Here is a 72,089-nt window from a genome sequence, read left to right as displayed (position 1 = left end):
CAAATCGTCGCCCCTTTTTCCTCTTTTCACCATTTTCTATGATTATTTTAATACTTCGCAGAGGATTGAAGCCCGTCAAAGAGTTTCGGAGCCCGCTTTAGCTGTACGTACATTGTCAATATAGGTTTTAAGCCTTGCAATTAGTATTTTAGGGGTACATTTTGTACTAAATTTTATCTCAGAACACTGCATAATTTATATAACATCAGTTTCAACAAATCGTCACCTCATTTTCCTCTTTTCATCATTTTCTATGATTATTTTAATAGTTCTCAGAGGATTGGAGCCGGCCATAGAGTTTCGGAGCACGCTTTAGCTGTACGTACATTGGAAATACAAATTTTAAGCCTGGCAATTCCAAGTATTTTAGGGGTATATTTTGTACTAAATTTTATCTCAGAACACTGCATAATTTATATAACATCAGTTTCAACAAATCTTCACCTCATTTACCTCTTTTCGTCATTTCTATGATTATTTTAATACTTCGCAGATGATTGGAGCCCGTCATAGAGTTTCGGAGCCCGCTTTAGCTCTATGACTATTGGAAATTCAGGTTTTAAGCCTGGCAATTAGTATTTTAGAGGTATATTTTGTACTTTATTTATCTCAGAACACTGCATAATTTATATAACATCAGTTTCAACAAATCTTCACCTCATTTACCTTTTTCGTCATTTTTATGATTATTTTAATACTTCGCAGATGATTGGAGCCCGTCATAGAGTTTCGGAGCCCGCTTTAGCTCTACGTACCTTGTCAATACAGGTTTTAAGCCTGGCAATTCCGAGTATTTTAGGGGTATATTTTGTACTTAATTTTATCTCAGAACACTGCATAATTTATTTAACATCAGTTTCAACAAATCTTCACCTCATTTACCTCTTTTCGTCATTTCTATGATTATTTTAATACTTCGCAGATGATTGGAGCCCGTCATAGAGTTTCTGAGCCCGCTTTAGCTCTATGTACATTGTCAATACAGGTTTTAAGCCTGGCTATTCCAAGTATTTTAGGGGTATATTTGAACTTAATTTTATCTCAGAACACTGCATAAGTTATATAACATCAGTTTCAACAAATCGTCGCCCCTTTTTCCTCTTTTCACCATTTTCTATGATTATTTTAATACTTCGCAGAGGATTGAAGCCCGTCATAGAGTTTCGGAGCCCGCTTTAGCTGTACGTACATTGTCAATACAGGTTTTAAGCCTGGCAATTAGTATTTTAGGGGTACATTTTGTACTAAATTTTATCTCAGAACACTGCATAATTTATATAACATCAGTTTCAACAAATCGTCACCTCATTTTCCTCTTTTCATCATTTTCTATGATTATTTTAATAGTTCGCAGAGGATTGGAGCCGGTCATAGAGTTTCGGAGCACGCTTTAGCTGTACGTACATTGGAAATACAAATTTTAAGCCTGGCAATTAGTATTTTAGAGATATATTTTGTTTTCTATTTATCTCAGAACACTGCATAATTTATATAACATCAGTTTCAACAAATCTTCACCTCATTTACCTCTTTTCGTCATTTCTATGATTATTTTAATACTTCGCAGATGATTGGAGCCCGTCATAGAGTTTCGGAGCCCGCTTTAGCTCTATGACCATTGGAAATACAGGTTTTAAGCCTGGCAATTAGTATTTTAGAGGTATATTTTGTACTCTATTTTATCTCAGAACACTGCATAATTTATATAACATCAGTTTCAACAAATCTTCACCTTATTTACCTCTTTTCGTCATTTCTATGATTATTTTAATACTTCGCAGAGGATTGGAGCCCGTCATAGAGTTTCTGAGCCCGCTTTAGCTCTACGTACATGGTCAATACAAGTTTTAAGCCTGACAATTCCAAGTATTTTAGGGGTATATTTGAATTAATTTTATCTCAGAACACTGCATAAGTTATATAACATCAGTTTCAACAAATCGTCGCCCCTTTTTCCTCTTTTCACCATTTTCTATGATTATTTTAATACTTCGCAGAGGATTGAAGCCCGTCAAAGAGTTTCGGAGCCCGCTTTAGCTGTACGTACATTGTCAATATAGGTTTTAAGCCTTGCAATTAGTATTTTAGGGGTACATTTTGTACTAAATTTTATCTCAGAACACTGCATAATTTATATAACATCAGTTTCAACAAATCGTCACCTCATTTTCCTCTTTTCATCATTTTCTATGATTATTTTAATAGTTCGCAGAGGATTGGAGCCGGTCATAGAGTTTCGGAGCACGCTTTAGCTGTACGTACATTGGAAATACAAATTTTAAGCCTGGCAATTAGTATTTTAGAGATATATTTTGTTTTCTATTTATCTCAGAACACTGCATAATTTATATAACATCAGTTTCAACAAATCTTCACCTCATTTACCTCTTTTCATCATTTTCTATGATTATTTAAATACTTCGCAGAGGATTGGAGCCCGTCACAGAGTTTCGGAGCCCGCTTTAGCTCTACGTACATTGGAAATACAGGTTTTAAGCCTGGCAATCCCAAGTATTTAAGGGGTATATTTTGTACTAAATTTCATCTCAGAACACTGCATAATTTATATAACATCAGTTTCAACAAATCGTCGCCCCTTTTTCCTCTTTTCACCATTTTCTATGATTATTTTAATACTTCGCAGAGGATTGAAGCCCGTCATAGAGTTTCGGAGCCCGCTTTAGCTGTACGTACATTGTCAATATAGGTTTTAAGCCTTGCAATTAGTATTTTAGGGGTACATTTTGTACTAAATTTTATCTCAGAACACTGCATAATTTATATAACATCAGTTTCAACAAATCGTCACCTCATTTTCCTCTTTTCATCATTTTCTATGATTATTTTAATAGTTCTCAGAGGATTGGAGCCGGTCATAGAGTTTCGGAGCACGCTTTAGCTGTACGTACATTGGAAATACAAATTTTAAGCCTGGCAATTCCAAGTATTTTAGGAGTATATTTTGTACTTAATTTTATCTCAGAACACTGCATAATTTATATAACATCAGTTTCAACAAATCTTCACCTCATTTACCTCTTTTCGTCATTTCTATGATTATTTTAATACTTCGCAGATGATTGGAGCCCGTCATAGAGTTTCGGAGCCCGCTTTAGCTCTATGACCATTGGAAATACAGGTTTTAAGCCTGGCAATTAGTATTTTAGAGGTATATTTTGTACTCTATTAAATCTCAGAACACTGCATAATTTATATAACATCAGTTTCAACAAATCTTCACCTCATTTACCTTTTTTCGTCATTTCTATGATTATTTTAATACTTCGCAGATGATTGGAGCCCGTCATAGAGTTTCGGAGCCCGCTTTAGCTCTACGTACCTTGTCAATACAGGTTTTAAGCCTGGCAATTCCGAGTATTTTAGGGGTATATTTTGTACTTAATTTTATCTCAGAACACTGCATAATTTATTTAACATCAGTTTCAACAAATCTTCACCTCATTTACCTCTTTTCGTCATTTCTATGATTATTTTAATACTTCGCAGATGATTGGAGCCCGTCATAGAGTTTCTGAGCCCGCTTTAGCTCTATGTACATTGTCAATACAGGTTTTAAGCCTGGCTATTCCAAGTATTTTAGGGGTATATTTGAACTTAATTTTATCTCAGAACACTGCATAAGTTATATAACATCAGTTTCAACAAATCGTCGCCCCTTTTTCCTCTTTTCACCATTTTCTATGATTATTTTAATACTTCGCAGAGGATTGAAGCCCGTCATAGAGTTTCGGAGCCCGCTTTAGCTGTACGTACATTGTCAATACAGGTTTTAAGCCTGGCAATTAGTATTTTAGGGGTACATTTTGTACTAAATTTTATCTCAGAACACTGCATAATTTATATAACATCAGTTTCAACAAATCGTCACCTCATTTTTCTCTTTTCATCATTTTCTATGATTATTTTAATAGTTCGCAGAGGATTGGAGCCTGTCATAGAGTTTCGGAGCACTTAGCTGTACGTACATTGGAAATACAAATTTTAAGCCTGGCAATTAGTATTTTAGAGATATATTTTGTTTTCTATTTATCTCAGAACACTGCATAATTTATATAACATCAGTTTCAACAAATCTTCACCTCATTTACCTCTTTTCATCATTTTCTATGATTATTTTAATACTTCGCAGAGGATTGGAACCCGTCACAGAGTTTCGGAGCCCGCTTTAGCTCTACGTACATTGGAAATACAGGTTTTAAGCCTGGCAATTCCAAGTATTTTAGGGGTATATTTTGTACTAAATTTCATCTCAGAACTCTGCATAATTTATATAACATCAGTTTCAACAAATCGTCGCCCCTTTTTCCTCTTTTCACCATTTTCTATGATTATTTTAATACTTCGCAGAGGATTGAAGCCCGTCATAGAGTTTCGGAGCCCGCTTTAGCTGTACGTACATTGTCAATATAGGTTTTAAGCCTTGCAATTAGTATTTTAGGGGTATATTTTGTACTAAATTTTATCTCAGAACACTGCATAATTTATATAACATCAGTTTCAACAAATCGTCACCTCATTTTCCTCTTTTCATCATTTTCTATGATTATTTTAATAGTTCTCAGAGGATTGGAGCCGGTCATAGAGTTTCGGAGCACGCTTTAGCTGTACGTACATTGGAAATAAAAATTTTAAGCCTGGCAATTCCAAGTATTTTAGGGGTATATTTTGTACTAAATTTTATCTCAGAACACTGCATAATTTATATAACATCAGTTTCAACAAATCTTCACCTCATTTACCTCTTTTCGTCATTTCTATGATTATTTTAATACTTCGCAGATGATTGGAGCCCGTCATAGAGTTTCGGAGCCCGCTTTAGCTCTATGACCATTGGAAAAACAGGTTTTAAGCCTGGCAATTAGTATTTTAGAGGTATATTTTGTACTCTATTAAATCTCAGAACACTGCATAATTTATATAACATCAGTTTCAACAAATCTTCACCTCATTTACCTTTTTTCGTCATTTCTATGATTATTTTAATACTTCGCAGATGATTGGAGCCCGTCATAGAGTTTCGGAGCCCGCTTTAGCTCTACGTACCTTGTCAATACAGGTTTTAAGCCTGGCAATTCCGAGTATTTTAGGGGTATATTTTGTACTTAAGTTTATCTCAGAACACTGCATAATTTATATAACATCAGTTTCAACAAATCTTCACCTCATTTACCTCTTTTCGTCATTTCTATGATTATTTTAATACTTCGCAGATGATTGGAGCCCGTCATAGAGTTTCTGAGCCCGCTTTAGCTCTATGTACATTGTCAATACAGGTTTTAAGCCTGGCTATTCCAAGTATTTTAGGGGTATATTTGAACTTAATTTTATCTCAGAACACTGCATAAGTTATATAACATCAGTTTCAACAAATCGTCGCCCCTTTTTCCTCTTTTCACCATTTTCTATGATTATTTTAATACTTCGCAGAGGATTGAAGCCCGTCATAGAGTTTCGGAGCCCGCTTTAGCTGTACGTACATTGTCAATACAGGTTTTAAGCCTGGCAATTAGTATTTTAGGGGTACATTTTGTACTAAATTTTATCTCAGAACACTGCATAATTTATATAACATCAGTTTCAACAAATCGTCACCTCATTTTCCTCTTTTCATCATTTTCTATGATTATTTTAATAGTTCGCAGAGGATTGGATCCGGTCATAGAGTTTCGGAGCACTTAGCTGTACGTACATTGGAAATACAAATTTTAAGCCTGGCAATTAGTATTTTAGAGATATATTTTGTTTTCTATTTATCTCAGAACACTGCATAATTTATATAACATCAGTTTCAACAAATCTTCACCTCATTTACCTCTTTTCATCATTTTCTATGATTATTTTAATACTTCGCAGAGGATTGGAGCCCGTCACAGAGTTTCGGAGCCCGCTTTAGCTCTACGTACATTGGAAATACAGGTTTTAAGCCTGGCAATTCCAAGTATTTTAGGGGTATATTTTGTACTAAATTTCATCTCAGAACACTGCATAATTTATATAACATCAGTTTCAACAAATCGTCGCCCCTTTTTCCTCTTTTCACCATTTTCTATGATTATTTTAATACTTCGCAGAGGATTGAAGCCCGTCATAGAGTTTCGGAGCCCGCTTTAGCTGTACGTACATTGTCAATATATGTTTTAAGCCTTGCAATTAGTATTTTAGGGGTACATTTTGTACTAAATTTTATCTCAGAACACTGCATAATTTATATAACATCAGTTTTAACAAATCGTCACCTCATCTTCCTCTTTTCATCATTTTCTATGATTATTTTAATAGTTCTCAGAGGATTGGAGCCGGTCATAGAGTTTCGGAGCATGCTTTAGCTGTACGTACATTGGAAATAAAAATTTTAAGCCTGGCAATTCCAAGTATTTTAGGGGTATATTTTGTACTAAATTTTATCTCAGAACACTGCATAATTTATATAACATCAGTTTCAACAAATCTTCACCTCATTTACCTCTTTTCGTCATTTCTATGATTATTTTAATACTTCGCAGATGATTGGAGCCCGTCATAGAGTTTCGGAGCCCGCTTTAGCTCTATGACTATTGGAAATACAGGTTTTAAGCCTGGCAATTAGTATTTTAGAGGTATATTTTGTACTCTATTTTATCTCAGAACACTGCATAATTTATATAACATCAGTTTCAACAAATCTTCACCTCATTTACCTTTTTTCGTCATTTCTATGATTATTTTAATACTTCGCAGATGATTGGAGCCCGTCATAGAGTTTCGGAGCCCGCTTTAGCTCTACGTACCTTGTCAATACAGGTTTTAAGCCTGGCAATTCCGAGTATTTTAGGGGTATATTTTGTACTTAATTTTATCTCAGAACATTGCATAATTTATATAACATCAGTTTCAACAAATCTTCACCTCATTTACCTCTTTTCGTCATTTCTATGATTATTTTAATACTTCGCAGATGATTGGAGCCCGTCATAGAGTTTCTGAGCCCGCTTTAGCTCTATGTACATTGTCAATACAGGTTTTAAGCCTGGCTATTCCAAGTATTTTAGGGGTATATTTGAACTTAATTTTATCTCAGAACACTGCATAAGTTATATAACATCAGTTTCAACAAATCGTCGCCCCTTTTTCCTCTTTTCATCATTTTTTATGATTATTTTAATAGTTCGCAGAGGATTGGAGCCGGTCATAGAGTTTCGGAGCACGCTTTAGCTGTACGTACATTGGAAATACAAATTTTAAGCCTGGCAATTAGTATTTTATAGATATATTTTGTTTTCTATTTATCTCAGAACACTGCATAATTTATATAACATCAGTTTCAACAAATCTTCACCTCATTTACCTCTTTTCATCATTTTCTATGATTATTTTAATACTTCGCAGAGGATTGGAGCCCGTCACAGAGTTTCGGAGCCCGCTTTAGCTCTACGTACATTGGAAATACAGGTTTTAAGCCTGGCAATTCCAAGTATTTTAGGGGTATATTTTGTACTAAATTTCATCTCAGAACACTGCATAATTTATATAACATCAGTTTCAACAAATCTTCACCTCATTTACATCTTTTCGTCATTTCTATGATTATTTTAATACTTTGCAGATGATTGGAGCCCGTCATAGAGTTTCGGAGCCCGCTTTAGCTCTACGTACATTGTCAATAAAGGTTTTAAGCCTGGCTATTCCAAGTATTTTAGGGGTATATTTGAACTTAATTTTATCTCAGAACACTGCATAAGTTATATAACATCAGTTTCAACAAATCGTCGCCCCTTTTTCCTCTTTTCACCATTTTCTATGATTATTTTAATACTTCGCAGAGGATTGAAGCCCGTCATAGAGTTTCGGAGCCCGCTTTAGCTGTACGTACATTGTCAATACAGGTTTTAAGCCTGGCAATGAGTATTTTAGGGGTACATTTTGTACTAAATTTTATCTCAGAACACTGCATAATTTATATAACATCAGTTTCAACAAATCTTCACCTCATTTTCCTCTTTTCATCATTTTCTATGATTATTTTAATAGTTCGCAGAGGATTGGAGCCGGTCATAGAGTTTCGGAGCACGCTTTAGCTGTACGTACATTGGAAATACAAATTTTAAGCCTGGCAATTAGTATTTTATAGATATATTTTGTTTTCTATTTATCTCAGAACACTGCATAATTTATATAACATCAGTTTCAACAAATCTTCACCTCATTTACCTCTTTTCATCATTTTCTATGATTATTTTAATACTTCGCAGAGGATTGGAGCCCGTCACAGAGTTTCGGAGCCCGCTTTAGCTCTACGTACATTGGAAATACAGGTTTTAAGCCTGGCAATTCCAAGTATTTTAGGGGTATATTTTGTACTAAATTTCATCTCAGAACACTGCATAATTTATATGACATCAGTTTCAACAAATCTTCACCTCATTTACATCTTTTCGTCATTTCTATGATTATTTTAATACTTTGCAGATGATTGGAGCCCGTCATAGAGTTTCGGAGCCCGCTTTAGCTCTATGTACATTGGAAATACAGGTTTTAAGCCTGGCAATTAGTATTTTAGAGGTATATTTTGTACTCTATTTATCTCAGAACACTGCATAATTTATATAACATCAGTTTCAACAAATCTTCACCTCATTTACCTTTTTTCGTCATTTCTATGATTATTTTAATACTTCGCAGATGATTGGAGCCCGTCATAGAGTTTCGGAGCCCGCTTTAGCTCTACGTACATTGTCAATACCGGTTTTAAGCCTTGCAATTCCAAGTATTTTAGGGGTATATTTTGTACTAAATTTTATCTCAGAACACTGCATAATTTATATAACATCAGTTTCAACAAATCTTCACCTCATTTACCTCTTTTCGTCATTTCTATGATTATTTTAATACTTCGCAGAGGATTGGAGCCCGTCATAGAGTTTCGGAGCCCGCTTTAGCTCTACGTACATTGTCAATAAAGGTTTTAAGCCTGGCTATTCCAAGTATTTTAGGGGTATATTTGAACTTAATTTTATCTCAGAACACTGCATAAGTTATATAACATCAGTTTCAACAAATCGTCACCCCATTCTTCCTCTTTTCACCATTTTCTATGATTATTTTAATACTTCGCAGAGGATTGAAGCCCGTCATAGAGTTTCGGAGCCCGCTTTAGCTGTACGTGCATTGTCAATACAGGTTTTAAGACTGGCAATTCTAAGTATTTTAGGGGTTTATTTGTACTCTATTTATTTCACAACACTCGTAATTTATATCACCAAATTCAACACATTTATATAACATTAGTTTCAACAAATCGTCATCCCATTTTCCTCTTTTCTATGATTATTTTCATACTTCGCAGAGGATTGGAGCCCAACATAAAGTTTCGGATCCTGCTTTATTTAGCTGTACGAGTTATTATTCATAATAAGCATAATCGAGAGTAATCTATAAACTCTAATTATCTTCTGAAACCTCAATTTGAACATTTCGTTTTTTCTCTTCCTCATCATCATAATGATTATTTTAACAGTTAATAATAAAAAACTATCATAGAGAGTAGGCGTCTGATATTATAGTATTAATGACTGCTTTGAGAGAAATAGTTATTGCCCTCGGCACGCCTCGGGCAATAGCACAATTCTAACCTTCCCTTGAGCGTATAAAAACAACTATTTCTCGAACATTAAAGCAGTCATTAATACTTTTATATGCCGAAAACAAAAGAGTCAACTAATGACACCACCTTGGCCTTTCTCTAGTTTATCTGCACGGTTGTTTTTTATGAGTGTATCTTTGAGAGTAGACTAGATCTGGATTCTAGTCTAAGGCTAAGCAAGATATTTTTACAATTTTGGGGTGGGCCGGCCCTGTTGGGAATATGGAGAAGAACCTGCGCTTTCATACGACTCCTCACTTATCGAGTATCACCTTCAGGATCACAACAGATAAAGGTTTGAATCTCGAATTGAATAAAAAAAAAAAAATTGACTTTTTTGCATGGTCGCGCAATGCACGTAGACTGCATAGAGACTGCATTGCGTGTAATCTCTATGGGAAGAATTTTTGTACACAACATCGGATGCGCGATCAGACACCCTGACTAGGCCTACTAGATCTATTTTCGTCTACGTCTATGCTGGTACTCCATTTTCAGCAACTAAACAAACATGTTTATGGATAATTTCACGTACCCTTTTTGTTGTTCTTGCTGTCAGCGAGTCTTGCATTTGATAAGTTGAAATCTTGGGAGAGTTTCTTTAGCCATTTTTGTCTTGTTTGGAATTGTCTTGTCTTGTATGAAAATACCGACCAATTCTTTGCACACATACGGTATCCTCGATCGCTCAAACCAATTTCACCAAGACCAAACTATTTTTCCGGTAACCATGGTATCTGGGATTTTAGAACTATTTTTTGAACTATTTTCCCGGTAACCATGGTTACTGGGATTTTAGAACTATTTTTAAAAACTATTACATGGGTTTGGAATTTTACCGGGAATTTTACAGGAATAGTTAAAGTTTATGAATGCAATCAGATGGCTGGATTTCTTAAGTGAGGTATATAAAATATTTTATTATAGCGTTCATTTATTACTAAACTCAGGCTCAAGGGTCAGATGGGTAAGGAAGAAAAATCTTTTCATAAACCTTCATATCTGTTCTTCACAGCTAAAAGACAATTTGGTCCTTTCCTCCTCCTTATACTTTGGGTACTTTAGATGATACTGATAATGAATTGCTTGTCATAGAGTTAGGCGTTCTGCTAACGTTCGTAACCGTGTGCGTTATATACACAGAGTTAGGCGTTCTGCCAGAGAGATGTACAGTTCTTACTCGTAACTCTGCTAGCATGCTGAGCACTGAGTATGGCATAGAGAAACTTAGCTGTATGTGCAGGCGCTCGCGCTCGCGCGCACGTAAGCTCATGAATAATAATGAGAGAATCTTGGAGCCCATAAAGTGTCCACCCAAATGATCAACGTGACACTGACGTAGTCTTCCTCCAATCTTCACAAGGTATGAATAAAAACCTAGCCTCTTCACAATCACTCCTAGAACATAACGTTCCTTTCCACCTCTATAGTTCTTTACCATGACACTTTCACCTGATTCAAATTGTCTCAGTTTCATGCATGGATTATCATGATACTGTCTCGTTTTTTCTTGTTTTTGTGTCACCCTGGTATTCAAATATGGCTTAATAACTAAACCTTGTCCTTGGAGCGAATTTGAACACTAATTCATACGGAGAAACTCCCGTAACAGTTTGAGGGGTTGTTCTTTATGAGAACAAGAAATTATCTAACCTGTGTCGAATTGACACGTGGGTCTTTCTTCCCAACTTATCACTCAGGAAATACTTATGCAATGTTCTTTTCACTATTTGAACAGTTCTCTCTGCTGCCCCATTTGAGGCTGGTGATACGGTGGAACCATCACATGTTTTACCCCATTTTTACTCAAGAAAACTTCCATTTCTTCTGAAGTAAATTGAGGACCATTATCGGACACTAGGGTTTCATGTAAGCCAAAAACGGCGAACCAACTTCTCATCCTGAGACATGCTTCACAACTTTGTGATAGTTTCTCTATGTCTGCATCTAACTTAGGATACCAAAAGTAACTCCTTGCAACAGCTTTCATTCTCACTATACCTGTGTGTTCCTGATGTAATTCTTCTAACAATCGTTCCCGAAACTTTGGGGGTATTATCACTCTCATTCCCCATAGTAAGCAACCTTGGTCTACCGATAGTTCATTTCTCTTATTGAAATACTCTTGTAACTTGTCCTCACCACAATGTTGTGGCCACCCATTCATAACATGATACAACACCTTACTGAGCACCAAGTCCTTCCTAGTTTCTTCACTGATTTCCTTTCCCGATAAAGGCATATCATTTGTGTATGTGAAGTAGTTCACTGGTATTCACTAGCCAAACGTGGCTCCTTTTTGACAGGAAATCTGGACAAAACATCTGCGTTTGCATGTTCTGTTGACTTCCGATACTTGATTTTCCTTTCCCGATAAAGGCATATCATTAATGTATGTGAAGTAGTTCACTGGTAATTCACTAGCCAAACGTGACTCCTTTTTGACAGGAAATCTGGACAAAACATCTGCGTTTGCATGTTCTGTTGACTTCCGATACTTGATTTTCCTTTCCCGATAAAGGCATATCATTTGTGTATGTGAAGTAGTTCACTGGTAATTCACTAGCCAAACGTGACTCCTTTTTGACAGGAAATCTGGACAAAACATCTGCGTTTGCATGTTCTGTTGACTTCCGATACTTGATTCCATACTGGTGAGCCATCAAAATCAATGCCCACCTCTGCAGCCTTGCAGCTGCCAGGGATGGAATCCCTTTCTTAGATCCAAAGATGATAGTCAGGGCTTGGTGATCAATTAACAACGTAAACTTCCTACCGTACAAATACTTGTGAAACTTGGTAACCCCATAGATGATAGCCAAAGACTCCTTTTCAATCTGCGAATAATTTTGCTCTGAATTGGTACGGGTACGTGATGCATAAGCTACCGGTCTTTCTTCTCCATCTTCCATGAGATGAGACAAAACTACTCCTAACCCATACGGGGATGCATCACAAGCCAAAACCAACGGTTTCGTCGTATCATAATGCGTCCATACTACATCACTAATTGACAACACTTATTTTACCCTGTCAAAAGCAGTTTGACACTCAGTGGTCCAATTCCACTCGACATCATCTCTGAGCAATTGGTATAATGATGCAAATGTACTAGCTAAATTTGGCACAAACTTAGCATTATACACCACAATGCCTATGAAAGTTCTCAACTCATCTTTGTTCTCTGGTCTCTTTGCATCACAGATTCCTTCTACCTTCTCCTTAGTAGGATGAACACCCTTACTATCAATTTCATGTCCTAGGTATATTACTCTAGAAACCATGAAGGAACACTTTTCCTTCTTCGCCTTGACACCATACTCTTCGAGCCTCCCTAACACCTCATTCAGTGTTTTGATATGATCTTCCTCATTTTCGCTACTAATCAATATGTCATCTAGGTAGCAGAACACTCCCTTCATACCACCTAGGATTCGATCCATAACAATTTGAAACACTGCAGGAGCAGTCGATACCCCAAATGGTAATCTTTCATACTCATACAGCCCTTTGTGTGTATGAATTGTAAGTAGCTCCTTACTCTTGTCGGTCAACTCTAACTGCAAGTAAGCATTTGACAAATCAATCTTACTGAATACCTTGCCACCAGCTAGATTAGCAAACAGATCTTCACAGGTAGCTAATGGGTAAACGTCTTCCTCTAATACAGTGTTAACTGTTTGCTTATAGTCGCCACATAATCTGACTGACCCATCAGACTTTGGAACAGTAACTATTGGGGCCGCCCATCTACTGTTCTTCACTTTCCTGATCACCCCTGCTTTTCCTAGCCTATCCAACTCCTCTACTACTTCTAACTGGGCATAAGGAACCGGTCTAGCTTTACAAAAGGTAGGTTTTACCTCCTCTTTCACTTTTACCTCTGCTTTGAAATCCCTAATCGTATCACCTGGACCACTTGGTCAAAACACATCTTCATGATGTTTCAACACTTCTTGAAGATCTGGGTTTTTTGAAGTAACAAACAACTCTTCCCAATCTATCCTGATTCTTCTCAACCAATTCCTACCCATCAGGGCAACATTGTCACCTGATACAACTACCAATGGTAAGTAATATGCAGAATTTCTGTACTGTACTCTCACTTGTATCCTACCTAAAACTGGTATTTGTATTCTACCATAGCAAGTTAGTTTCATACTTGACCTTTGCAGTGGAATGTGACCTAGAGAATTGTTGTACTCTTTCTCTAAAATTACTGAATCAGCTACTGCTGTATCTACAACAAATGGCACAACATGATCAGAAATATCAAATTCAACAATGGGAACTGAGTCTGAGTCCATACTAGTATCTTGTTCATCAACTGCGAACAATTTAGGATTGTCATCCTGGACTTCTGTGTCGATCAGATGTGTGTTCGATCTACTGTCCTTTTTTCCTTGACTTGTACTTTGCTGACTATACCCACGACCCCGGCCTGGACCTGGACCTCTACCGCGTCCTTGCGATGGTTCGTTGGACTGTCCGCGACTTGCGTTCCATGGTTTCCCGCGTCCTTTGCTGTAACTGGAGCTTGATGTTGCATTTCTGCATGCCCTCTTCAGATGCCCTACTTTCCTGCAACTATAACAGGTCGTCTGCCGGTGGGGACAAGTAGCAGGTAGATGGAAACCTAAACATCGGTAACATGTGCTCTCCTGCTGGGGGGCCCTTGGTTGAGATCTTTCTAGACGATGCACCTCTGCTGAACGTTGACCGCTGCTTGACCCTTGCTGCAGTTTTAAACTATCTGCATCTGCCAGCTCCATCGCAATTGCTGCATCAACTGCAACTTTCCAGGTCAGCTCATTTCCTTTGGCCAGGAGCTTCGCCTGCACCTTGTTATTTCGCAGACCTGCTACGAAAGTGTCTCGAAGGTTGGTATCCAGATGTTCACCATACCCACAATGCCTTGCCAGCTTTTTCAGTTCAAGGATGTACTCTGTTATCGAGTCCTTTGCCCCTTGACGACATTGTCGGAACGCCAAACGGAGTGCAATCTGGTTTTTACTGGAACCATAATATGTATCCAATACCTCATTCAATTCTTTGAAAGTTTTGGTACTTGGGTCGTCTGGACAAAAATGATTAGACACCGTTTCGAACGACTCAGGCTTAACTATGGCTAAGAAGACAATTACTTCGTCCCCTTCTGGTATCTTATTGGCTTTTTTCCATATCTGGAATCTTCTAACATAGTTTCCATATTCTTCTCTTTTGGGAAAATATTCCCCGATCTGGCCAATGAATCCCGGCCCCACTGCATTCGCCATGCCGCACTGCAGATCATTCACTCAGCCAAACAGTACACGTGCAGTAAATTACAAATGTCAACTTTCGATCAGGATTTAGTCTCACCACAATCGTTGAGTCGTAATCGAATGAAATATAGGTTTCTACTACCCATGAGAACCGCAATAAGCTGTCCTTTCGATCCCGACGTCGGACTCACTGAATCCCATCCTCGTCGCCAAAATATGTGGTGTATTAAGACATGAAATGACGAAGCAGCTACACTCTGATATCGGCCATATTGAAGACAGTCTTTATTATCCAACAACAGATGGCAGTATAACAGTTGGCGAGGTGGTATATAACACCATGTACACTACAAGAACTGTACACGAACAAATTCACTTTTTATTTTCGTGAGCCGCAAGTAATCGGAAAAGTGTCAAATTGCAGGTTTTAGGACTGTACATTTTTACTATTTTTCACAAATTAAAGCTGCTATCATAATGTATGTAAATTTCTTGACACAATTAGGTTTTTGTATTCATATTTTTTCATCTGGAAGATTTTCCCCTTGTTAGTTCAAATAAAAAGTGAAATATTGAGGATATTTCTTTGTGACAATAATCACTACTCAAGCTTTCCAATGATATTGGCGGCTTGGAACCTCGGACATCAAAGGTAACAGCATACCAGTAGATTTTATTGTGCAACCATAGAAAACGGCAGCTGCTTCGAATAATTTGTTGCCAGTTGGGTCTCCAGCTCTTAAAACTCCTTGATACACTGAATATGTTCAGATTCCCTCCCCATGTGCACGCTTGTCTTGTGCTCGTTGTGTACTGTGCCTATCGTGATCCCGGCCCCTTACCACTCAGTGTTTTAGGTTACGCGTATGCTTGTCTCCTTATGAAAGCATCCCCCCTCCTTCACCTATCTCAGCTCAGGACTGCCAACATTTCTGAACCCCCCTTTCACGGGCTTTTTGCGGGCTTTTTGTGGGCTTTTCCTTCCTTGGAGACCCCTTTAAACCCCGGAACACTGCTCAATGTTACCCCCTATCTGTGATATCCAAGAGGTAAAATCAGGTATATTTTGTTGATATAAAATATACCAGAAAGAGAGAACTCGAATTGGGTTAAAGGAGAAAGTGTTTTGAAAACGGTGTATTTGTTCCCTTAGAAGTCACGTTTTATTCAGTGTTTTGAATATTAACATGAATGTTATACTTCGGACAAGTTGATAGAAGAAAAAAAAAAGAAAAAAAAAAGAAGATAATGTTCAGGGGGAAGTAGGCCTACTAGAGTCATGTATTACATGTATGAAAATGGTATTATGCACAGTGCTAAGTATTTCTCTGTCGTTTGAAAGTTCATAATACATGTACATGTACGTTATTTCGATGTAAGTTGTATGTTGATGCACATCAGTTCAGTTCATTTGAAGGTGTTTAAAAATTGTTTAATGTTTATGTGAAGAAAAAAAATATAAACAAATATTAAAGGCAATAAATACAGCCACTGACCATTCTTGTTCTGGAAGAATAATTCTTGTTTTTGGATTTCATGTTACTGGTTTATTTTCGGAGTTATTTTTCGAAAGGCAGTTATAACGAAAATTATGTTCTTGATAATTTAACTTCCGTAGGTAATTTGATTTTCAGACAAAAGTTTGACAGCTATGAGTAAACATTGAAAATATTTGATTTAAAGTTATCATTGATGCATGATTGTCTTGTATTGGATGCTTTTCTTGAGTTGATACACGGATGTTTATAGTAATCCAGGGATTACTAGAAAGTGTTTGAATTTAATGTATAAACTATAGGTTTAAGTTTGAACTATCAAAAAGACGTAAAGAGAAAGGACTTTTTACTGTGGAGTGGTGTCAAGTGAGACACATCTGAGATTTTCTGACGAGATAAAGTGACGAGAAGCTTTTGTCGTGAACAAGTTATTATGATAATACTACTCCTACTAGTACTACTACTACCAATAATAATAATAATAATAACAATAATAAAATGATAATAATGATGATATTAGTAATAACAATATAATGCTGATGATAATAGTGATGATGAAAATATAAATAACAAAAATGCAAATTGTGCATGAGGGTTGTGAATATTTAGTGGACTTCATGAAATTAGAGATGAATTGATGACATTCTCTCGTGGGGTAGGATAAAATCGAGATCTTCGGCCAAGAACCACTTTGCCTGTTATGCTACTGTATTATATGATGATCATGTTTTTTTCTACATATTACAGGAATTACACAATGAAATTCGGCATTATTACCTGCATTACCTGCATGACTTGTATGTTCCCAGTTGCTTTGACGATGGGAGGGCCAATCAGAAGACAGGCCGCTCAGCCAGGTGTGTTGATTTTTTTAATGCATGTTTTACAAAATATATGTAAAATTGTAGCATAATTGCAAGATGACCATGGCTTGTAGGAGCCTCTCTCTTGCTCCTGTTTCCTCTGTATCACAGTGTTTTGAGCACCCCCCCCTTCTCTTTCTTTGGACCATATGCTTTGGACCCACTCTCATAGCAATGCGTGTATAAGTTAAAGGCACCTTCTGATCATAGCATAATTTCATACTGTTATGACCACTGGATTTCTTAATGAGCCAGCTAGGGAATAAATAGTTCTTGTTTTGTGTAGGTATTTCAATGTTAATTGCACGATACAATTTTAGTTATGAAGATGGTGAATAGAAAACACAATATTTGCACTGTATAGATGACTTAGACTAGATAGTAGAGTATTTTCTCCTTTAAGTCTGTATTATATAAAGCCTTGCATGCAGGGGCGGCGATCCGAGGGGGGGGGGGGGGTACAGGTGGATTTGAAAAAGCTCCCAAAAATGGTATAGGTAATACTGACTGAAGACTCTGGACTAGTCTGGAGGGCCCAAGAGTGCAGCGTTATTAAAGACTAACAAAAAAACAAAAAAACAACAAACTAATCTTCTCGTTCGGTCGTTACGATCCCTCGCTTTCTGTATTCCGATGGTATAACGTAAGCACAGTTTACACTGTATGTTTACAAGATTAAGAGTCGTAGAAATAGATTGGTTGGTTTCGATAGTTTACTCCCACATAGTCTTTATAATTATTGGCCATGTCAACTCCCATAGCGATATCAATATACATGTACATGACAGAGGCCTAGAGTGAAAAATAGACATCCTGTCCATGCCCCAGCTCCCTACTTACTGAAATTTACCTACTAAATGTTTGCAACCCTTCGGACTGCACACTTATTACCGGCAAAGTAAAAGTGAAGTGTGGAAAGAGTAGATGCTTGTTTTTATACTATAGTTCTGGTAAGGATGTAATTTGTAAATGCAACAAAACTTCAAAAAACTCTGAGGGGGTAGTCACTTCCGTCACCTTCGCCCCTCTCGATCACTATGCTCCCTCGTCTCTCGCATTTCGCCCCCCCCCCCCGTCACGAAAATAAATCGCCGCCCCTCTTTCATCAAGTAAAGGCTCATTCGCATATCTTTAATATGGCATGCAAAGTAAGCCGAAAGGTTTTTGTGTGAACTAAAATAATTGGCAAATGGGGATTAACAAAATAAATTATCTGCGCACAACAAAGGGGTATCATTTACTCATTTATATTTGCGTTATAGACAATCTATACAAACTATGAAGTGCAAGCGGAAGTAAGATTAATTACCCAACAAAAAACAAAACAAACAAATAAAAAAACGCAGTAAACCGCTGTGGTAAACGTGAAGAAACGTCACCGATGTACAAAAGCGTATAATAGAAATGACTCTTGATATACCTTATGATAATTTTCTCCTTCCATAGAGAAAACTGTCCCCATTGGAGGAAATGTCACCTTGCTGTGTCCCCATTTCCCCAACGATACATCTGTATGGGTGTACTGGAAGAAGAACGATCTCACTGTCTACTCTCTCGAAGTCAAGAGTAATACCCCATGGACAAACGATACCAGATATGAGGGCCGCGACCATGCTACTCGTCTAACGATCAAGGACCTCAAGAAGACAGACAGTGGAATATACCACTGTAAAGTGGCGACACTTCTCTTCATTAAGGAACGTGGCCATGTACTGCTATCTGTTACAGGTATATAGCGTATCATTTCACTTCAAAAGCATCATCCAAAGAAAACTACCACCAAATTACCTTGGTTACGTCTTACGTATACACTTGTACGTAAATTTCCTTTTCTTAAAGGGGAAGTCCACCCTGAAATTAAGTTAGTTTTAATAGGAGTAGAAAATGAGAGAAACAAGTCAGTGAAAGTTTGAGCAAATTCCGATTAAAAATAAGGAAGTTAGGATTTTTGAAGTTGTGATCAATCAAACACAAATTGGCAACTCTATGACGTATCATGCGAGCTCAACTTCCATTTGCTCAGTACTAAAAAAATCTAAAATTTTCATTTTCCCTCAAGAAAAATTTCAACCATACATGCACCCTAAATATAACAATTGCAAATATGTTTCTATACTCGCCCTGCAAGGAACAAATATATATTCCGTCATCAATAACGAAGAAAACATGATTTTATGGAATATTATGCACAAAGCAAATGAAGGAGAGCTCGTATGATAAGTCACAGAGTTGCCAATTTGTATTTGATTGATCACAACTTCAATAATTCATAACTTTCTTATTTTCATTCAGAATTTGCTCAAACTTTCACTCACCTGATTTTCTTATTATTCTGCCTCTATCGAAACAAACTTATTTTGGGGGTGGACTTTCCCTTTAAGTCGTTAACTTTTATTTATAACCTGAGTGACTGTATCATATTCATAAATGGTTCTAGGACACCTACCCCTGGACATCCACCCCCAGTCAACCACCCCCAGTCAACTACCCCCTAGGACAACTAACCCCTGGACAACAACCCTCTAGGACGACTACCCACGGGACAACTACCCCCCGGACAACTACCCCCAGACAACTACCCCCGGACAATTATCTAGGGGTTAGATGTCTGGGGGTGGTTGTCTCGGTGGTAGTTGTCCTAGGGGGTAGTTGTCCGGGTGTGGTTGTCTGGGGGTAGTTGTCCGGGGGTATTTGTCCTAGGGGTATTTGTCCTGGGTTAGTCGTCCTAGAGGGAGATGACCGAGGGTGGTTAACCGAGGGGGGGGGGGATGGGGGTGGATGTCCAGGGGGTAGGTGTCCGGATTCGTTTATAAATACCTCTATTACGAGAATTTTTTTCCGCATAATTATGTTTTAATGTATCCCCTGGCAGTAGGTATGCAGGAGGGGTATTTTGGATTCAGCAGTGTTACGCCACCGCCGCGTCATATTCTTGTGTACGCTCTTACTGCCACATTCCTTGATATTCCTTGATTTCTTGGTATAATCTACACATCTGTAATTTTTGGTGACTCTGCCCCTAGTATTCTGTCTTCTATAGGGTAAAATGCCATATTTTGTGTGGATGGTTTGTGTGCGCTCTATAGGCCACTTTTCTTAAAGTGACTTGGTAACATTGTTTAAGGTTGATGAAAAAAATTGCTTATTTTTTGTATAAAACGTTACTTACTATATTCCTTCTATACTGTACTAACCCTCTGACATGCAAAAAATCCTGAAAAAATTCTCAAACCACGAAGATATCTATGGTTTTCTTTGAAGACCTCGATGATTGACACCCTCTATTAAAAACAGTGATTAACAGTAAATTCTCCCAACCATTTTTGAATTTTCCCAACCGTTTTTCCATGAAAAATAGACATAAAACAGGCTTTAAAAAAATCTGTCAACACTGAAATGTTTGGAATGGAATGTAGAGCCATTATATTGCTTTATGAGATTTCCATTCACCTAAAATGTAATTATATTGTAATAACATAGTTGGGAGAATTAAGGAATCGATCAGATCAGTTTTTCCCTTATTGTATCATGAATAATGGTCCGTTTTCACTCAAATTTTCAGATATCTTTAATTGTACATCTAGCATTGAAGTCACTACCTTAGCACCACTATCTCTCATCTGAACAATGTTACCAAGTCCCTTTAAGGGATTTTCTTCATATTTTATACGAGGGTGTATCTTGGTATAATCTACAAGCCTATAGACTTTAGTGATACTGCTATCAGTGTCATATTATGCAGGATAGCATGAGTACACTATGCAGACCCAATTTCTTGACGGATTTCCTTCAAATTTTGTATGGAGATGTATCTAGGTACAATTTTCACATTTACAATATTGGGCGATGCTGCCCTTATTAGTAAAGTTTATTTAACCATAAAATGAAACATGTACAAACGAATGAGTAACATAGTAAACATAATACGGTAAAGGACACCCTTAGAAGCAAATTGCTTGTGGTGGGGCCTTAAAAAGAAAAAACAAACTACACATAAATTATACAGTTTAAAAAATAACATGATACAAACACACATGCACGCTCACACATATACATACACACATACATTCAAAATATCCTCCTCTGCTTAAACTTGTTTACATAAATCATTAAATAATAACTGTGTACATCGTACTTTAAATCGAGATAGAGTTGTACTTTTCTTAATATCATTACTCAACTAATTCCATTCCTTAATGCCATTTAAATAGAAAGAATTTTTTGCATTTTTCGTACGAACTTTAAATAAATGTAAATCATTTTTCTGACGAGTAGAATACGAGTGAATATCACTATTAATAACAAAGTTTATATTAGGAATTTCTGGCAATATGCGAGTATTAAACTGAATCAATTAAAAAATTGGGACTACGTGTGTTTTAACAAAAAGTGGCCGTGATGGGGCTAAATAATCAGATTTAGTAATAATACGCACGGCTCGTTTCTGTAACAAATAAATCTTATCTATTATGATGCATAAGTATTTCCCCAAATAACATTACAATAATTTACATATGGAAAAATCATACTATTATACAACATTAGCAAAATATTTGATGGTAAAACATGCTTTAGCTTTGACAAACTCCAATACTTCTAGATAATTTCAACGAAATGCAATCAATATGAGGTTTCCAATTAAGTGATTCATCAATTATAATACCAAGAAACTGAACACATTCTTTCCTTTTTATAATATTTACATCAATTTGTATAGGCAATAAATCACTAGGGATCTTCCGATTTCGAGAATGAAATATTACATAATTTGTTTTATCATAATTGAGAAATAATTTATTACATTTGGACCAATTATCCAATTTTATCAATTCATTATTCATAATATCAACTAAAGTAAATACACTACTATGTGATGTAATAACTGAAGTATCACCTGCAAAGAGTGTAAAATTTAATACATTTGACGATTGTTTAATATCATTTATATAAATTAAAAACAAAAGGGGCCCTCGAACTGATCCTTGAGGAACACCATATATTACATCCCTTTTAGTCGAACAGACACCGTCAACCACCACATACTGCTTTCTATCACTCAAATAGTTTTCAATTAATTTCAATGGAAGGCCGCGAATACCATAATAATTTAATTTTTTGAGCAGTATGTGGTGGTCAATGGTGTCGAACGCTTTTGACAAATCCATAAACACACCCAACGAATAATTACCCTTATCCATATTCTTAACTACATAATCTGTTAAATGAAGTGCTCCCAAACATGTAGAATAAGTCTTCCTAAATCAAAATTGCTCATTAATCAATAAATTGTTTTTAACCAAAAAATCATAAATTCTTTTTTGCAGGATTTTTTCAAATAATTTTGAACAAATTGATAAAAAAGCAATTGGTCTGTAATTTTGTATATTTTTTTAAATAATTTTTCTTATAAATGGGTATAATTTTAGCTAATTTCAAACTGTCGGGGAATACTCCAGAAGAAATTGATTTATTAAATATATCACATAGTGGATCAACAATAAAGTGTATACATTCTTTTACTACTCTGGGAGAAATACCATCTGGGCCACTATATGGTTTCAATGTTTTACTAAGTTCAATTATTTCAAAAACTGTAGTAGGTTTTAAAAACAATGTAAAATCATTGTGATTTTTTAAATAATCATTACATGAAGTATCTACAACAGGAATGCCACGAGCTAGATTACTCCCTACATTAACAAAGTAAAAATTGAAACATTCAACAATCTCTTTTCTATTATTGTAACTAATATTTTTAAAATACATATTACACGGCAAATCATTCTTCTTGCTCTTTCCTAGTAATGCATTAACTTGTGACCATGTTTTCTTGCAGTCATGTTTATACTTAGCAAACATTTTAATAATAATAATAATAATAATATGGATATTTATATAGCGCCGGTATCCGCCAGGCTCTGACGCTCATGGCGCTGTACATACATGTATTACTATCACAAAAATATAACTTCTTAACTAAAATAAAGTAAACTAAAACACAAATTATAACGCTACATTGACATGATTAGATAGCACTGTTTAGAAAGAGATGGGTTTTTAGAGCAACTTTGAAGGCATGAAGGGTAGTTAAATTACGAATACTAACTGGCAGCTTATTCCAAAGGGACGGACCAGAATGAGAAAATGCTCTATCCCCCCAGGAACTGCGCGTCTTAGGGACAACTAATAAGGAGGATTGAGATGAACGAAGATGTCTTGTAGGCTTATACTTAACAATCAACTTGATATTGTAGGAAGGAGCAGAGTCATACAAGGAATGGAAAACTAGCAACAACAACTTAAAAATAATTCGGTCACATACCGGGAGCCAGTGAAGAGTTTTGAGAATGGGGGTGATGTGGGTTCTACGAGAAGAAAGTGTGACAATACGTGCAGCAGTATTTTGCAGTTTCTGGAGTCGAGAAAGTTGTGTGTTAGGGAGCAGATAGAGAATAGAATTACAGAAATCTAAGCGTGATGAAATAAGAGCATGTACAAGTTTCTCTGTGGTTGAACGACTTAAGTATTTCCTAATAAAACCTAGATTTCTCAGTTGATATCTGACTGACTTACAAATACTAGAAACATGAGTTGACAATGTTCGTAATAAAGAAGTTAATTTATTTTTATAGATAGTATACTTAGTTCTATTATTATCATTTTGTTGTTTCAAGAACTTTTGATATAATTTTTGTTTCTTTCGTACTGATATCAAAAGTCCTTTACTCATCCATGGTTGCTTGAATTTGCACTTTTTGTTCTTTTCAAAAATGGGTAATTGTAATTTTTCTTTTCTTCATACTAGCAAATTCAGAACGATGTCTATACTGATTATCTTTATTATATTTACAAGAATTAATACAATACACTGGAAAATGGTCAGAAAAGTCGGAGTATAACAAACCTGAATGTACATTATCATTTAAAGTATTAGTAAAAATGTTATCAATAAGTGTTGCAGTTTTTGTAGATACTCGAGTACGTTTCGAAATTAGTGGAAGCATATAAAATGAAAGCATTTTTTTTCTAAAAAATCATTTGTTTTATCATGAGAAGCACAATTTAATAAATCAATATTAAAGTCGCCCATAATATATATTTCTTTTCGTTCACTATCCAATAATTCTAAAACAGAGTTCATCTTTTTTGTAAAACATGGTATATCAGAGCTTGGTGGGCGATAGATACAAGTAATTACAATAGGTTTTCTTTAAAGGTTCATTTGTTTCAATTGATACAATTTCATAATCAGGTGTAATGCATGTCAAATCATTGCGAATTTTGTACTGGATATTGTGCTTAACATAAATTGCAACTCCCCCACCGTTTTTATTGTCTCTGCATTGTTGTATCAAGGAATACCCCTGCATAGAATATATATCAAGGTCAAGATTTGGGTGGAACCATGTCTCAGAAACAGCAATAATATCAAAATCAAATTTCACTGAACTGAGTAGTAACTGAAAATCATCAAAATTCTTTTTTAAACTTCTTGCATTTATATGTATCGAAGACAAAAATAGTGAACATAAGCTATATTTCTTTCCAAAATCTTCACAAAACATATAATCACATTTGAGTTGAATTACATCATAATCGTTATCCAAAAATGGTGTTTCACTGAATTTGAGTTCTTTATTCATAACAAATGGATTTATTTTCAAATTTTGGAGTCTTTCAATATTAATATTTTGATTCAATTGAAAGAAACTAAATACATTCCAATAAAAATCATTGTCACAAAGAAAGTGATTAAAAGGTAATATACTTGAAATACGTTGCGTACAGATGAATGATTGAGAAGAGGATAAAGAACCAGCACAGTTCACACACTTCATACACACTCACCCAGATAAGTCAAACAAGTTACAATCACAAAAATCACAAAATCACAATTGTTCTGGTTTTTATATGGTCAAAGGTCATATGTCTTTTTATGCGCTCTAACTGCCACTTTTCTTTTAAATGTTGTTTGAAGGTGTGTCTTAGTAAAATATACACATTTTCAGTGTCTTTTTTAATGCTGCCACCTGTGCTCCACTAGGGTCAAAGGTCATATTTTGGTGGCTATTTTGACAATAGTGATTGGCAATCTCTACGTCATCCTTTTGTTTTATTTTGTATTATTTATTTATTACACATCTTTAAAAAGAAGGGTAGTCCAATGAGCAAATAAATACTGGTTTTCGTTGAGGCCCTTCATGACACAAACAAGCAGCGCTCAAAATACACGGGGGCGATGGGCGATTCGCCCCCGTGAGCTCCATAATCGCCCCCGTCAGGTTGCTCACGGGGTCGATTGCAAAATTAAAAATTGCACCCGTGGAATTAAAAAATAAAGATTTTGTTTTTTTATATAACTTTAACACAATATTGAGTATCAATTTTCAAACCTTAAACCAATGAAATGGAACTTAGATGGCGCTTTCGCTCCCATCTATATAAGTATTACCGATACAAACAACGGAAGCTCGCAGTGCAGCTAATGCGGCCGTCAGCCAGGGGCGGCCGAGCGACTTTCAAAGTGGGGGGGGGGGCACCAACAAAAAAGGGCACTTTCTGGAAAAAAGGGCACCTACAGTGGGAAATCTCAAAGCGAAAATATACAATTTTTAGACATTGGTATATACCCCTACATTGTGATTACATTATCAGGGATGATTTCAATATTTGTTTCTCTTCATACATCATACAAGATATCGCTTAAGCATCAAACTTTACAGTTGGGCGTGATGTCTGAATATGCATTTACGAGCGAGCGAAGCGAGCGAGAAAAATTTTAAAGATCTGTGAGGTCGCAGTGCGAAAAATTACATCTTATAAGAGGAAAAAAGCCAATCGTGATGGGGTTATAAGCACATTCTCATAACGGAAGACTGAAAAGACCTTTGATAAGTAACATAATTATATAATCTTTAAATGCGAGCGAGCGCAGCGAGCGAACTTTGGGGGAAAGTGCTCTTAGTCGCTTTAAATAAGGGGCACGTTTAATGATTACATGAAAAGGGGACAATTATCGAAAGGGATAAGACACCTATTAGAAAAGAAAGGAGCACGTGTATAAGTACAAAGGATAATTATAAGAGGTGAAAATGAGGCATTTTTTCACTTGAAAAGAGGCACTCACCAGTGATGAAAGGGAGGCGTTTACGAAAATGGGAAATAGGCATCTGTTGACGGAAAAGGGGCACCCATCAGATTTTAATAGGGTCATTTATAAGAGGTGAAAAGGGGATAGGTCCCTTTTTAGAAAGGAAAAGGGGCACGTATCATTATTAAAAGGGGAATTATCAGAGTTGCAAAGGGGCACTGACCAGATATGAAAAGGGGCACTTATGAAAATGTAAAAGGGGCACTTATAATAAAGGAAAATATGCATTTGTTGAATGAAAAGGGGGCACCGTTCAGATGTTTAAAAGGGGCAGTTATGAGAAGGGAAAGGGGAAGTTGTGAGAAGGGGAAGGAGCTCTCTCTTTTTAATGGGGGCACTTATAAGGAAAAGGGGCACTTATTAGAAAGGGAAAGGGGAACTTATGAGAAGGGGAAGGAGCTCTCTCTTTTTAATGGGGGCACTTATCATAAGGAAAAGGGGCACTTATTAGAAAATAAGAGGGGCACATGTTAAAATGAAAGGTGCGCTCATCCGAGTTTAAAAAAGGGGTAGTTATTAGAAGGAGAAGGGGCACTTCTTACAAAGGAAAAAAGGGGAAGTTGTCAAAGTAAAAAGAGCACCTCTCAGTTTTGAATAGGGCAATCATCAGAGGTGAAAAGTGAAAAGGGGCACTTCTCGTACCTGAAAAGAGGCACTTACTAGAGATTAAAAAGGGCACTTATTCAAGATAATTTCAAGATTCATGAGAATGGAAAATGAACATTTATTGCAAAGGAAAATGGGAACATGTCGAAGGAAAAGGGGCACGTGTCAAAAAAAAAGGGCACTCGTCAGAGGTGAAAAGGGGAAAGGGGCACTTTTACTAAGTAATAGGGGCACTTGTCAAAGTAAAAGGGGCACCTTTCCTATGTAAAAGGGGCACTTCTTACAAAATAAAAGGGGCACTTTTCCTATGTAAAAAGGGGCATTTTGGGGGTATCTGAAAAAGTGGGGGGGGGGGGGCATTGTGCCCCCCGGGAAGGCCGCCTCTGCCGTCAGCAGTGGCTATACTGCGCCGGTAGTACCGGTGTGCACGCTGACGCCCAATAATTGCTGGAGCTGGAGACGATCGCACAAGGACTTAAACGGGAGTATTTTTTCGTTGTGAAAAGTGTGAATCCTCTGAAATCTGGTGATTCTAAAAGACCAGCAAATAATGTAACTCGACCAGTAAATCAATATTGAGAAGAAGAAGACCAAAGATGTTGCAGGGGCGGATCTATGCGGTTAAGGGGGTTTAACCCCCCCCCTCTCCCCCCTTGGGCTGCCAAGTGAAAATGTGATGTCCATAGAAAAATGCTATCATGTGTCCAGACCTACACAGTATTAATAGATGTCAGTAGACGCCAGGAAAACATCACTAACGGGGGTTCAAAAAAGCACAAAAAAATCAAGCAAATAAAGTTTATATATTTTACATCAAAATATTAAAAAATATAGAAAATTGCAAAATACAATTTAAAAAAAAAATTGCAAACCAGGTTATAAATAAGGATTTGAACATAGAGAATAACGAAATGAATAAAATGTATATGATACAAATATGTAAATACCATATATCCTAATTGAAGCAAACAGTATCCCAATTTCATGGCGATATCACACAAAATTAAAGCCATATCAATTTGAAGGTAATACAAAGTTTTTGGAATTTTTGAAAATTGAGTGGATAGTGATTCTTTACAATTTTGATTTATTTGGATGCCCCTGTGGATGTATTTTAAGCACTAGAAAATTTAGCCCCTACAACACTAGGCATAAATAGTCCGTTTTGACTGAATTGCCGTAAAGTAGATAATCACTGATTTTAAAAAACGAACTTTATTTTCATTATTGCAAATTTGAACCTTTGATTCGACAAGGTTATCAAAATTCAATGCTTGGAAACATTCGAAGTAATGATTATTATAAATTACAAAACGCTGAAATACAGCCCCGGCAAAGCACATGAAGAGCTCTCCAAACGCTGCTGAGATGTGTGAGAGCACAGTATGGACATGATTTGCACAAGCAGACGATGTCCCATGACATCCCACACATTTTCAGTGCCTGTGTTTTCATCTTCTCTTGAGTTCTTTCTCTTACTTCTCTACCGTCAGGCTTAATGTATAATCTATTGCCTCACTCTAATGGTTTTATTTTTATGACAAATGCAACGGTACAAAAATAAAGGAATCTGTCACTTGTACACAAAATAAGACGCCACTGTATATTCAGATGCACACACCGCGGTATGTTCAGCGTTTCAAGAGGGAACAAATGCCAGGCTTAATATCATTCCGGGGGGGGGGGGAGGGGGTTCAATTTGAAAGTCTGGTCTGTTTTGATTGTTAATTAATCCCTAGCCTGTGTATTTACAAGCAAAAGATTTGTAGTTATCAGAATCGGGTCATATCCCCTTTTGAATGGTTTGACATGCCATTACATTTATATACACTAAACTCATTATAATTTGACAAAAAATAGCTTTGCAATTATGTTCATTCTTCATGGGATGTCGTCTGCTTGGGCAGTATTGGTCCATATAGTGACGTCATTAAACATCGTTATTTTTCCGGCGAATATCTCGTATATCCCAGCTGCTATGGAGGTGGTTGTATTTGTATTTTTATAAATCACCCGATATGTAACTTGTACGATGGCCATCTGTTAGCTTACAAGTTTCTAGTGATACATAAGTTGACATATTTGTGATCTTCTTTGAATTTCACCTTTAAAACATAATCTAACAACAACAACTTCTGCTTTTGAGAAAAATGACTATCAAATAGCGCCTACGGCCGTACAATGGTAGCTGCGCCATGAATATCTCAGAATATGTTGTGATGAATAATTTTCAAACGGGAATAGCTAATCGGTCGAGTTTAGTCAAGAAACATTATTTCATAGCTTAATTAATATCTTGACCTTGAGAGGGAGCTATACAACATAAAGAGTTTATTATTGAAAAATTCATAACTTCAGACTCGATTTCAACTGCGACAACGATCAATGAATTTGATAGGATCGCATAAGCTTCCAACATGTTTATTTGAACCAAATTCACGACCCCATACCAAAACTTTGTATTACCTTTATAACTGAGGCTAGTCATTTTTTTTTTATTTCGCTAGTCAGACTAATATACATGTATATAATAATAATAATATTGCATGGCTTTGTTTTCGTGTGATAAAAGAATATCTTGATCTCGCTAAAAGACAATATTAAACTCGTCTTTGACTCGTCTAATTGCTCGAGCAATATATTCTTGTATCACACTCAAAGCCATCCAATATTATATAATTCAGTTCTCCATGCCAAATGGGAATACTGGCAAAACATGTGAAAGATGGGTGTAAAACAACAAATTAAAGATGCATCTAAAAACTCTAAATCAGCTCCCCCCCCCCCCCCAGTCACGTTAGCGTTAGACAATTACAATAATTTTCCTAAAGATATTGCAGTATAATCATAAATTTTGATGATAGTAAAGTATACAAGTAAATTTCAACCTAATAAAGAGGTTTAACCCTTACTGAACCGGGGGGGGGGGGGGGCATTTTCACAATTTTGGAGAATTTTCAAAATATCGTTTTCAGGACTTTTTTTTCACAAGTCTTATGCACATTTTGATACAATTTTCGTCGAAATCGGATATACATGTATACATGATATACAGGTGTGACATAACAGTTAGCATTCGCATATCATCAAAAAGTGCTATATACTTGCATATATTCATGTACAAGCAGAAATGTGAATTCAGGTTTAGATGCTATTTCTTGATAAGTGGGATATATGAATTGATATCAAATTGCGATGATATGTTTCTCAAAGTAACTTGATGTATTGCGGAAGAAAAGAATACATTAGAAATAAAACAATAGATATAAGATTTTTTTATTTTTTTTAAATGATGAATTTTGAACTTTTTTCCAATTTGAGCAGTGATATGCAGATGGGTAATGAAAAAATATTATTCTACAGTGAGAAAGTGGTTGAAATGATAGTTTTGGGCCTTGCGTATTCATAATTTATGCTAATTAAATGCATTTCCAAATATCATTAAAATAATGAAACTTCATGAATTTGAAATGAAAGGAATATTTGTTCAATACATTTTCAAGATCCTTCACAAATCTGTAGAGTTGTCTATAAAACGCATGAAACTAGCATTTTGCATAATTAATTAGGCTATAACGACAAAATTTGCATATTGGGGAAAAAAAACTCCAATACACTGTGTGAGCGCACAGCCCAGGTAGTGACTCAAAACGTTGATGACGAAATGTTTGCGCGCATATTGAAATGGCGGCCTTAACGGTAAAAGGGTGTATAATACCATCTTTTTCCATAAGTTAAGTGAGTAGGCGGTGTCACACAGAAAATCCCTTACAAAATCCCTTGAAAAATCCTTTGAAGGGAGAATTTTCTTGCTTCGTTTGAGGATTTTCAATGGGATAATTGGTGACAGACAGCAATAACTAAAATCCGGATCTTTGGCCTCTGTGTGACACCGCCTACATGCACATTTTTGCACATTTTTGTGTTCATCGGACGTTCGACAGCCGAGATTATGGGAGAGGGTTGGCTCCCAGGCCCCCACCGCTGGCGGTGTCAATTAAAACAAAAATAGTGCTCCCCCAATCATCTATCACTCAAGGGCGGGGGGGGGGGGGATGTTGAGTTAAGAAAAAAAGTTTAAAAAAAGATGGTAACCATATTTTAACTTTTTTTTGTGCTCAAGGGGGGGGGGGGTGTGAAGTAAAAGACAAGTGCTCTCCCCCTCCTTAGTCCCCCCTGCTTATCACTGAAGGGGGAGGGGGTGTCGAGGGGGTAAATAGTTAAATTGGAAATAGCTGAGCAGTACTGATATTGTCGACTAATCAAATATATATAAATGTACATGTATATTAGCCTCAACGTTCTCAAAATTGCGATAAATTCATGATGATTTTGTATGATTTATTCTCAGACCAAGAGATAGGACTTTCCACCACTTCTCCAGGTGTTCCCTCTAGAGCTCCTACGACGATACCACTGCAGGCTGCTAATTTTTCTATAATCTCCGTAGCCTTCTCAATATCTCTCCTCTTCAATATCATCATTATCACTTTGTGTCTTATTTTCAAGTACCGGAAACGTAAGCACATTTGTTTTTATTGCATTCTCAAAAGCTATTTACATTGAATAATTATGCTCAGATATCCATGTGGTTTGTGGGATTGCACCGTGATGTTGCCCTCAAGATTTTGGAAATCAGAATCTAAAGTCATATCAATGTTGTTTTCTAAGAAGATAAATGGAAAATAATACTGTAACATGACTTTCCCTAATTTTAACATTATATAGAAATGTTAAAAATGTTTCTATGTAGACATAGTATAGTGAGCTGTACTACCAAAGTCCACATTTTTAGGTGGTTTGCGCGGCGATACAGATTGCGATATTTCTATTTTTTTACTGTTATTCTTATTCTTATTCCTTTTCCCATTCTGTCTCCTTTTCTCACCTCATCTTATCTTTCATCCATAGCTTCATGTTAAGTAGCCGTAAAACGGCAAGTATTCAAGTATCGCTTGGCATGTGCACCGCGACCAATACACTCCCAAAATATATCAGTTATCCTCAAAACAAGCAAAGATTTCAACAGACACCGTGCGGCCATTTTGTCGCTGGAAAACGCCATCTCGGCCAAACAGGCAGAGTCAATGGCCATTAGGTCGATAGCACTCATAGTCATAGTCTATTCCCACAATGGAATTACGTGTGAATAAATTTGTCCCCCGATAGTGAACTTTTTGCTCAAAATTAACTTTTTCGACAGATAGCAAAGACATTTTTGCATTTTGCACGAAGAGAATTCCCCCAATTTTTTTCCCATTTTTTTTTTGAGGGGGGTGGGGGTAGACAATCTGTCTTCCCGGGAATTTTTTAAAATGCCATATGGAAATTATGATGTTGAACGCCCCTCAAAAAGTCATGACAATAGATTTTTGTTTACGGCCCACCACCTCACCACCACATACACGCACACACACACACAGGAATTCTCTGTTGGAATACCTCATGGGGGTCATTCCATTTGGGGGTGATTATGACTGCGTAATATCTAATCATCTTTTTTTTAAACACTAGACGTAAATATCGCGATCACTTCCAAAGTAATTATGACATGTCCACGTTGAGGCTTTTAACAATTTGTTTTTGTTTATCCTGGATGGCTGATATGACAACAAGGTGTCACGATGGACGAAACATATCTCAAATCCTCCGTCAATAACTATGGGATGTGATTTTCTTCCAAATATCCATGTTTGACTCCTTGTCCTTTTTGTTTCACTTTAGTTCGCAGGTGATGTAACATTCTGATAGCTTTCGAGACTGACATAGCCAATCTAGTGAATCCTCGAATAGGTGTCAGCTTGCCCCGAGACTGATGAGTCACAACCGCCAACGAAAGGAAAAAAATCAATAAGCTTAACATTGATCCAAAGCAAAACCTAAGTTTGATTAAAATTGACATCGGAACGCACCATATTATTTAAGATTATATCCCACATACTAAGAATCTTGCTCTACGATTGGTCAAAATTAAATCACGTGATGAAAGATAACTCACCCATTATTGATGGGAGAAGCAAAAAGTTCGTTACACTGTGTAGATAGTACTACTATCTACACAGTGCAACGCACTTTCATTGAAGATAGAGGTACTATCTACACATAGTCCAGTAGACGGTACCATATACATGACCTGGAAAAGTTGATAAGTACAAGGTTTTTTTTGTTGATTTGTGTTCTAGATGGGTATTGAAGTAAATTCAGCTTGGTTGCCAGCTTGGCAACCTTGGGCAACTTTTTTAATAGCCATATTAGCATAATCATGTAATTAGCATATGTGCAATATGTAATAATGTTGCTAATCTCAATCCAGGAAGCCTGAAAACATGGATAATACGACTTTTCAAGGTTTTTAAATGACAAGGAATTAATTTATGACACCAATTTTTATCTTTAAGTAATACAATTGTCTTAAATAGCATAATTAGCATAATATGTACAATATATGGACTTCATTGTCATTGTTTATCTATAAAGCCTAAAAATGGTGCAATGCAACATTTTAAATCACTTTTGAAAGATTAATCATTAATTCATGAGAAGATATTTCCATGTTTATGTAGTATAATTAGCCTAATTAGCATAATCATCTAATTAGCATATATGTGCAGTATGTAAAAATGTTGCTAATCTTAATCCAGGAAGCCTGAAAACATGGATAATGTGACTTTTCAAGAATTTTCCATGACGAGGAATTCATTTATGACACCAATATTTATTTCTGAGTAATGCAATTGTCTTAAATAGCATGATGAGCTAATTAGCATATGTACGATATATGGACTTTATTGTCATTGTTTATATATAAAGCCTAAAAATGGTGCAATGCAACATTGTACATCACTTTTGAAAGACTACACATTTATTCATTAGAAGATATTCCATGTAGATGTCGTATAATTAGCCTAACTAGCATATACACTGTATGTGCCATATGTAATAATGTTGCTAATCTTAATCCAGGAAGACTGAAAACATGGATTATATGACTTTTCCGGGGTTTTCCATGACGAGGAATTCAGTTGTGACACCAGATTTTATTTTTAAGTAATGCAATTAGCTTAATATGTAGTTATTGTACCAATAAGCCTAATTAGCATTTATAGAATATCAATTATTTGGGACTCTATTTAGCTTCACAAATTGTATGTCCAATGTGGCGGTTATCTTGGTCTTATTAAAGGCAATGTTGTCGAACCTCATGAAATGTCTATGAAATGACGGGGTCATCATACGCATCGATGGTTGGGCTTCAGTCATTGGATTTAGAGTGACTGACGGAAACAAACTGAAGATGGTTAAAGCAGATGATAATGATGGAATTGATGATGTGGTGAGACGGGTACGTACATAAGCCAGGGATGTTGAATACAACAGTGCGAATTATGATCTGTTTATGTTTACCAAAGCCAGAACCATTGAGAGTACAAGCCCGACATTGCTCAAGCTGGTGGCAGAATTCCTGAAAAAGTCATATTATCCATGTTTTCAGGCTTCCTGGATTAAGATTAGCAACATGTTTACATATTGTACATATGCTAATTAGGCTAATTATACTACATCTACATGAAATATCTTCTCATGAATTAATGATTAATCTTTCAAAAGTGATTTACAATGTTGCATTGTACCATTTTTAGGCTTTATAGATAAACAATGACAATGAAGTCCATATATTGTACACATGCTAATTAGCTCATTATGCTCATTGTGCTATTTAAGACAATTGCATTACTTGGAATCAAAAACTGGTGTCATAAATGAATTCCTCGTCATATAAAACCCTTGAAAAGTCGTATTATCCATGTTTCCAGGCTTCCTGGATTGAGATTAGTAACATTATTACATACTGCACATATATGCTAATTATATGATTATGCTAATTAGGCTAATTATACTACATATATATGGAACATGTTCTCATAAATTAATGATTAATCTTTCAAAAGTGATTTACAATGTTGCATTGCACCATTTTTAGGCTTTAAAGATAAACAATGACAATGGAGTCCATATATTGTACATATTATGCTAATTATGATAATTAAGACTATTGTATTACTTAAAAATAAAAAAATGGTGTCATAAATGAATTCCTTGTCATAAAGAACTCTTGAAAAGTCGTATTATCAATGTTTTCAGGCTTCCTGGATTGAGATTAGCAACATTATTACATATTTCACATATGCTAGTTACATGATTATGCTAATATGGCTATTAAAAAAGTTGCCCAAGGTTGCCAAGCTGGCAACCAAGCTGAATTTAGTTAAATACCCATCTAGAACACAAATCAACAGAAAAACCTTGTACTTAACAACTTTTCCGGGTCTGAAAGACTTCTACAGGACTAGCAGGGCAACGCACTAAAACAGGCGTAATTAAGCGCGCATTACCAATGAGCGCAATTAAAGAAAACACGTGCGCGCACCGTACCCTCAAGGGGTTGGGTTAAACTTAGACTTTTTTGGTGTGAATTTTGGCCTAGGTGTCTTTTACGTAGATGCATACACGTCCTTTTCTTTTTGTAATTAAATTATTTTAGATGTGGAATATAAAGCAAATAATCACCTTTTCGTTTCAGACGATGGCAAACTATCACTTCCTCGTCGATCAGAATGTATACGCTATCTTTCCTCAGCTTCGCTTCGGAAAGATAGCTACATCCAGATCGCCTCGGAAGTGATAGTTTGTCCCATCACCTTCACAAACAGTTATTTGCTTAATAGATGACAGATAATCTTGGCTGAAAGTTGTGGTGTTGATATAGACCATTTTTTTTAATATGACAGGGGGGGGGGGAGGGAGTGTTTGAGGAAATTTGCATACAATTTATTTGATAGCTGAAAATTATATTCTTAATTTTCCAACAGGGGATAAAAACTGGTCGTCAAATTTGTCATCAGGTGTTCTTAAGAGAAAAACAGAAAGGTCAATAATTTTCATGATTTGCCAAAACTATATACAAATGCAGCATCCGCAGACACGATTTTGTAATAAGGTTATTCGTACCCCCTCCCTTCATTTAGAGGAAATACTGATAAATGAAAACATGATAGAAGTAAATAGGGTTACAAAATGATCACTTTCGCTGCCTCATATTACATTGATGATGTTGTGCGACTTTTCAAATGTTTCTTTTTCTCCATTACATACACGATCACGATCGCAAACGCTTACCCTGAAAAGAACAGACTATTCCTATAATACCATTTACACAAATTTGTACTGATGTTTTTATTAACCTGACTGCTAAGAATGCATGTGTATACTTGTAGGTAAGCAGTCGTGGGACCGACCGCTTTAAGTCCTCTCCGAAGGACTTGGTAATGAGTTTTAATGCCTTACCAAAGGGCACCAGTCGTATATTATGTGTTGTGTATATTTTCTTATTTTTACCATGTACTTTGTCACTTGCCTACAGGGCTCCCTTGAAAAACAAGCCTTGCGGCTCTGAAGGGACTATCTTGTACTTTAAAAAAGACTGAATAAATAAATAAATAAATAAACTCGATCATCAACTTTTGAACACGGGACGCTCCCGGTAACGAAGCTACTGCTTTACCACTGAGCCTTCGAGTAGTACTGTAGATATGTATATATTGACTTAACCTGTATATTTGTATTTATTTTATGTACCTTTACCTATGTACTTTTAATTTATTTGCTCGAAATGAAATAAACGCATTGAAGTGAATTTAAATGTGAAAAAAATAATATATATACCATAGAGTTATATGCTTATGCGGTATACATCTCTATGATATAAACACTGTACATGAATATACAGATTACAGTGAATGTCTGTAATCCGAAATTTCATGACTGCAATTCTACGAGGAAAAAAATTATCTTTACTCTCAAAATAGCTTGGAGATATATTTGTACACAATGAAATATTTTCAAAGGGATTTTATTCATCTGAAGTAATTTGTAGCGGAACTGTCTTGTTTTGTGGAAAGTTTGACACGCTTCACCCGGTCACGCTAATATCGGGGTTTAAATAACATAACGTGTTTTTAAAAAAAGGCCTTCTCTCCAAGTGTTTGAGGAAATTTGCCTACAATTTATTTGATAGCTGAAAATTTTACAAACCAGGTTCTTAAATTCCCAACAGGGGTAAAAAATGGTCGTCAGATTTACCATCAGGTGTTAAAAGAAGAAAAACGGAGAGGTCATTAATTTCCGCGATATGCCGACACCATATACAAATGCAGTATTCGCAGACATACCTTTGTAATGGGGGAATTCGTAAAATCCCTTCCCTCCCCTCATCTAGAGGAGATCCTGATAGATGAAAACACGATATAAGTAGATAGGATAACAAAATAATAACCATCGCCTTGGAATATTACGTTCATGATGTGCGACTTTTCAAATACCTTTTTTCATTACATACATGATCGCAAACAACAGATTCTTCTTATAATACCGTTTAAAAAAAGTTTGTTATGTATTAGACTGTAAATATTCTATGTATTTCATAAAACTCGTATGTTTATATTTTATGTATTAACCTAGTACGATAATACACCAACGGCAGTCTGTACTTATTAAGAAGAAGAACCTATGCATATAATGCAACGATTTAGATTGAATTGAAATGTATTAACAAAAAAATACATGTATATACAGTGTATCTCAAACAAGAGATTCTTCTTATGATACCGTTTAAAATAAGTTTGTTCGTTCTGTATTAACTATTATATGTATTTCATAAAACTCGTATGTTCATAATTATGTTATGTATTAACCTAGTAAGATAATACGCCAACGGCAGTCTGTACTTAACTGGAAGAAGAAGAACCTATGCATATAATGCAACGAATTAGATTAAATTGAAATGTAATACAAAAAAAAAAAAAAAGTATATTCAGTGTATCGCAAACAAGAGATTCTTCTTATGATTCCGTTTAAAATAAGTTTGTTCGTTCTGTATTAACTATTATATGTATTTCATAAAACTCGTATGTTCATATGTTATGTATTAACCTAGTAAGATAATACGCCAACGGCAGTCTGTACTTAACTGGAAGAAGAAGAACCTATGCATATAATGTAACGAATTAGATTGAATTGAAATGTAATGTAATAAAAACAATACATGTATATACAGTGTATCGCAAACAAGAGATTCTTCTTATGATACCGTTTAAAATAAGTTTGTTCGTTCTGTATTAAGTATTATATGTATTTCATAAAACTCGTATGTTCATATGTTATGTATTAACCTAGTAAGATAATACGCCAACGGCAGTCTGTACTTATTAAGAAGAAGAACCTATGCATATAATGCAACGATTTAGATTGAATTGAAATGTATTAACAAAAAAATACATGTATATACAGTGTATCGCAAACAAGAGATTCTTCTTATGATACCGTTTAAAATAAGTTTGTTCGTTCTGTATTAGACTGTAACTATTATATGTATTTCATAAAACTCGTATGTTCATATGTTATGTATTAACCTAGTAAGATAATACGTCAACGGCAGTCTGTACTTAACTGGAAGAAGAAGAACCTATGCATATAATGCAACGAATTAGATTGAATTGAAATGTAATTTAAAAAAAATACATTTATATACAGTGTATCGCAAACAAGATATTCTTCTTATGATACCGTTTAAAATAAGTTTGTTCGTTCTGTATTAACTATTATATGTATTTCATAAAACTCGTATGTTCATATGTTATGTATTAACCTAGTAAGATAATACGCCAACGGCAGTCTGTACTTAACTGGAAGAAGAAGAACCTATGCATATAATTCAACGAATTAGATTGAATTGAAATGTAATTTAAAAAAATACATGTATATACAGTGTATCGCAAACAAGATATTCTTCTTATGATACCATTTAAAATAAGTTTGTTCGTTCTGTATTAACTATTATATGTATTTCATAAAACTCGTATGTTCATATGTTATGTATTAACCTAGTAAGATAATACGCCAACGGCAGTCTGTACTTAACTGGAAGAAGAAGAACCTATGCATATAATGCAACGAATTAGATTGAATTGAAATGTAATTAAAAAAAAATACATGTATATACAGTGTATCGCAAACAAGATATTCTTCTTATGATACCATTTAAAATAAGTTTGTTCGTTCTGTAATAACTATTATATGTACTTCATAAAACTCGTATGTTCATATGTTATGTATTAACCTAGTAAGATAATACGCCAACGGCAGTCTGTACTTAACTGGAAGAAGAAGAACCTATGCATATAATGCAACGAATTAGATTGAATTGAAATGTAATAAAAAAAAAAAATACATGTATATACAGTGTATCGCAAACAAGAGATTCTTCTTATGATACCGTTTACAATAAGTTTGTTTGTTCTGTATTAACTATTATATGTATTTCATAAAACTCGTATGTTCATATGTTATGTATTAACCTAGTAAGATAATACGTCAACGGCAGTCTGTACTTAACTGGAAGAGAAGAACCTATGCATATAATGCAACAAATTAGATTGGATTGAAATGTATTAACAAAAAAATACATGTATATACAGTGTATCGCAAACAAGAGATTCTTTTTATGATACCGTTTAAAATAAGTTTGTTCGTTCTGTATTAACTATTATATGTATTTCATAAAACTCGTATGTTCATATGTTATGTATTAACCTAGTAAGATAATACGCCAACGGCAGTCTGTACTTAACTGGAAGAAGAAGAACCTATGCATATAATTCAACGAATTAGATTGAATTGAAATGTAATTTTTAAAAAATACATGTATATACAATGTATCGCAAACAAGATATTCTTCTTATGATACCGTTTAAAATAAGTTCGTTCGTTCTGTATTAACTATTATATGTATTTCATAAAACTCGTATGTTCATATGTTATGTATTAAAGAGGCATGTTCCCCGTATTCCAGAGGGCGTTCAAAATACGTACCCGCTGGCGGACGGTGCTAGCTGCCTATTGACACCAACAGAATACGGCTCTTACGCAGATGGCATGTTCCGAATGCCCGGACAATACCGATTATCGCATACATGTGCCGAAGTAATGCCAATCGCAGTTCGGCTCTAAGATTCGGCTGTTGTTTCCGCCCACTTTCGTGACGTCGCGATCGTCAGCGATCAGCTGGCTTGGCGAAGGCAGGCCAGGCCGCGCGTACTTTGATTGACAGCTGTATGTAAATTAGAAGTCGATCTTCGGAACCAAGATGGCGATGACTAGAGCAGCGATAACTACACTGGCGGGAACGTGCCACTTTAACCTAGTAAGATAATACGGCAACGGCAGTCTGTACTTAACTGGAAGAAGAAGAACCTATGCATATAATGCAACGAATTAGATTAAATTGAAATGTAATTTAAAAAAATACATGTATATTCAGTGTATCGCAAACAAGAGATTCTTCTTATGATTCCGTTTACAATAAGTTTGTTCGTTCTGTATTAACTATTATATGTAGTTCATAAAACTCGTATGTTCATATGTTATGTATTAACCTAGTATTAAAGATAATACGCCAACGGCAGTCTGTACTTAACTGGAAGAAGAAGAACCTATGCATATAATGCAACGAATTAGATTAAATTGAAATGTAATACAAAAAAAATACATGTATATTCAGTGTATCGCAAACAAGAGATTCTTCTTATGATTCCGTTTAAAATAAGTTTGTTCGTTCTGTATTAACTATTATATGTATTTCATAAAACTCGTATGTTCATATGTTATGTATTGACCTAGTAAGATAATACGCCAACGGCAGTCTGTACTTAACTGGAAGAAGAAGAACCTACGCATATAATGCAACGAATTAGATTGAATTGAAATGTAATAAAAAAAAAATACATGTATATACAGTGTATCGCAAACAAGAGATTCTTCTTATGATACCGTTTAAAATAAGTTTGTTCGTTCTGTATTAACTATTATATGTACTTCATAAAACTCTTATGTTCATATGTTATGTATTAACCTAGTAAGATAATACGCCAACGGCAGTCTGTACTTAACTGGAAGAAGAAGAACCTATGCATATAATGCAACGAATTAGATTAAATTGAAATGTAATAAAAAAATACATGTATATGCAGTGTATGTCTGTAATCACGAAATTTCGTGACTGAACTTTTACGAAAATAAATTCTCTGTGCTCTCGAAATAGCATGGAAAAATTATTTGTACACAACAATGAAATGATTTCAAAGAGATTTTATTCATTGGGTAGCGAAACTGTCTTGTTTTGCAAAAACTGACACGCTTCACCTTCACGCTAATATCGGGTCGGGTTTTAATTATATTAAAAGCCTTCTTTCCCAATGCCAATAACTTTTGAATGTATTAAAGAGCGTACAGAAGTCATATGATGTGGGCAGGTTTAAAAACCCATCTGTTGCTGAAGAATTCCAAGCCCGAATTGGTGGAGCGTTTGAACCATTGTTGCTGCTGGAAGATACAGACATAGATGAGCTCTGGTTGAAGTTCATGAATACAACCAACGAGATTACCAAGCAAGTTGTTGGCATCAGGAGAGGGAAACAAGTGAAACATTTCCCAGAACATGTGAGAGATGCTTGTGAACTCAGAAGGAAGGCTAGGGTAACTAAACTGAACTCACCTCATAATAATCATAATATTATGAAGTACCGGCGTCTTAACAAAAAAGTTAAATATGAAGTCAAAAAGTGGAAGAGGGAGACTCTCAAGAAAGAAGTAGAGGAAATGGAGGCAGCACAGGCACAAAATGACAGCCATGAGCTATTTAAGAAAGTAAGAAACTAGCTGGTGAGAAGGAGAAGATACAGCCAGCAGCCAAGAACAAAGAGGGGGTCCTCAAGACTGCTCCAGGAGATGTTTTGGATTGATGGAAAGAACATTTCAGCACCCATCTTAATACAGAGTTCCCGAGAGACACCAACACACTTCGCAATATACCTGAACCTCCTCCTACTGAAAACCAGACTTCATCTTTTACCATAGAAGAGGTTAAAGCTGCGATCAAGGCTCTAAAGAATAACAAAACATCTGGATTTGATAACATATCAGCTGAAACACTGAAAGCTGGTGGTCCAGCAATGGCACAGATCTTGCTGAAGATCATCAACACTGCTTTTACGCAAGGCAAGACACCAGTTAAGTGGAGCAAAGGCCTTATTACCCCTGTGCACAAAAAGGGGGATAAACAGACCCGGCTAACTACCGAGCCATAACACTGCTATCAGTGCCGGCTAAAGTTTTCTGCAGGATGGTGCTCAGTAGGATCCAAGGGACAATTGAAGAGCATTTATCGGAAGAGCAGTGTGGATTCCGGAGCTCCAGAGGAACCACTGATGCTATTTTCATTGTCAGGCAAGTGCTGGAGAAGGCCAAAGAGAGACACATCCTCATCCATTGGAATTTTGTGGACTTCAAAGCAGCATTCGATACTGTCTGGAGGAATGCTTTATGGAAGTGCCTTCTTTCAATAGGAGTTGAGAAGAACCTGATTGACCTCATTAAGTATATGTATGATCAGACCACATGTGCTGTCATCGTAAATGGTAAAGTTACGGAATGGTTCCAAGTTAAGACAGGCGTCAGGCAAGGCTGTCTTCTTTCCCCAAGTCTATTCAACATCTTCCTAGAGTTCGTGATGGCAGATGTCAAACCTAGACAGTGGAGTACAGATGGGTGGCATACGCTTTAACAACATCCGCTATGCAGATGACACCACTCTACTCGAACTCATCTATGACAAACTCCAAATATCAACAAACAAGCTGGTGGAAGTTTGTGGCAAACGGGGAATGAAAATCAACACAGCTAAATGCAGAATCATGACAATCGATGATGGGGAGACTTCAATAGATGGCAACCCTATAGAGAAGGTAGAAGACTTTGTCTTCCTTGGAAGTGTAGTCCCCTCTGTTACCAAAGATGTCAAGAGACGCACAAATCTAGCTTCCTGGGCATTTGGCAGACTGAGAAACAATATATGGACCAACCAAGATATTTCAAGAGCCCTGAAGGTCAGGATTTATAATGCCCTCATTCGTCCTATAGCTACCTACGGGTCTGAAACGTGGACGCTAAGGAAAACTGACCGGGATAAACTGGAGACCTTTGAGATGAGATGTCTGCGGACAATAGCAGGAGTCCATCTTCTAGATAAAATCAGAAGCGTAGACATCAGAAAGTCATTGAAAATCCCCAAGACAATAAATGAGGAAATATCCAACCGCCGCCTGAAATGGTTTGGACATGTGGTACGTATGCCACAGGAACGCCTACCAATACAAGTCCACACCAATGACTTTACTGTGCCATGGCCTCCAGGACGTCCTCCCCTGAGGTAGAAAGACCAAATCCGCCAAGACTCTGGATTAAGCCTGGAGGCTGCCCAACACCAAGCCCAGGACAGAAATGAATGGAGACAGACCACCCGTTGGAGCGCAAGGGGACACTCCGTCCTGAGCACTTAAGTCAGTAAGTCAAGTCAAGTATTACTCTCATCCATCTGCACAAATCGCTCACAGAATGAAATGGGGAAAAACAAGGGTCCATGTGACGTCCAAACGTTATACGACTTTGTACCTATCTGATCAGTTTGTGCAAGTATGATAAATTGTCCACAAATAGATCAAAGTATACACAATTAATGGTTGTCTGATAATAATTATAATAATTATGAGGGTGATGATGATGGTTAAAGGCGGGAGGTAGGGGGCGGTCGCTCCAAAAATAAAATTCAAACGTGCTTTTTTCTTCTTCTAATTCGATACCAGTGATTTACAAATGTCGCTTAAATGACATAATTTTCCTGGAATTTTTCTCAATTTCTTTTTGTAAATTAAACTTCTGTAGCCCTATGCGTTTGTTGGAAAATTACAAATTCCCAAATTTACAGTCTTGCAAGAAATATGCTTATTTAAAAGCCTTCATGTCAGGGCTTGCAAAACGGCGGGTATCGGGGGCTCGAGCCCCCCTCACGTTTATAAAAAATTATATTAAAGAGAAAAAGAGAATGAATGACCTGCCAGTTTCACCAGTGAGGTATCAACATATGCTCATCTGACTGTAATAAAATGCCTAAAGCCCCTTAGCTTACGGGGGCTCCACCCCTGGACCCCACCAAAGGCCCTAAGGCGGGCCCCTGGATGCTCATCTAACCGTTATTAAATACCTCGAAAACCCTGAGATTCATGGGGCTCAGCCCGCTACACCCCCGCTAATTAGTGACCTGCCAGTGTCACAAATAAGGTATCAAAATATGCGTATATGACCGTAATATAATTCCTATATATTATGCGCAATTTCGGGATTGAAATGACAAAGCTCTTCTGAATCCATTTCGAATGTAAATAATATAATACATACAAGTAATTATGCATTGGTGTTTTATATTATGATTGTGTTTATTTGCAATGAAAATGTAAAATAATTCAAAAATAAAATTCTTAAATTAGTTTGTTAAGTGTGTATTCATTGAATACTGAGAGCATCGAATACGTCGCCACACGCATTGGGCACTTTGGTGGATATGAGTCCTTTACAAGAAATTGACAAATTTTAACAATTTTCATTCCGACCCCTCATCCTATCCTCAGGGGGCACGTTCTCTCCTAATCGAATGGCGAAAATAGAAGACATACCCCCTCCCCATCAAAAGAAGGGAAAAGAGAGGAAAAGAGAGAGAGAGAGAGAGAGAGAGAGAGAGAGCGAGGAGAGAAAGGAAAATGAAGATGTAATGTTAGATAGAAAGCAATAATAAATTATACCACCACTGCCTCTCTTTTGCCCAGTTCTCTCATAACAATTCATTCATCCAGTAAGACCGGTATTAACGCCCTTATCTCTAACGCCCTTGCCTCATCAATAGCCCGAAACACGCAACTCCAATAACTCAGCTTGTTTAAACAAAATGACAATGGCGGTAATCCATGGTTAAGGAGGGACACCCCCCCCCCCCCCATTGAAAAAAGGGAGAGGGGCACATTTTCATCAACCCCACGATTTCTGGTCATTTGTTTTCCAACTATAAATCACTCAAACCAAACTTGAATATCTTATTAAACTTTAAAATCAATTGATTTTTATAAATGAAAATGTTTGGCCCGTCAAAAAAGAGGGGATGCGATGGTTGCACCTCCCTCCCCCTTCGTGGAGTAAAAAACTTCATGATACAAATTGATGACCCCTTTTTTTAATAGCTTTTCCGAAAGAATTGGATGTGTTCCCTTGGCGTTAACGTTAGATTTCTATAGGCCTATATGCACATCGTAATAGGGGGGAACTGTTGTTGATAATAGTGTATTGTCCTATACCTCACTCACACCGACAAACCGACCCCAGACCTACTTCAAACTGCAAACCTGTGTGGATTATGATTGCTTTACAAGGAAGCTACAAATTGTAATAATTTTCATTTCCACCCCCTATACTTGGTATAAATCTATATCCATCTTGAGAACATTAATAGACCTAAACCTAAATCTAAGTGGACTGTTATGGACTTGGATTGTCATGGAGTTTTAATGTAACATGGTAAAAAGTAAGTATATCATTTATCAATTTGGAATATCTTAGAGAAAGTTTTGTCATTCAATGAAAGAACACAGGAAATGGCAAACCTACAAAGTCATGTAGGCATTTCAGATTTACTACCGCTCAAGGACTTTATTTTAAAGGGGGGCACTAATATCCCCCCCCCCCCACTCCGAGAACGGACGGACCCCATGCGTGTTACCAAAATGTCCGGTAAAGGGGTACTTTTCGTGCGACAAAGTCCGGCCCGAGAATTGAAAAAAAAAGGGGTGTATTAACATTTCACCCGAAGATTTCTTTAAAAGGGGGTGTTTATTCTTCTTTTCTCTCATCTCTTTGGACTCCTGAGAAATTATTCCGAATGTAGGGGGTACATTGAGCATTTTTCATGATTGAGGGGGCCTCCAAGGCAGGAAAAGCCCGCTAAAAGCCCGCGAAAGGTGGGTTCGGAAATGTTGGCAGTCCTTAGATAGCGGGTGCTTTCAAAAAGAGGGAACAAGCATTATGCGTACCCTAAATAACACTGAGTGGGGGGGGGGGGCGGGACTGGTATCCGGAGACAGACAGACAGAAAGAGGGGAGGCATCATTCTTCATCGGTGGATTGAGAACAAGCTATATGTGATCATTGAGAGTGGAAGGGAGTGTGATTAATTTAGGACAGAGGTAAATGAATTAAATTTGTGTAGCATTAAAAAAAAAATCATGTTGCGTTTCCCTCTTAATTCCCTCTTTTCACCATTGGGAGGGGGAGGCGTACATGAGCTATATTTTAGCTATACTCTGTGTTGTTTGTGATTATCATCTCAGGCCTAGCTGCTTACAGCATTATTGGAGATATTGTCAACTCAGACTCGGAGATATCATTTTCACTCTCGAATTTGATTCATTTCGTCATTGCATTCAAAGCAATTATCGGGTACATTAAGTGCTGTAACTACTTATTGCCCCGTTATCATCATGTATAAAGAAGTGACTTGCTTGCTGGTAAAACTTGGTGATAAATACTCATGGTAGCAATATTTGACATTGAGGAGTATGGAGAGGGTCAGTCAGATCATTAAACGCAAATAAATTTATATTACTTGTCTGTCACGGTAAACTTTTACAAATATTAATAATTGATTCATTAATAGTTAATATAATAATATCTACGATTAGCTGATTCCTAGAATGATTATAACAGCGTGAAGGTTTTCACAAAGTAACTTACTTTCGATTTGATTAATACTGCTACAATATCAACGTTTAAATTTCTGCCCCAATTAAAAATGTGTTCTCTTTCCTTTGTTTTATAACGTTTTTACCTTTACTTTTAATCTAGTATACTTAGGTGCATGAAGTTATTTTCGAGTGTTGACATTAACTAGAGTATCATTTTCTCCAGTTATCTTACCTTGACATCCACTACAATCTCTATCTGTCTCTCTTGGTGATCTGTATCCAACACCGAGGATTGATTGGGTGGAGTGAACGTGAATTGTATGTGGAAGGTTGGACCACTCACTGATACCTAACCAAGTGTTCTTTTTTGTTGATGGAAAAAGGAGCACCTGTAAAGAGTGAACTTACAAAGAAAGTTAATGCTTTCTTCAAAATCAGTGGAAAACTACCTATTTTGGGTTTTGCTTACACTTGCTGTGTAGCGAGCTTCTTCAGGCCCATGCTGTAGATGGCACTGTTGTTGATGTTATTCAACGAGGTAGTAAAATGGGATCGTACCCTGAAGAAAAAATATAATGTCCTTTATTATAGTCTCTGTAATATGTGAATACATGAATATCTTTCGAGAGTTTCGTTCTATCAAAGATATCTCCTTGGTTATATCATGTCATCGTGCTGCATCAGCAACAGCGCCAGCTACGACAGAGTTTTGAAGCAGATTGCAGCAAAGCAAGTAGTCCATAATCTGCACGGTCCTTTATAATTTCCCTACACACTTGATTCAAGCCGTCGAAGATGGCGTTATCAACAAACTCATAATTATACTAACCAGCCCGTCCTAATTTAATGATCACGCCATCATCGGCTGGTAGCAAGTAAATAGGGAGAAGTAGCCTTGGTGTGGTGGAGAGCAAGTGAAAGCTTATAAAAAAGGAAGTTTTCCACTGAATATGAAGAAAAACACATGAGAAGGACACTTATCATTACAGAAAGAAAAAAAGAAGAAAACAAGAAGCAATTTGGGGAATACTTGAGAAAGAAAAAAATCACGGAGCCCTGTATCCCCTCGCCAGATGCTCCGGGGTGGGGGGGGGGGGTGCCCCCTCCGTAGTCCTACAGGTGATTGAAATGTTTTATCTCAAAATGTTCATGAAAAACACGTCAAAGACGAGAGCGAATTAGGAATGATAATTTTCTTAATGCAGATGAGTAGAATTCATCAGTTTTTATAGCCATATTGGGGATCGATTCTTTTGATTTGAAACCTCTCCCAAGAAGTGATTGAATAACCCTATTGAAAGTATAGCTTCCATAACTTTTAGTGGGTTTCCACTAAGAACGGAGTTATCCCCAATCCATCTCCCCCAAAAGTAAATTTCAAGGATTGCATCTAATTTTTAGAACCCAATGGCATGTGATGATATAATTGTCAACATAATATTTCCTTTTATATTTCTGTTGACACTCGAACTGTATTGTCACACTTCCTTTATTTCGGCTTTGTGTTTACAAAGACCAAAGTCCAATATCATGAGAGTACAAACTACAGCGCCACGTATTACATGTTCTACGTTTAGGATTCTTTGCGTTGCGACTTGTTGATATTTATAAAGCTACATTCATTCATTCATTCCTTATCCAAATAAACTGGAGACATATATTTTGAAAAAAACAACTGAAATGAAAGGGAATACATTTTTGTTTATATCTTGAGTGGTATATATACATGTAGCATAATTTTGCAATCCGGATTCAGTTCTGCGTCACAGCTGTGTGCAGTATAGATAACTTGCTAAGTAAAAGATCATGACAATAGTATAAGTTGCTTTCTGTATTTCCAGTACAATATTGATACGAATTTATAAGACTGAAATACGAAAAGGAAGGAGTGATTTGATGGAGGATACTCAATAGAGTCACAATTACGTGTATATTGTAGGAAATTGATAAAAGTATTGCTTTTAACCCGGACTACTATCCCTAGCACAATTGAAGTAACCCTTAATACAATATACTTAGGTGGAATTGAAGTAGGCGAAAGTTTTTGTCCGGGGTCAGCTCTCTGGGTGTAATTGTCCTAAGGGTAGTTTTCAGAGGTGACTACTTAAAAGATCTTATCCATAGCAGTTTCGCTTTCGGCTGTACAAGCTATGGATATAGTAAAAATATTTGAATAAAATAGAAACAAAATTGTATAATTTTTTTAAAAATATTTCTTGTTAATAAATTACAAATATAGACAAACTTCAACTGAATATCATTAATCTTTAAAATTTGGTTATTCCTACCAAATAACACGTACATTGTAATTATTTTTAATAACAACGTATTATTTGGTAGGAATAACAGAATTCTACAAAATCTACAAAATAATTCATGGCGTTCCTTAAATTGTGTTAATCAGCTTTCTTCTCGAGTAGATTTCATTATCTTCTTTAAGCAAGTGTATGCATATTTGCTAACATTTAAAATAGCCAATGCAAATTCATTCATTCATCATTCATTTCGGTTTATAAATAAAATTCCTTTAACAAAAAACAGTCCAAAGACGTGATAAGCAGGCACGTAGTAACGGGGGGGGGGGGGGGGGGGGGGGGGGTCACGTGCCCCCCCCCCCCCCAAAAAAAATATTCTAAGTTCGGTTGAACTTTTTTAGACCCCCTTTTTTTTTTACCTCGATCGATTACATGTATGTGCCCGCCCCCCCCCCCCCCCAACATCAAACTCTGGCTACTAGCTTGGTGATAATTATGTACAGGGATTACATAGCTGCACTGTTTAAAATTGTGTAAAGATATCCTATACATTCACCAAAATTGACGGGGAGCAAAAGATTATAAGTAAAAAAAAAACTGTTCAGCATATTGCACTTCAAACTCACAATAAACATAAACAAACATTTCCGATTTTAAAAACAGAACACGATAAATGAGAAAGAATGAACAAGCTTGGAAAGAAGAGAGAGGAGAGAGAGAGAGAGAGAGAGAGAGAAAGAGAGAGAGAGAGAGAGAGATAAGGGATCTGTTAAGAGAAGGGAAATATAAGACCATATTGACCTAAGACTTTTATGCAAGATAATTCTGAAAATGAGTGTAAATGAAAAGAGTTTGATTTTAGTGATTGCATTTTCAGCATTGTATTATTACACTGAAAAAGAATAAGGAAGAAAAATAATAAAAATACTTAATTATTGGTAGCAGCAAGGAATAATGAAATAACGTCATTATTTAGTAAATGATAACATAACAAAAACCACAATTAATCACCAAGAGAATGTCTGCCCTATATATTTCCGAAATATGGGAATTTTTCATCGCATTCATTGTGTATCTACATATTTGTGCGGATATCGTCAGATGCTGCAGTCGTGAAATACACACGTTATGATATAGTGCAGTGCACTCATAGACCTACCGACAACTATGGTGCACTGGACCATAACGTGAGTGCACTACATATTTATGTGTTTTTTTCGGGTTAATGTTTTGTTCTGCCAACACAGACCCTGTTTCAAAAAGCTTGATATCAATAACATTGGATTTAGAGAAGAGGAAAGAAGGAAGGGAGAGGGTTGAGGGCACATTGTGTGTTTCAATAAAGGAAACACTCATAATTTCAATTATTTCATATTGAGGAATATGAAAATCAAAATGTTGAGAGAATTCACTTTTATTCTGAAAGTTTTTGGGAAGAAATAATTGTTTAGTGCGGTCATATATTCTCCTATTATGTAAATGTGCTTTATTCTAGTCTTATGTAAGTACATTGTGAAATTATAAACAATAAATCAATTTCTATTTAAATTTGTTTATCAAATGATTAAAAGTTTTTTTATAATTATGTTTCAGTTTGGTTAAAATGGAACAATGGAAAATGCTTTGTTTCTATGGTATGTTCTAAACAGAATTGGAGGTTTTTTTTATAAATAAATTTAATGAATGAAAACAAAATATAACAATTAAATTGGAAATTGTCTGAATTCTTCATATTTTCATATTAAGTCTCAATTAGTATAATTTGTAGGAAGATAGGAGTTGATTTTGTTATCCTATCATTGGGACATTCGATCAGATAATACTTTGGCATTTCGTAGAACTCGATTGAGAGAAGAAACAAAACCCTGATCTATGTCATACAATAAATACAGGAAAACTATCTTATGCAGATAAATCCACTCCGCATATCTCTATAGCGTCTGTGAATGAGAATACTGTGTGTGAGCGTCAAGTGAAGAAAAAAAGTTTTCCACCGAGTGATTATGAAGAAGAAAATAAAAACCAAATGAACCTCTTTAGTTATTCAGTGAATACATCTCTCATCACATCTCTCCATTTTTATTATGAAACGCTTGGGTAGTTTAAATGGGCAAATTTAATAAAAAATATTGATTTGCTGAAAGGGGCACTAGGTAGCGTTTAAAAGAAACCAGACCATGCTGTGAAAAAAGTGCATTCTTGATGCTTCATTTACAGTGTGATGTATAAAACTGAGGAGCATGTTACTATAGAAAGCTTAGAATGTTACTACGGCGCCACGTAAAATACATGTTACATGTTTAGGATACTAGATTTCATTTTCTTCTTTAATCGAGTTTATGTATATTTGCTAACGTTCAAACTAGCTAATGCAGAATCATTCATTCATCATTTAATTTCGGTTTATAAAGAAAATTCCTTTAAAAAAAAGTCCAAAGACGTGAGACGTACGAAGATTACATAGCTGCACTATTTAAAATTGTATGAAAGAATCCTATACATTTACCAAAATTGACGGGGAGCTAAAAGTGAGATTAGAAGTTTTAAAAAATGAATTATTCAACATCACTTCAAACTTATAATAAACATAAACAAATATTTCCGATTTTAAAGACAGAACAAGATAAATGAGAAAGAATGAACACGCTTGGAAAGAAGAGAGAGAAGAGAGAGAGAGAGAGAGAGAGAGAAGGGATCTGTTAAGAAAAAGAAAATATAAGACCGAAGACCTAATATCTCTACTTATATTTATGCCAGATAATTCAGAAAATGAGTGTAGATTAATTTTTAAAAAATGTCGACTTCCTCATTTCAGTGATTTCAGTTTCAGCATATTTTTATGATAACATTCTTATTCCAGTGTAAGTGCTGCTTCAAGGGGGTGAAGATAAACATGATAACACAACAAAAAACACATTAAATCACCAAGAGAATGTCTGGCCTTTATATTTCCGGAATATGGGAATTTTCATCGCATTCATTGTATATCTATTAATAGCCCAATGTTATAGTGCCGATATCGTGCAGATGTTGCTGTCGTGAGATCTACACGTTATGGTATCTATAGTGCATCACATAATTATTTACTTTTCCGGGTTATAATTGTCTTCCAACACAGGTCCCGTTTCACAAAGCTTGATATCAATAACCAGGGACGGTGATCTCGGGCGACGGGGGAGGGGCAAAACACCACCTCAATTTTTGTACTAAAAAATCGTTCCCCCCCCCCCGAAATTTATAAAAAGTGCCCCAAGAATGTATAGCAAGTACACACCAAGAAAAAATGGTGCAAGTATGCCCCCTTAGTGGTGCAAACCGATGCAACACTGGCAGCACCTTTAGGGGTTAAATCCTGCACCCTTTAAAAGGGTGCCAGATTGAACCTTTTAGTGGACATGTTAGTACCCTTTTATGGTTCAATCCTGCACCTTTAGAGGTGCAAACCGATGCAACACTAGCAACACATTTAGGGGTTCAATCCAGCACCCTTTGAAAGGTGCAATCCTTCACCCATACTCGAGGATTAATGGTGAAATTTGCTCGTACACAAATACATATTAAACATGAATGTTGTTTCTTGGTTAGTAATCATATAATCAAAATATATATTGCTAAAACGTGAATGTAATTGTAACATGATCAGACAAAATAATTTATTGGTTAATGATTGCCGAAGGAAAATACTAATCACAAAATTGATGTGCATTGTCATAATTTGCTTAACAAATCATGATAAATGTATTTTCTATTTGAACACGTGTAAAGTAATCATGAATATGCATGCAATATGCAAACTTTTATTTTGCATCCTTTTTTGGTCGATAGGGTTCATTTTTGTGGGAAGGGTGCAACATCATATATTGCACACTTTTTTTTAACCCCTTTTCCTTCAATAGGGTTCATTTTTATGTAAAGGGTGCAAACTCTTATTTTACATCCTTTTATGCACCCTTTTTTCTTAGAGTGTATTGATTAAAGACTGAAATCACTTTTAGGCTCTGGGGGCCCAATAGTGCAGCGTTTAGACTAATAAAAATGCAAAAATCTTCTTTCTCGGTCGCTACTCTCCCTCGCATAATTCCTTTAAAATGTACTAGTAAGTATCGCATTTCAGGAATAGAATTCACCGCCTCTGTCAATAACTTAATATCTGTTTAGCAGATGTTTCTGCATTAATTTGATAAATCAAATATAAAACATTCAAATAACAATAATAGTATATAATATAATTGGTTTACATAAAGAGTACTAGACTTATATACTAAACTTATACGACATCTGTGCTCGCATCTATCAAATGCAACGATTTGAGTAGATTGTTAGGACTAAACTTACTATTGTAAACACATTTTATGAAACATTGTTCCTAATATATGTAACTACATTTTCTGTATAATTGATCCATAAATTTAAGAAAAGATAATATGGGAAGATATATATTTTTGGAATAACATTAATTGATCAACGAAAGGAAAAATTAGTAAATCATTTTTTAATTCTGGTAAAGGGAAAAAAATGCATTATTTTATGAAAACAAAATTTACCTTGCATCTGAGAAAAAGGGAAAACGTATTCACATGTACTTCATCATCCTTGTTTCCATTCTTTTCTTAAAATTTCATTGTAAGACCTACTATATCTGGAATAAACTAGATAAAGATTGTTGAAAATCAGTGGCGTAGCTCCAAAGGGAGAGGGTGCAAAAGGGCACGTTTATTTATCCAATTATATTAAGAGAGAGATAGATCGAGGGGGGGGGAGGATAAGGGGGTTGTCCCGGCGTTCAAATTCAATTTTCTTTCAAATTATTACCTGGTTCTGACGAATGTATATGTCATGCAATTGTCACGTGACGGTACGTAAACATAATACCACAAGGTCGTTTATTGTCATCAGAATATATTCAGCATTGCATTGACGATGAACAAATAAGAATAATAATACATCGCGGGTACTAGTGAAAAATTCAGTATCTCTCTCTTTGCTATTGTCCCCCGAACAACAGTGGAATCAATCAAGCGGAATCAACTGTAACACGAATTGTTATGAGTCCTACCTGAAAGAGGAAACTGCCACATGACGGTTCATGGCATGATGGTTGTATACTTGTATTAGGCCCCCCAAATTAAAAACATGTTTAGCGTCCTGCCTTTTTGAAAAATAGGAAAGAGTCCCTTTTTTTTCTTCGAAATGGCCGCTCGGAACATTTTCCATGACAGTTGAGCTATTTTTTTAAAATGGCCGCCGGCATTTTTTTAAAATTGTTTTTAAATCAGAAATAAATCCATTTTAGCAGTGTTTTTCATGTTTTTTTTCTTTAAAAAAAGGAAGCGGCCCCCCAAAAGAAAGTGGGCGGGGACGCTAAACATGCATTTTTTTTAAAAATGGCCTTAAAGAGTATCAATGGCGACTAAATGTTGCTAACATTCAGCAACTTTGCCTTGTTTGTAATGACTAGTACAAGAAATTTGCCTGTGGATGTGAACTATAGGGAGCACTATCGTTAAAAAACTACACTGGAAAGTTATCGTGACCACAAGCCTTTTTGGAATCAAGCGGCAAAACTGTACTTCTAACTTTTACTGAAGTTTACTTTACCAATATTCCCCCCCCCCCCAATATAATCAGGATTCCGTGCAGGGAGATGTTACTTTAACATCACCCCGATTCATTCATGCTTTGAGAATTTTATTAAGTTTCCAGTTAAATATAATTAAAAATTGTAGTTGACACATAAAATGGAATATGAAATATTTTTTGTCTAGATTGTCAGTACTATGTCTTTGCTCTAAAGGTATAGACCAGTTCTGGTCATGCGATTGCATTGTGAAAGAAACGTTGTGGAATCAATCAGAAAGGGTCGAGCATCTAGACTTTAAGTATTGGTGTGTACTGCAAGGTTCTGGAATCATCAAAACGATCAGATTTTTGGCCCAGTCTTAGTAAAGTTACAAGCACTGTACACAGAAAGATCTATATGGGACTACGCGATTTCTATCCAGTTCGGAGAGTTATAATAATTTACCAAATATATCAATTAGTAGGCGGTTTCCCGGCAAAATTTGTATCATCACGTACTAGTCAAAAGAGAAGATATAATAAGAGCTTCAATTTCATTTTTTGAGAGGGGGCCGTTTCCTAAACTGGTCTATACCTTTAAATTATTTAGATCTACATCTAAAATATCACCAAGTCTTGATATTAAATAACATTATACCACAACAAGTTTGAAGCGGGCGGCAAAAGAATGTTCGCGGGGACGAGAAACTAGGAATACTTTGTACCACCTGGCCTTTGCGTGGGAGAATACAAAAGCAGTAATATCCCCTTAACAAAAATAGTTCTTCAAATAGTTCACGCATAATTGATTCCTGGTGTAGTGCAGTGAGGTAGTGATTAACATCTCTATATTGACACTCGTTTTCATAACTATTCGAGACATGAAATATTTCAATTTCTTTCGCTTTCGGCATACAGAATAACTGGAACACAATGACATTTAATCTATCTCTCTGTGAATCTCTCCCTCCTTCAGCCAGTCATTCAGCATTCTCTTTCCCTCTGTCTATCCCCCGGCACTTATATATCTCTCTCCCCCTCTCTCTCACTCTCATTCACTCAAACACTATAATCACTTAATCACTCTCTCGCTCGTTGGAGTTGGAAACTTAATATTAAAACAACAGATGAGAAAGGCACGAATCATCATAGAAAAGGGCAACTTTTGGGGTACTTGAAAAATCACGGAGCACTGTGTCCCCTCGCCAAATGCTCCGAGGATGCCCCCTCTGGCATAGTCCTATATATGTGATGGAATTCTTTGGATTTGAAACTTCTCCCAAGTAGTGATTAAATAACCCTATTGAGAGTAGCTTCCATAATTTGTATTGGATTTCCGCTCAAAACGGAGTTTTTTCTTTCTTTGCCTCATCAGAGGATTTATTGATTATATATACATGGTTACATTCAAAGATACAATACTACAAATCAAATTTTGTACCGTTCTCGACTCTTAATCCTTGTCTGAATTTCAAAAATGTTCTTTGTCTATTCCTTTTTCTTCCTATGTCCTCTTCCTTTTCATTCCTCTCTATTTTTTGCCGGCGTTTATGGGGGGACCACCCCACCGCCCCCCTGGCTACGCGCCTGCGGTCGGATGAACATATGTTGATACCTTGTCCGCCCCGGAAGCTCAGGAGTTTAAGGTTTTAATTTACGTACAGATTGGCATTCAGGAGTCCGCCTTAGGGCCCTAAAAGCGGGGTCCAGGGGGCAGAGCCCCGGAAGTTCAGGAGTTTTAGGCATTTAATTACGGTCACTGAGATGAGCATTATTTTGATACCTAATTGTTACAGTGGCAGGTCACTAATTGGCTTGGGGTTCCGGGGGCGGAGCCCCGGAATCTCAAGGTTTTAAGGCATTAAATGACCGTCAGATGAGCATCTAAGGGCCCGCCTTAGGGCCCTAGATGGAATCCAGAGGGCTGAGCCCTTGGGGTTCCAGGCATATAATCATGGTCAGATGAGCATATTTTGATACCCATTATAATGTGACACTGGCAGTTAACTATTTTTTCTTTCTCGCTTTCTTTCTTTCTATTTCTCTTTAATATACTTTTTCAAAGAAAGTGTGGGGGGGGGGTTCGAGGATCCCGATCCCTGCCGTTCCACGGGCCCTGATATGTAGGCATCTCAAAGAGCATTTTCTTGCCTGACTGTTAATTTAGAAGTGAGGAAAAATCTCGGAAAATTATCTCATTTCAGCATTATTTGTAAACCACCGTTATGGAATTAGAAATAAACCACGTTTGAATTCTATTTCTCCAAAGCCCCCCCCCCCCCCCCCTCCGATCTACACCTTGTTGGCGGGAAAATTGCAACTGATATCCCTTACCTTTCTTCATTCTCTTTTTTCTTCTTTCTCCTCTTTCCCTTTCCCTTCCCTTCCTTATCTCTCTTTTAGGTTTGCTGGGGGGGGGGGGGGTGGGGGGAAGGGGCAAGGTCATTTTGGTCCCCACCCCGCTCCACAGATTGTTGGCGGGATTAACCGCAACTGATCTCCGCTTCTTTTCTTTTTTTCCTCCTCTTTTTTTTCCTTTTAGCTCTCCTCTTTTCCTTTTCCTTCCTTCTAGCGGGGACGGAGACGGGGGGCTAGGGCCTTTTCACCCACCCCGATCTACAACTCGTTGGCGGGAAAATTGCAACTGATATCCCCTTTCTTTTCTATTCTTCTTCCTCTTTTGTCCTTCCTCTGTTATCCCTTTCCTTCCTTCTCTTTTATTTTTTTGATGGGGGGGGGGAGGGGGAGGCAAGTCCTTTTGCTTCTTTAAGCTTCTTTTTGTCCAGCTATCAAGAATTGTCCTCAATTTTATCAACTTCTGCTCCCAGTCCATCTTTAGAGCTTCATTATTATTAAAACATATGTAGTGACCTAAGTATCTTATAGGTTTGTGGGACCATTTCAGATCATGATTCTCTAAATTCCAACTTCTATCAGTGTCTCCTAGCCATATCATGGCTGTCTTTTCTTTGTTTATTCTTGGACCTGCTACTTCGCCAAACTGATTCAGTTCATGTAAGATTCCATTTGATGAAGTTTCATCCGGAACAAAAAATAATGTATCGTCGGCATATTGCAACAACTTTAGTTTAAGGTCATACCCGACCATTTCTATTAGTTTAATAATATTATTTTTTCTCACTTTGTTTGCCATGAGCTCGGCAGCTAAGATAAACAGCAGTGCTGACAATGGACATCCTTGTCGTATGCCTCTTTCAACATCAAAACTTTTGGAGATCCAACCATTAACCAATACCGAACTTGAAATATTTTTATATAGGGCAGAGATCCATTTGCGAAATGACTCACCAAAGTTAAACTTTTCTAGACATGAGTTAAGAAATTGTATATCTAGGACATCAAATGCTTTAGAAAAATCTACTAGCATAATTGCTCCAGTTTGACCATTTTTAGTAAAATATTTAATGATGTCTTTTGTCAACCTTACATTACTGGCTGCCAGACGACCTTTTATATAACCTGTCTGATTTTCATGTACAATCTCCCCAATGACTTTCTGTACCCTTGCAGCTAAAACCGCTGCCATTATTTTATAGTCATAATTAAGCAAAGTGATTGGTCTCCAGTTTTTTAAATCATGAGCATCACCTTTCTTAAATAACAATGTGATGAGCCCTTTCTTTTGTGTGTCTGACATAACTCCTGTTGAATAACACTCATTCAACGCTTCAACCACCAATGTTTTTACCTGTGGCTAAAACACCTGATAGAATTCAATAGAGATTTCCTCTGATCCCGGTGTCTTATTTTTCTGCATTTCAAATACTGCACGTTTACATTCCTCTTCGGTAATTAATCCATCACACAATTCTTTGTTTTCGTTAGATAATTGATTAATGTTTTGAAAACCAATATAATTGCTCATATTCTTGGTATCATGCTTTTCTTCTTTATACAAATTTGAATAGTACTTTACAACCTCTTCCATAATCTCTTCATTTTTGCTAACGATTCGACTATCATTTCCACGTTTTAATTGTGAAATTTCCTTTTTCTCTGCATTACTCTTTTCTAAACCCCCAAAATACTTCGTACTTTTCTCTCCTTCTTCCATCCACCTAATACGAGCTCTGATTCCAGCTCCTCTAGATTCATGTCTATAAATCTTCTCTAACTTCTCCTTTGTGTCGGTGTACTCTTTTTCTATTTTTTTTATCAGGTACACTGACCTCAATTTGTTTTTCAAGTTCACACATTTTCTTGTCTAATGAAAATGTATCATTTTTCTTATCGAGTGCTTTTGTTCTACAAAATTGTTGTGAAAATTCACGAATTCTAATCTTGAACATTTCCCACCTTTTTTGTGAGGAAGGGTATTCATCTTCACAAAAGGAATAGATAATTTCGGAAACTTTCATTTTGTAATTTACATCATCTAAAATGTCGGTATTCATTTTCCAATACCTGGTCCTCTTTCATTTTGTTTGATACAAAATTTAAGTGTTATAGCATTGTGGTCAGTTCTGATGGCAGGACGGATATCAGTACATAATGTTTTTACCTTCATTTGTTTAGATACAAGCCAAAAATCCAATCTCGAAGCCCTCTTGAGAGATGTGTTTCTCCTTGTGTAATGCTTGATATCTAAATGCATTAGTCTCCAGACATCGCATAGAGCATATCTTTTAACAAACTTTTTGAGGTTTACGGGTGTCTTGTAATATCTGTTTTCCGTTCCTCGTACATCCTTGTGCATGTCTAGCACACAATTCCAATCAACCCCTAGAATTAATTCACGGTCATGGTTATAATGTTTATTCGTTTCAGAATTTAACTTTCGAAAGAAGCCTTCCCTATGTTGCTTTTGGGTGGGCGCATACACATTTATTAGCAATAAATCCATATCATGAACTTTGGCTTGTAGTATCAAAAGTTGACCATTTAGCATACATTTTACTGCAATAGTTTGTACATTTAATTTATCATTGAAAAATATTGAGACTCCTCGTGAGTGATTGGTTCCATGAACAAAAAAACATGGACCATGCCATTCACTTCTTACAATTGTTTCAATATCTCTAGACCAGTAAGTTTCTTGAAGGAAGAGAATGTCTGATTTCTGATGTCTAAACGGAGTTATCCCCTATCTGTCTCCCCAAAAGTAAAGTTTCAAGTATTGCATCTAAATTTTAAATTTCCAAGAGTCCATGTGATGATATTAATGTCAACATAATATATCCTTTTATATTTCCGTTGACACTCGAACTGTATTGTCACACATTTCCTTTGTCTATTTTGGTTTTGTGTTGTCAAAGACCAAAGTCCAATTTCGCGAGAGTACAAACGACAGCGTCACGCACGCAGGCGCGTACGCAGGGGGGGGGGGGGGGGGGGTGTTTGGGGGGTTAAACCCCCCCCCTTTGGTATTTTTATGTGTGTAAACCCCCTAAAAAATCCCTAAAACTCCCCCCTTTGGATTTTTTTTTTTTTTTTTTTTTTATTATTAAAAAAAAAAAAAAAAAAAAAAAAAAAAAAATTTACCCCCATGACTGACCTAAGAAAGGTGATCTTACCCCCCCCCCAACGGAGCAAAATCTAAAATTTTCAAATTTCGAGACCAAAAAAAAAAAAGGTGTCCTCTTACCTTTTTGGAATAAAGTGGCAAAACTTTACTTCTAACTTTTACTGAAGTTTACTTAACCAACCCCCCCCCCCCCACCCCCGAATATAATCAGGATTCTGTTCGGAAACCGCTAGAATTTGAGGAGATCTAATTTATACTACACCATTTAAAGCAGATGGGATTGACCACTCATGATACATTCATGAATGCAGGGAGATGTGACTTTAACATCACCCCGATTCATTCATGCTTTGAGAATTTTATTAAGTTTCCAGTTAAATATAATTAAAAATTGTAGTTGACACATAAAATGGAATATGAAATATTTTTTGTCTATATTGTCAGTAATATGTCTTTGCTCTAAAGGTATAGACCAGTTCTGGTCAGGCGATTGCATTGTGAAAGAAACGTTGTGAATCAATCAGAAAGGGTCGAGCATTTAGCCTTTAAGTATTGGTGTGTACTGCAAGGTTCTGGAATCATCAAAATGATAAGATTTTTGGCCCAGTCTTGGTAAAGTTACTAGCACTGTACTCAGAAAGATCTATATGGGCCTACGCGATTTCTATCCAGTTCGGAGAGTTATAATAATTTACCAAATATATCAATTAGCTCTTAAGCTGCCCCCATTCAATTCACCCAGTGCCAGCCACTAATCCTCTGTGTGCCATGTTAATTTAGGGTAGGTTCAATTAACGTGTGTACTTAGGCGGTTTTCCGGCAAAATCTGTATTAGATTACCTTTAAATGTAAAAAACTGTCAAACTGTTAACCTATTCAAAAAACTAGTCTCAAGACACATTTATTCAAATTAGCGTTCAATGATTAATTAACTCTGTTCACTTTGACGTGTATTCCATATGTATTGTAATTTGTGTGTTTATTTGCATTTTTAGTTTTGTATAAGATGTAATTGTATATCAGTCTATTTTGTGTGTATAGCGCTTAGAGACTTCGGTAGTAAGCGCTTTATAAGTAACGTTTTTATTATTATTATTATTATCACGTACTAGTCAAAACATATTCTTTCAAATGATTGGTAATAAGAGCTTCAATTTCATTTTTTGAGAGAGGACCGATTCCAAAACTGGTTTATACCTTTAACATTATTTAGCTCTACATCTAAAATATCACCAAGTCTTTTTGTTATCATAAACTAGAAATATAAAATAACAGTATACCACAACAAGTTGGAAGCAGGCGGCAAAAGAATGATCGCGGGGACGGGAAACTAGGAATACTTTTTACCTGGCCTTAGTGTAGGGGGAATACAAAAGCAGCAATGTCCCCTAAACAAAAATACCTCTTCATATGGTTCACGCACGATTGATTCCTTGTGTAGTGCAGTGAGGTAGTGATCAACATCTACAGTATATTGACACGTTTTCATAACTATTCGAGACATGGACTATTTCAGTTTCTTTCGCTTTTGGCATCTATCTCTCTCTGACTCTCTCCCTCCTTCAGCCATCCATTCGGTCATTCTCTTTCCCTCTGTCTGTCTCCCGACCCTTCTCTCTCTATTTCTTTCCCACTTAACAGTAAATCTCTTTCTCCCCCTCTCTCTCACTCTCAATAGGGAGTTTATATAAAGCACTTCTTGGTAAAGCTCCCACTTATATCAAAGAACTGTTAAATTTCAAACCTAATCAACACAATCGCAACTTGCGCAGTTCCCGAGATACTTTGTTGCTACAGATCCCATCTATCAAAACAAAAATAACGCCAGGTGATCGAGCATTTGCTTGTGCAGCCCCAAAACTCTGGAAAAACTTGCCATTTGAAGTCAGGAAATCACCATCTGTAAACGTCTTTAAGTCAAAACTGAAAACACATCTTTTTAATTAATTGTACCGTAAATCTAACCATATCAGGAGCTCTTGTAGCGCAGTTCGATATATACCTAATGTTGGATAGTTTCTGCGCTCTATAAATGTACTATTATTTATTATATTTTAGATTTGCTAGTCGACATAGTGGACTGCTACGTGTGACGTCCTTTAAAAGGACTTCACATGTAGCAGTCCACTTAAAAGGACGTCACACGTAGCAGTCCACTATGTCGACGTGCAAATCTAAAAGTCCCTATTCACTAAAACACTATAATCACTTAATCACTCTCGGTCGTTGGAGTTGAGCTTGGGGCGAAAACGGATTCGTCTATAAAGGTCTGCATAGTAAATATAAATACGCATGGGAAGGAAAAATAAAAATCATTTTTGTGGAAATGAAATCAATATCTTTGGGTTCCTATAATTTTTCACTGAAAAGAGATATATGCCTCTCCTTTGCAAAGCCACAGGATATTGTCCTTGTACATAAAAGGCACATTTTTGGAAAGAGAAACCTCTCCAATTTTGATATGTGGATCATAATATGATCAAACTCAATTTCCAAAAAAATCACACAAAATAATTACTAAAAATTTCGATGTAAATTTATATCAATTCCGTTGAAATCAATATCAATATGTAGTAATTTATTTTCTTTCTTCACACACCAAACTCATGGTGGTTTAATATTTCCTCAATTTGTTTGACAAAATGGTATTTTTGGTTTTAAAATGCCGCATTTGGGACATCTCCTTCGATTTAGGGTGTTCGATTTCTTAAAGGCACACTGCCATACTTGTAGCTACTTGCTCCCTCTATATAGAAAACTTCCCCAATCGGTGCCTGTTGGTCCCCCATGATCCTCTTTTTCTTATGTTAAATGAGAGCTGAGTTAATGAGATAGCCACCTGTCACAGTGACCTCGATGGCTCTCTGTGTGGTCTAATCCCTTCTAGCCCAGTAGTGGTGACGGTCTTTAAAAGAATCTTCTTCTTCTTCCATTTTGAGTACATACCTCTTTATAGAGTATTATCGTAGTATACTGGGGAGTGTTCACCTCACGTAGGTAACCAAATGGAAAATATTCCGCTAGCTTTTTAAAATTATAAAATTGAAACTACTTCTCCTGAGTAGTTGAACACGTGCTTATCAACAGCAAACACAACGATAATAACACAAAAGGATAAAACTGGTTCCAACCGGTCCAAAGGGTATTCCCCCACACGTGACGTCAAGTAACCTCTATGATTGGACATAACAGATATGACGAATCTTCTGGGCCAATTCTGAGCCTGTTTACCATTTTTTGGAATTATTTTAACGTTCCTTTCGAGGTACCTTCTAAATATCATTATCATCTATCTATCTCCGATCTGCTGCCAGTACAGTGCGATCGATTCCGGATTTGGAAATTATCAAAACACAATACGTCGTCAGCGCGATCAAGTACGGGTTCTAATACAAATGTTCACTTGCCATACCAGCGACCGTGAGTTTGTTGAAGAAGATGTAAGTACATGTTCTCTTTACTCCCCAATACTGTTTTTGAGATTCAGGTATCATTATACTATCACTGATTGTTAAACGTCGCCGTTGTATGCTTGTTTTGGGGTTGGGGGGGGGGGGTCCCGTTGACTGGGTAGTATGTAAATTGATTGAAACTGCCACAAGATGCCTTTTTATTTTTTTAAATATAAAGCTTCCACATGCACGATCCAATTAGAAGGAGTGGAAAGTATCAAACATATTAGATTATTATTCTGACTTTTTAGTAACGTTTTATTTAGTCATGTCCCATCACCCAATATGAACTGAAACTAGGGCTCAACAAGGAAAAAGAAAGGGGGTGCAATAAATGCAAAAAAAAGAGAGAAGGAGAGATGATCCTTAAACATGTTAAAGGCAATCCAACTCTTGTAACAAGTTCATTTGCGTGAAAGCAGAAAAATAACACAAACAAAATGGCGAAAGTTTGAATGACCGACTTAATTTAAATGTATGGAATGATTATATTAATTACACAGTAGATGTATCTACATGTTAATTTTGTATGTGGAACAACGTTTCATAATATCCATTATCAATAATAATTTTCAATTTACTAAAATCGTTGCATTTGATAGATGAGAGCAACTTTGTCATAGAATTTTAGTATTAGTTATTGATATCAAGCTGTGTTCGAACACAAATATTTACCCGGAAGATGTTCATAAATATGTGATGTGCTATATATTATAACAAAACGTGTTGAATGCCAAAAATTGCCACATCTAGTAGCAGCTCAATAAAACTACTATTACGCTGGTGGCGATGGTATATTCCGATATTTCGGAAATAAATAAAAGGTTAGAAATTCTCTTGGTGATATATGGTTATCGGTAATGTTATCATATACGTTTGACTTTGCTCATTAACATGCATCATCTCTTGGAGTCACATTATTTAATTATTCCTTGCTGCAATCAATATGCAAGTATTTTGATTACTTTTCTTCCTTTTTTTCTTTTCAGTGTTATAATACCGTATAAAAATATGCTGAAACTGAAATGACTGAAATCGACATCTTTTCATATTTCATCAATATTTTGAGTTTAGAATTGAATCATTAAATCTTGCATAAATATAGATAGAGATCTAAGGTCTATAGTCTTATATGTTCCTTTTCTAAACATATCCATTCTCTTCCTCTCTCTACTATTTGTCTTCTTTCTTAGCTTTTTTAAAATTCTTACAGATTTCTCTTGTTCTGTCTTTAAAATTGGAAATATTTCGTTTATGTTTATCATGAGATTGAAGTGCAATATGTTGAACAGTTTTGTTTAAACTTCAAATCTAAATTTTTGCTCCCCGTCAATTTTGGTGAATGTATAGGATTCTTTTGTACAATTTTGAGCATGTACATGTATGTATCACTCTTTGGAACATTTTTCTTCAGAAGGAACTTTCTTTACAAACCGACTGACATAAGCGCTATACAAGAACCCATTATTATTATTTATTATTAAATGAATGATAAATAAATGAATGTTCATTAACTATTATGAATGTTATAGCAAATTTTCACAAACTTGCTTAAAGAGGAAAATGAAGTTTGACTAGAAAAGAAAGATGTTTAACACAGGGAACGCCATATATTATTTTGTACTGTTTGTTTAACATTTGTACTGTTTGTTTAACATTTCCTTTTAATTTTGTACTGAATCCAAAGGGTTGGTGCAGCACATACCATCTTTGTATTCATATTTATATTGTTGTATAATTATAATCATTTTCAAATATTACATGTATCACCTTTAATAGAAGCTATTTTCGATTTTTCTAATGTATAACGTATGCCTACTTGTAAGTTTTGATTATAATTACATGTAATTATTTCTATATATGTCTTTATTTCTATTGTCTTCTACATTTGTAAAGCGCATTGGTATTACCTTCGGTAATTAAATGCGCTATATAAGAGCTAACTATTATTATTATTATTATTAGATGTCACGAATATTATTAAACATACTATAGACCCGGACGCGTGAAAAATACTTTTTGCCTTCATATTGAATTTTAAAGTGTTTGAAATTAATTAACTTTATTTTGAAATTCCGTTTTTGTTTACAAATTGCTATTCCAAATCATTATGAGGTATTAAAATGGAGAATGATAGGTAGTGAGGGGAGGGGGGGGGGGGGGGGGGGCACGTGTCCCAGTCACCTGCAGTGGCAGTTGAAGAGGGCGCAAAATGAAAAAGAAAGGGGTGCAATAAATGCAAAGAAAAGAGAAGCAGAGAAAGGGGAGAAAAGGAATAAAATTCATGATCTTTAGAGGGCAATCCAACTCTTGTAACAAGTTCATTTATGTGAAAACAGAAACTAAGATAAATAGAATGGCGAAAGTTTGAAATGAATCGGACCAATAATAAAATATAAATATGAATGATTTAAATATGAGATCACTAAGTCTATGCAAACCTCAAATTGGCAGTTTGGCCGGTGGTTTATGACGTAGTCGCGGGTAGCTCTCCCGGCTGTCGTGTACAAAAATGTCATTAATTTATATTTTTCTCCTACGTGCCTTTTCTCTTGAGGCACTAATATACTCAAATTATATTATGATAAGCATATTAATATAGGTCATCTAAAGAGAAAAGATCCTTTGGATCAGAATGTGTTTTTTTTGTGATTGACATCTTAGTCATTTTGTGTGTTGGAACAAATGGAAAACTTCTCCATCACTATACATCCTAAAGTGATTACAACTTTTATAAATTCATAACTTCTACCAGTCTACTTTTCTGATTTTCTCCTTTCATCGTCAGTAGTTTGCTAATAAGGTTGGATTTTCTTTTAAAATGTAAGGAGTATGCGCCCACATCGCCCCTCATGTGAAGGTTGACATGTATTAAAGATTGAGTTTTGCAAGGTTTAAGATGCGAACATTTTATATAGCTTCTTCGTCTTGCTCCCTGACATGTGCTCCAGGATCTCGTAATTTCACCTGTCCGGAATGAAAATTAATAATTAATTTTGATCAATTTCCTCACTTTACGTGAAACGAAATTCTGACTCTATTATCCTCCATGAAATCACTCCTTCTATTTCGTATTTCAGTCTCACAAATTCGTATCAGTATTGTACTTGCAATACAGAAAGCAACTGATACTATTTTCATGATCTTGTAAATAGCACGTTAAATATACTGCACACACACGTGACGCAAAACTGATTCCGGATACAAAATTATGCTACATGTATGTATAGCACTCAAGATATAAACAAAAATGTAATACCTTTCATTTCTGTTGGGTATTCCAATAAATATGTCTCCAGTTTGTGTTGGATACATAGGGAATGAAGAAAGTAATATGTAGCTTTATAAATATCAACGATTTGCAACGCAAAGTATCCTAAACATAGAACATGTATTGTACGTGGCGCTGTAGTTTGTACTCTCGTGAAATTGGACTTTGGTCTTTGTAAACGGAAAGCCATAATAGACAAAGGAAATGTGACCATACAGTTCGATTTTCAGCGGCAATATAAGAGGAATATTATGCTGACAATTATACATCACATGCCATTGAACTCTTGGAAATTAAAAATTTCGATGCAGTCCTTGAAATTCACTTTTGGGGGAAACAGGTTCGGGAAACCTCTGTTTTTAATTGAAATCCACTACAAATTATGGAAGCCTCTCTTAATACTCAATCACTACTTGGGAGAGGTTTCAAAGCCAAAGAATCGATCCCAAATATGACTATAAAAAATGTCGATTTCTACTCATCTGCATTTAATAAGAGAATTACCATCCATAAATGGCGTGTTTTTCTCGAAAATTTTGAGATTTTCATCAGCTATATATATAGGACTACGCCAGAGGGGGCATCCCCGGAGCATTTGACTAGGGGATACAGTGCTCTGTGTTTTTTTCCTTAAAGTAACCCCAAAATCAGTTCCTGGCCAAAATTGCTCTTTTCTTTAATGCTTATTGCCCTCCTCATCTTTATTTTTTGTTTTTTGGGCACGATAATTTCTTCGTATTTCCTACCCAAATTTCGTTGAAAAATAATCAATAGATAGGATAAAAGGAAGTGAAATTTATATTTTCCGTTCATTTGGTACCAACATGAGGCAAAACCATAATTAAGACGCTACATTTGATAACGATGACTTAAAATGAGAGATGCACATGCTCATTACGTATTCTGTGAAATTTAAACTTTAGCAGTGTCCTATAGTATTAAAAAAATATCAAATTATGCAAGGAAACCCGTTTACTTTCTAGATTTCACTGTCAGACACTATTGAGTGACTTACGGACTTTTTTTTTCTTCGGTAATAACAAACATAAAATGAGCTGTAAAGAGTACATGAGCATATTTTGTTAAAGGTAAAGACCAGTATTGGAAACGCCCCAATTTCAAAAAATGAAATGGAAGCTCTCATTACCAATCATGTGAAAGAATATGTTTTGACTAATACATGATGATAAAAAATTTGCCGGGAAACCGCCTACTAATTCATATATTTGGTAAATTTGTTTCTCTCATGGTCTGTGAGAGATATAGGGTAGTCCCATATACATCTTTCTGTGTATAGTGCTTGTAACTTTACAAAGAATGGGCCAAATTTCTTATCATTTTGATGATTCCAGAACCTTGCAGATGCTAGATGCTAGATGATCAACCTTTTCTGATCGATTCCACAACGTTTCTTTCACAATGCAATCGCATGACCATAACTGGTCTTTACCTTTAACATCAATAACCCACTACCTGTGATGGCCAAAATTAAACTGATTGAATCTTTACGCAGCACAACACGTTCGACCATTGGATACAACTACAAGGGTCTGAAAATCAGACCATTTAATTAAACGAACGCGCTCACTAAATTTCGATTCGACGGTCGTTATTTTCCCACAAAAACACATTTTTAAGCCATATTGCTTTGAGGAAGTTCTAAATTATTAATATTTTTCAAATGCCGTTGGAATGCCCATCTCAAAAAATGAAATGAACGCTCTTATCAATCATGTGAAAGAATATGTTTTGACTAATACGCGATGATACACATTTTGCCGGGAAACCGCCTACTAATTGATATATTTGGTAAATTATTATATCTATTCGGACCGGATAGATATTGCGCACGTATCGCGTAGTCCCATATACATCTTTCTGTGTACAGTGTTTGTAACTTTACCAAGACTGGGCCAAATTTATTATCATTTTAATGATTCCAGAACCTTGCAGTACACACCAATATTTGTATGCTAGATGATCGATTCCACGACGTTTCTTTCACTATGCATTCTCATGACCAGAACTGGTCTATACCTTTAAACCCATTTGGAAGTGTACATGTTGATGTTATTGCTTCTCTATTGCAATAGTTTGTTACATTGTGAATTTTACATCAGAAGCGCAATTTGATTTATTTTACATACTTAAATGGTAATCCCTATCGCACTTCAAAATGCTCCAGGGGTTACAATTTGACAATACTTGTTTTAATAGGAGTACACTTTTTAGAAATACCCGTTTGGGGTGTAAATTGGGAAAAAACCACGCGAAATCCTCGTACAGAAAATATCCTCGTTTAGGGGGTGTCTGGAAAAGCCTGTGGTCCCGCATGCTTACAGTATTTCTACATGACTAAGACCCCTGGGGTTTGTTGAAGAAGATGTAAGTGTAACCTATACATGATATATCTACTCCTAAATACTGTTCATAAGATTCAGGTATCATTACTACCGTGTGTATTTTAAATGAGAAATTGATTGTTAAACGCAGCTGTTGCGAGGTTTTGTTTTCCGTTGGTGTCGTCGTTGACTGTGTAGCCGCCATTGGCTACTCCGGCTGTACAGGCCGTATGGGAGGGTATATGATACTGATCGGGAAATTTGCGCATTACAATTTTTATTGATTGACACTGCCGGCTGCCACAATATGCTTGTTATCTTAAAAATCATTAAACTACCACACGTTCATGTACACACAAAATTAATTATTAAAGTGACTCGGTAACATTGTTGAAGGTTGATTAAAAAAAATGCTTAAAGGTACTTAGTAACATTGTGATGGTTGATTTCACAAATCCGTTGAATCAGGATGCAAAACACTTAAAATTATGTTTGTATGTATGGATTATCCAACTACGATGCCCCAAATCCGAAATTAATTCACGCAATATGAAGATTTTTAACAAAGTTCAACGGATTTTCGAACGGGCGTCGATGTGCGGCGCTTCTGAATTTAAATTCTCCCAACCATTTTTGAATTTCCCAATCGTTTTTCCATGAAAAAAAGACATAAAAACAGGCTATAATAAATCTGTCAACACTTAAATGTCTGGAATGGAATGTAGAGCCATTTTATTGCTTTGTGAGATTTCCATTCACCTAAAATGTAATTAAATTGTAATAATATAGTTGGGAGAATTAAGGAATCGATCGGATCAGTTTTTCCCAATTTGTACCATGAATAATGGTCCGTTTTCGCTCAAATTTTCAGATTACCTTTAATTGTACATCTAGCAATGAAGTCACTACCTTAGCACCACTATCTCTCATCTGAACAATGTTACAAAGTCCCTTTAATTTGTGTAGATCTATGTCAGTATGAAATTTGACTCCTTTTACTGTACTTACCCTCTAACATGCACACAATCCTGAAAAACTTCTCAAAACACAAAGTTATTTATGTTTTTCTTTAAAGGTATCACTGTGCGACACCATCTAGCAGTAAATGCTCCCAACCTTTTTCGAATTTTCCTAACCGTTTTTCCATGAAAATAAGACATATGACAGGCTTTTAAAAACCTTTCAACTCCTACATGTCTGGAAGGGTATAAAGAGCCACTGCATTGCTTTGTGACAATTTATGTTCACCTAGAATGTAATTAAATTGTTATAATATAGTTGGGAGAATTAAGGAATCGATCAGATCCGTTTTTCCAATTGTTATCATTATTAATGGTCTGTTTTCACTCAAACGTTCAGATTATCTTAAATTGTACAGGTAGTATTGAAGTCATTACCTTAGCACCATTTTATTTCGCCTGAACTATGTTACAAAGTCCCTTTAATATTATTCTGAATTTTAATTTACGTTTAATGTTGTCATGCCCCAGATATGTCCAGACTCCATGAACTGAAACTAAAAAAAATTAGGCTTGAAACGTTGACCACATCTACCGCAGCTGCTATTAATTGACACAAATGTTATACAATTTTCTTGTACATGAAACAGACTTAAAGATGTCCCTTTTGCAGCCAACATCGAATTCTGTAGAAGTTTGCAGGAATTATGAATATGTCATGTAGGTCTATGTCCTATCTATGAAATTTAAACATAAGCAGTGTCCTAGTATTCAAATTATGCAAGTAACCCGTTTACTTAATTGTCAGACAATATTGAGTGACTGACTGACATCTTGCTTTTCCTCGGTAATAACAAACATAAAATGAGTTGTAACAGGTACATGAGCATTTGTTTACATCAATAACCCACTACTTGTAATGGCCAAGATTAAAGTGATTGAATCTTTGTGCAGCAGAAAACGTACGACCATTCGGTAAAAGGGTCTGAAAATCAGACTATTACTAAGGTGATTGCAATCTCTTAAGTCGATTTGATGGACGTTATTTTTTCCACTAAAAGCCATTTTCAAGCCCTTTCGTTTCGTTTTCGTTTCGACATAGTACCTTTAAGTTTGAAATTAGCAAGAGAAGAAGGTGATTGTGGTGATCTTAGCTACTCATGAGCTTTTTTCCACAACTTGTCTAAACAAAACGGAATCCTTTCTTTTGGAGTAAGGGTACATGTAGGCAGATTATCTATGGTAAGGGCTCATTTACTGATAATATTGAATATTATTTTTGGATTTCAAAAGTAATTGTCCTCAAAATGACAGCAATGTGATATCGTATCAAAAAGCAATTTATCTATGCAACTACCGGCGAAACACCGGAATATGAGAAAAATCGATGATTTTTTTTGGTTGCAGTGTAAATGCAGCTATACAAGTATTAAATAGGTAGGACTAGGTTGGACTAACGCACGGGTAAGGTCTGGTTTAAGAGGTAGAATATGAGTGCTGAACTCAGCTTAAATGGCAAATGCATTCCAAAAATAACTTATATTAAATAGACGCAGAAAAATCAGACGAACTAATAAGAAAGTTATGAATATTTAGTGACATGAAAAACTTTGAAAATCACAAGACAAAGTGGCAACAAACTCACGAGTCTGTGACGTCATTGCATCACTATCCACTAATTGGTTTCTTTATATTGATAATATAAATTTCCAATTTTCCCCTTAAATACCTTATTTACTCACACCAGCATCCAAGTTATATTGATAATAACGATATCAATATCAAGCATTTATATAGCGCTTAATACATCTCGGACGTCTCTAAGCGCTTTACATAATATATACTATTATCCCCCTTATTGGATTTAGTGCTTGCCGGCACACACTGTGTGCACAATCTCCACTTCCTGGGGAGCATTCCAGCCAGGCGTTTCTTGACGCTCAAGTAAGACGCTCAAAAACTGTTTGACTACTTCAGAAAATAGTATCAATTCTTAAAAGTTCATAAAATATTTTGTTAAATGTCATGCACGCAATATGATACAAATCATATAATCTTGGCAAAAGTATT

The 72,089-nt window shown here is 36.0% G+C and overlaps 2 protein-coding genes across 2 annotated transcripts; one reads left to right on the top strand and one right to left on the bottom strand.

Moving 5' to 3' along the window:
* Positions 1-12,660: 12,660 nt before the first annotated feature.
* Positions 12,661-14,916, bottom strand: LOC115927898. The gene is made up of 2 exons (XM_030994218.1): positions 13,861-14,916; positions 12,661-13,458 (listed from the first exon to the last, which is right to left on the bottom strand). The coding sequence occupies exons 1-2, from the start codon at positions 14,914-14,916 to the stop codon at positions 12,661-12,663; spliced, it is 1,854 nt and encodes a 617-aa protein (XP_030850078.1).
* Positions 14,917-17,171: 2,255 nt separating this feature from the next.
* On the top strand, positions 17,172-42,220 carry LOC115927897. The gene is made up of 4 exons (XM_030994216.1): positions 17,172-17,257; positions 18,710-18,991; positions 31,372-31,539; positions 41,910-42,220. The coding sequence occupies exons 1-4, from the start codon at positions 17,191-17,193 to the stop codon at positions 42,218-42,220; spliced, it is 828 nt and encodes a 275-aa protein (XP_030850076.1). The 5' UTR covers positions 17,172-17,190.
* The last annotated feature ends 29,869 nt before the right edge of the window (positions 42,221-72,089 follow it).

The sequence above is a fragment of the Strongylocentrotus purpuratus genome, unplaced genomic scaffold (genome assembly GCF_000002235.5).
Source record: "Strongylocentrotus purpuratus isolate Spur 01 unplaced genomic scaffold, Spur_5.0 spur5_scaffold_21, whole genome shotgun sequence".
NCBI lineage: Eukaryota > Metazoa > Echinodermata > Echinoidea > Camarodonta > Strongylocentrotidae > Strongylocentrotus > Strongylocentrotus purpuratus.
Note: the sequence above shows the minus strand (reverse complement) of the source record. Positions and strands in the feature narration are given on the sequence as shown.

Bases quoted from the DNA above. Each gene is read 5' to 3' on its own strand.
- LOC115927898 (XM_030994218.1), bottom strand. From the start codon at position 14,916: ATGGCGAATGCAGTGGGGCCGGGATTCATTGGCCAGATCGGGGAATAT. The intron at 13,459-13,860 runs GTAATTTTAGAG...CCTTATGCCCAG, and splicing joins ATACAGCAGTAGCTGATTCA to TTAGAAGTAGTAGAGGAGTT.
- LOC115927897 (XM_030994216.1), top strand. From the start codon at position 17,191: ATGACTTGTATGTTCCCAGTTGCTTTGACGATGGGAGGGCCAATCAGA. The intron at 17,258-18,709 runs GTGTGTTGATTT...CTCCTTCCATAG, and splicing joins AAGACAGGCCGCTCAGCCAG to AGAAAACTGTCCCCATTGGA. The intron at 31,540-41,909 runs GTAAGCACATTT...ATCTTAATACAG, and splicing joins TATTTTCAAGTACCGGAAAC to AGTTCCCGAGAGACACCAAC.